The 60,948-nt window shown below is 50.2% G+C and overlaps 3 protein-coding genes across 4 annotated transcripts; 1 reads left to right on the top strand and 2 right to left on the bottom strand.

Moving 5' to 3' along the window:
* Positions 1–4,604: 4,604 nt before the first annotated feature.
* CHMP4B (charged multivesicular body protein 4B) lies at positions 4,605–26,418 on the bottom strand. The gene is made up of 5 exons (XM_032704709.1): positions 26,071–26,418; positions 9,638–9,815; positions 8,802–8,916; positions 8,185–8,311; positions 4,605–5,437 (listed from the first exon to the last, which is right to left on the bottom strand). Exons 1-5 carry the CDS (start codon positions 26,264–26,266, stop codon positions 5,370–5,372), a joined length of 684 nt encoding a protein of 227 aa, XP_032560600.1. The 5' UTR covers positions 26,267–26,418; the 3' UTR covers positions 4,605–5,369.
* Positions 26,419–30,869: 4,451 nt separating this feature from the next.
* On the bottom strand, positions 30,870–53,116 carry ZNF341 (zinc finger protein 341). 2 transcript variants are annotated; one of them, XM_032704687.1, is made up of 15 exons: positions 52,916–53,116; positions 49,054–49,164; positions 47,811–47,998; positions 46,625–46,777; positions 45,497–45,733; positions 44,062–44,257; positions 42,784–42,868; positions 41,561–41,751; positions 40,477–40,670; positions 39,267–39,475; positions 37,344–37,440; positions 35,337–35,469; positions 34,280–34,568; positions 33,436–33,506; positions 30,870–31,943 (listed from the first exon to the last, which is right to left on the bottom strand). In XM_032704687.1, exons 1-15 carry the CDS (start codon positions 52,944–52,946, stop codon positions 31,435–31,437), a joined length of 2,694 nt encoding a protein of 897 aa, XP_032560578.1. In that variant the 5' UTR covers positions 52,947–53,116; the 3' UTR covers positions 30,870–31,434. The 2 variants fall into 2 exon arrangements, with proteins under 2 accessions (XP_032560578.1, XP_032560579.1); XM_032704688.1 differs by having other exon boundaries at positions 34,280–34,391; positions 52,916–53,111.
* Positions 53,117–53,334: 218 nt separating this feature from the next.
* Positions 53,335–60,622, top strand: PXMP4 (peroxisomal membrane protein 4). Its single transcript, XM_032704710.1, has 4 exons — positions 53,335–53,502; positions 53,845–53,907; positions 54,450–54,648; positions 55,675–60,622. The coding sequence occupies exons 1-4, from the start codon at positions 53,372–53,374 to the stop codon at positions 55,936–55,938; spliced, it is 657 nt and encodes a 218-aa protein (XP_032560601.1). The 5' UTR covers positions 53,335–53,371; the 3' UTR covers positions 55,939–60,622.
* Positions 60,623–60,948: the final 326 nt, after the last annotated feature.

A 60,948-nucleotide genomic window follows, 5' to 3' on the forward strand; every position in this document is an offset into this window, starting at 1 on the left:
TTGTCCCTGTTTCCTGCTGACCAGATCCCTCTGCAAAACCTCCTCCCAGTGCCCACACGGAGCCAGCCATGGAGCAGGATGGGGACCAAGAGCAGGAGCACAAGTGCAGCTGAACAGTTCAGCAAAGGGCAGGAGGAACCCAAGAACAGCAGGAGGGGGACATGAGCTGGCCCCAAATCCAGCTGGATCCAACCACCTATCCCTCTCTCCCAGCCATGGGACAGCCAGTAAGAGAAGCTCTTGGCCACAGTTCCGAGGTGACATGTAGGAGGATGTCACCGAGCTCCCACAGCACAGCCAAGGCAAGGGAAACCTTTGATAACACCTTAAAATGTGGCCCCAAAATCCTGCCAGCTGAGCAGCTCAGATGTCCAGGAGAGCTCAAGGCCTGGAGCCAGGGGAGGGAGGGAGGGAGGGATGGGGCTGAGCTGCCGAGAGCCACAAGGTCTGGAAAGCATCACTTTGATTTAATGGACCTTGATGTTTGAAAAGGAAGTCAAGAGAGCTCTTTTATTTGCCACAGGGCTGAGCATCAGCCAAACACGAGCAGGATTTAGAAGGGCAAGAGCTTTCCAGATGAGCAGAGTGCAGTTTTGTCCTAAGAACCAAAATAATGATAAAAGTAACGAGCTGGGGAGAGAGGGAGTGCTGAGCAGCACATACAAATGTCAACCTGCAGGTGCTCTCAGAGCCCTAATAAAGGGTTTAACCTGTTCTATTGATTAGTGGTGCCACACCTCTTGAGTGAGAACAAACTCATCCTTACAGGGTAACTCCATGAACACGCTGCATTCAGGGGCTTCAAGCAGCTGAGTGGTTTTATTGGGAGGGCTGAGATTTAAAATTCACAAACTGCAAAGGGATGAGAGAGAACTGTAATCAGGGGTGGCACCTGAGGGGCTGACACCACAGTGCCACAGTGACCCCACAGTAACCTGGCACAGGTTGGGGGCACCCCCAGAGTGGGGAGACACCCCCAGTGCATCCCAGGGAGCCGGGGAGGGATGGGCTGTGCTTTTTGGATGCCCTGTGCTGTTAAACACTCACCTGGCACCAGTGCTGTGACAGAGGTGGCCCTGGCACCCTGGGAGGGGATGGAGGAGCTGCAGCATCACAGGAGCATCTGGTGGGTGTCCATAATGGGGTTTAAGAGTGTGCAGGTCTGAGGTAGAGAGGAGGAGGACGAGAGAAGCATGAGCAGCTGTGACCCCCAGGCCAGGCTGGCCAGAAAACAGCAGTTCAGTGCCAAAATCTGGTGGCAGCCCCAATCTCCCTCCAGAGCAAGCGAGGCAGGGGCTCCCAGCTCCAGCTCTGGCACAGCACACGCCCCACAGCACCCACAGGGGCTGCTCCCAAGGGAACCAGCACCACAGCACCCTTCAGTCCTGTGAGAAAGCCCTGCAGGGAAACACGGGAAGGAGTCCAGGGCTTGGGGGTCACTTCAGGGTCAGGAAAATGAGGGGCAGAATAACCAGGCAGTAACTCACATCAGACAAGGTTGGGGCAAGGATGTGTTGCTGTGAGAGCTGCTGGGAGGGTTTATTTGGCAGTAGAACAAGGTCAGCTGGCCCCAGATCAGGACCAGGTCCTGAGGGAATCCAGCACTACAAGGAGAGGTGAGATGGCACAGGAAGGGAGGGTGTGGCAGAGGGGACAGCCAGCACTGCAGACAGGGGAAAGGAAGGACCCAGGGGAAGAGTGGCAGCTGATTTGTGCCACTAAGTGGCAGCCATGACCTGTCACTCCTAATGAAATGCCGTGTTCTGTGCAAGCACAGGGTGCAGCGCTCCTGGAGAGCTGGGAAAGCATCCCTGCTCCTCCCATCACAGCACGGACAAACACAGCCCAGCCTGCACACTGGCCCCTCTCAAAAATCCACCTGCCTCCCCCCACGCCCACATTCACCCTCCTGAGCTGTGCAATTTTTCCTTTCCAGAGCCATAAGCCCCTTTCATGCCACTGTGGCTGGTGCTGAAGCTGTGCCTGACCCACTGGACACAGCCAGGGATTTCCCTGGACACAGCTGTCGGTGTGTGGAGCTTCATCCAAGCTGGATGTGACACCCTCAAGCTGCAGCAGGACACAAATAGCTCTTCCCCCTCCCAGCACTGGAGCTGTTTTCCTTGCTGACACAACACAGACCATGAGCAGGAAGATCTGTGAGCACCACAACATGTCCAGCAGCAAAACCTTTGGCCCACAGGAGGTCGTGAGGGACAGGCACTCACTTCAGGGGACACTTCCTCGCAGGAGGAGCAGACAAGGGTCCGATGGCTTTTTCTGGAGACGTTGTGCTTTCCCTCAAATGCTTCAAGTACCAGGAAGTAAATTATAGATTTTGGTGAGGAGACTGCCCCCCCCTGCACCCTGAGGGGGTCCCTGGTACCCTCTGTACCCATGTGAGGCCAAAGGCTCCCCAGAGAGCTCCCAGCACTGGCAAGTCCCACCGAGCCCCTCCCCACAACCCATTACTGACACCCACTGACTAACAAATCACCCATTAAGCAACTGGAGACCGATTTGTCATCGCAGAGGCTGATGGAGGCCCCCCTTCCCTGCCTGTGGAACATTGCACTGAAAGTTCTTGCAGTTAAATGGCTGTGTCTTTAAAGAGGGAAGAGCATCTCTGGGAGAGAAGAGCAGGAAAGGCACAGAAAAGCCATTTATACACCTGGAAAGGTACAGATCCAATGGAACTGGAGATGAGGTTCATTGCAGGCAGTGTTGGGCAGAGTATGGATTTCCATTATTTCTGGGAGGGAGCAGGATAATGGATATACCCCCATGGGTGTTCAACACAAGGGCCCTCCAGCCCTGGAGAAGGATGTCTGCTGAGGTTTAGCATTAGCAAACCACCTCAGCCACTCTCTGGCCCAGCTTTTCCAAATGCTCTTTGAGTGTTCACTCTGTTCCAGAGGCACAGACACAGATCCTTGGCGTGGCTGAACTCTGAGCCTGGAGCACACACCACACAGGGGTCTCTGGCCTGACTCCCCCAACCCAAACAGGCAGCACAAAATCCTTCTCTGACCCTCCTGGCCTTGTGCTTCCCTCAGGACCAAGTACAAATGCCAGGGCCTGGTTTCTCCACCTGCATGGCAGAGACAACACCCCCTCCCTCTGTACAAGGCTGAAATCATTCCAAGGGGAATCAGGGATGAGGTCCTTCAGCCCAGTCTGTATTTTTCACAGATTCATGGAATGGTTTGGGTTGAAAGGGACCTTAAATCTCATCTCATCCCACCCCCTGCCATGGGCAGGGACACCTTCCACTAGCCCAGGTTGCTCCAGCCCTGTCCAACCTGGCCTTGGACACTTCCAGGGATGAGGAATCCACAACTTTTTGCCCTGCTTTAGTACAGCAATAGTGATAATGCTTTCCACCTTCCCTGTACGGAAAAACAAGGATTTACCACACAGTGAACCCCCCTGGATCCCAGATTTCTGCTTGCTTCCTTGAACAGCTCCATAAGAAAGCACTGACACAGCTGTGAATTGAGCTGTCTGATGAGGGTGAGTTAGTTGAGAACAGTTTCCAACAGGAACTGAAGTGCCTTTCCCAGGAAAGGGACACCCTGGGACTGAGGGGACAGCTACAGACACTGCTGGCACGGACAGCTGGCTCCTTCCCCACTGCCCCTGGGGCTCTGTGCAGGTCAGTTCTGCCTCAGAGTGAGTGTGAGCAAGGCAGAGCTGTTCACTGACATTATGCAGCAGATCAAAGAACTGATATCCAAAGCAGAAAGGTGATCAGTCCTCAGCCATTATATTAATAAACTGCAGGATTAAGAAACCACCCCATCGTTTATTAAAAAATCAAGGAAAAAAAGAGGTTGTCAGAACTGAGGTTGTCCTTGCTGTGTGGTTAAAGGTAACCAGGAACCACAGCACACCCTCACTGCTGCATTTCCTCCTGCTGTGCAAAGCAGGGCCTTTGTTTAGTTAAAGCTGAACGAACAGGAAAGCAAACACATGCCAGGGAACAGCTGGGCTGCCAGGTGGTGCCTCTGCCACTCACAGTTCCTGAGCTCCCACAGCAGGAACCTTAAAGCACTAATGGAGCTGATGGGATTGCTTTACCCTCTCCCAGACACACCACAATGCTCCTACTGGGACACCCCACTGTGTGTGAGATGCTCACCCACCACTCCTGGCAGAAAACACTGCTGCTTTAACATACATTTGTTAGCACAGTGCACAAGAGAGATCATTTCCACAACAAAAAATATAAAGCCAAATCCCCAGCTCTGTTTCTAAACCTGTCGCTTCTGCTGCTGATTCAGCTCTGACTTGTCCTCAGTGGGGGGATTTTGACACAGAATAGAATCACAGAATCACTAAGTTTGGAAAAGATCTTCAAGATCAAAGAGTCTGTGCCTGACCCCCAACTTGTCCCCCAGCCCAGGGCACTGAGTGCCACGTCCAGCCCTTCCTTGGACACCTCCAGGGATGGGGACTCCAAACCTCCCTGGGCAGCTCCATCCAATGCCTGACAACCCCTTTCCATGAAGGAATTCCTCCCCATGTCCAACCTGACCCTCCCTGTTTCCTCCTGCAGCCAGACTGCTCAAACACGACACAGAATCGACAACAGCAGCCACGGGTGAAAATTAATCGAGATATTTAATACAGTGCAATCCATAGTAGTTTCTTAATTAAAATAATTGTGTGCATGTATCTGAATGGGTTATCAATTATCACAAAAAAAAAAGCAATAAACATTGTAGTGCTATGTAGAAAAATGTACAACTGAACTTGAGATCTTCCCTATGTCCAAGAGAGCGTTTATCGATTGCAAATCATCATCACCAATTAAAATGGGAACAGTGACTACATCGTTGGTGGTGACAAACACAAGCCTTGGCCACACATCAGTCAAGGGATATAAATATAACTGGCAAAAACTAAAAACCTAAAGCATTCTTGCACCTAAAACACAATAAGAAGCCAACGGTGGCTTTAGGACTTTTCCTGGTTTTTAAATGCCTTACAAGACTTCTAGACACATTTAGACTGACTTAAAATTACAGAGAGTGCTTTTTTTTTTTTTTTTCAGCTTATTTCGATTCAATATGGCCCAAATTGAAGATCCAGCAGTGGCAGTAGCACAGTCCAGAAGCTGAATGTTTGATTTTTGCAAAGACCTTTGTACAGAAATTCAACCGTATCGACTGCAGGCAACTCCCCCTGCTCCCCCTTCTTTCCTCTGTGCAGACCATGCTATGCAGAAAACAGCAATGCAGTTCCCACTGCTCTGGGTTAAAATTAAAAGATAAAGACATTTTGCTTATGCTTTCTCCTCAACACAACACATTTGTACCCAGAATAGGTAATCAAAGTCTTTTTTTCCCAGCCAGTTACTGCTGTGGTTACATGGTTCCTGCCCAAGCTTCCAGCTCTTTCATGTCGTCGTCCTCTTCTTCCTCTTTCTTCTTGGCTGCAAAACAAGAGAAAGAAAACAGGTGAGCAGGAATCTTGACAGAACCCAGCGGCCTCTCTGCCACTGACAAACCAGTAAATGAAGCACCAAATGCCAGCAGAGGGCAAAAAAAACACAAAACCTCCTTGAATTGAAATAAAAGGAGCCTTGTGAGAGAGCCAGCATGGGCTGAACTGCCTGATATTCCCACTTCTGGTAGGAAAAGACAGTAGCTCACACAGGAAGAATGCAAATGTACATGAAGGTTAAGGTGTGATGTCTTCCCATCATCTCCAAGCCTGCAAGCAGAAGCCCCTCTCAGAAGGATGCAGTTTCTTACAGAAATTCATCTGATGTCTCCACTATCACAATCTCTTCTCCGTTAAAAATAAATCCCTTATTTCACCACAAAGTCCTCAAAGTACAACAGATGAGGTTCCTGTGTTTGGTCAGGCAGGTACAGAATTTGGGGGCCTCCAGCCCTGTGTCAGTTGAGGCTCTTGGAGGGGCTGAACAGCCCTGGGAACATCCTATTCCCCTTCTCTTCCCACTCCCCTGGCAGCTGAGGGATGTGGATGGGAGGCAGCAGCCTAAATGCTGCCTTCTCATCATTTCTGCTCCTTCCAGAAGAGCAAATGCTGCTATTTGTCATCATGGGACAAGTCCAGTTTCCATTAACTCAGCAAAAATGGTTTTAACCCAAAAATAGCTGCAATAATTTTGGAAAATACCAATAAAAGATGTCATTTCCTCAGAGAGTGGTTTTGCTTCAAGGGGGGGGAAAAGTCAAATAATTCATACTCCAACTGGTTTGTGTCATTCCAAATGAAACACTGACACAAAAAGAACTGAGTCAGCTCTTAAGCCAAGCTCAAGACCTCTCTCATTTGTACAAATTTGGGATTTGTTTTTCTATGTGAAGCTCTTCCAGCCTCCATTAAACAAAAACAGCTTTTGCCTGAATTTCTCCTGACATCAACCCAGCTGGTGGCAAGAGCAAAAAATTCCTCATTCAGAGCGATTACAGTCAAAATCCAGACAGCTCCTGAGAGCTGAAAAAGCAGGAAAGCTCGTGTTTGTTTTTCATTTCATGAATAAAAAGGAGGTAACAGAGTCATCTCTACCTCAAAAGACACATCACTTATTCCCAAAATAATTACACATGAACTGCATTGTTAGGGAAATGTTCCCTTTGGAAGTTCGACCCATGGTGACCACAAGCAAACTTTTAATCCCAGTGTTTATTAAGTCAATTCTAAGAGAAAACCAATTTAGGTTAAAAAAATAAATCCACACAAAATCCCCGCCCACCACCACCCCAGAATCCCAAATCTTCCCAAGTGCCAGTCTTGGAGGCAGCTTTATTGAAGCAAAAAGCAGCATGACATTTAAATACATTAGTGGAATTCTAGTTTCCATCCAAAAGCAGCTTAGCATAAATCCTATAAAACACTGAGCTTTATGCTCACAATTTTTACTACAAAAACCTTCCCTGTTTTTGTTATTTTGGGAAGTTTCAGTAAGTTTCACAGGTTTATTTAACCTGTTTCTCCTGCTGTTGGATCTAAGTCTAGGCAAAGTCTCTGATTTAGGGGATTTTGATACAAATCAGTCCCCTCTCATCAACCCTGGTCAGCAATTCTGCAAAACAGAGCTAGAAAAACACAAAATCAATGATGTCAAAAGTAAAGGACTGTAACACATGAGGAGCAATGGCACTTAAAGCAGAACCTTGGGTTTGGCAGTGCCTGCTGCTTCCCACATCCATCCAAGCCTGGAAAGGCAGCAGGATAATTACAGATACAGCAATCAAATGGGATTATTTTCACTCACTAGCTTTTTGGACTTTTTTCCTAAGTAAGGACATGGAACAGAGCTGCAAAGTCTACAATTTATCCATAATACATTCAGGCAGACTCAGCAAAACAGGCTTGCAAAGCCTCATATCCCATTAATGCTGCCAGAGGTGTCCCAACTCAGCTGTATTCCAGGAGGTACCACGTCCCCTTCATACCACAGGGATCAGAGCAGATGGAACAGCAGCTTTGAACTGTCTCTCTGTAAATAAAAACGTTTGTTGCTTGTTCTCCATCTAAAATCCTCACACTAACTGCAATTCCCTGGATATCTGTGCTGTAGGACTGGGATGGCCCTCAGGTTGGTCCTGCCTGTGCAAACTGCACAGGAGGGAACAGCCCTCCCCAAAGAGGGGACCCCGAGGGTGGATCCTCCCAAAAGCCAGAAAAGAAGGGATCAAATTAAACACCAAAGCAGCAGCAAGAAGTGATTCCATGGGGGAATCCAAACCAGCCTGGGACTAATGGTTGGGCTGGATGATCTTGGAGGTCTTTTCCAACCATAACCATCCTGTGATTCTAATTTCCAGAGTTACTTTATTCTCCACTCCCTTTTACAGCCCTGGTATGTTTGTCAAGATTACATCCCTGTCAGGCAGCACCTGGAAGAAGGCTCCCTTTTTCCAGACCTCCACTCTTCCCTGAGCATCATCCAGGCTGCAGAGAAGCTGGGAGTGCCAGAACAGACAATAACTGCTCCTGGAACAGGGAGAGATTTTCCTGGTGCTTGTCAAAGGCAGGTTCTCCCCTCCAGAGAAATGGCACTGGATGGGATTTGGGATTCAGGAAGCAATTTCAAGCAAAATGTCTGTGCTGCCTGCAGCCAGATCTCCCCAATCCAAGGAGCTGGCAGATGAAAAAACACATTTTTAACAATCCAAAATGCTTCAGGTAAAGGTCCATCCCTACCTGGCTTGGAGGGTATCGATATTGAGGGCACGTTTGGTAGTGGAACTGTCTCCGGACCACTGATTTCCAGCAAGTTTTTGTCTAGTTCTTCTTGTTCTAGTTCCTCTAGTTCTGCCATGAGTTCATCCTAGGTTGTGAAAGGGAAAAAAAGAAAAAAAAGGAAGGAACTTTAAGTCATATTTATCAAAAAGTACCCTTAGCTGATCATATTATTAAAGAAAACATCTTAAATTACAGGATTGAAGCAAATTAAGGAGATGAGGAGTCTGACTGTTATCAATTCCTGTACATGATGAAGGGAAGGAGAAATCTAAACATTCTCAGCCTAAAGTCTGAGTCACAGCTGCTGTTTTCACTGGTGGGAACAGCTACAACAATATCCAGGAGAGATTCCACACCCCAGGAGTACACCCAGACATGCACAACACACACATCTTCAAAGGAAGATCTCACAAGAGTCACAGTTCCTGGAGGGATTTGAAAGCCATGTGGATGTGCTGCTCAGGGACATGGGTTAGGGATGGCCCTGCCAGTGGCTGGACTTGATCATCTGAAGGCTTTCCAACCCAATGGATTCTGTGACTCACTGACACAAAAAAAGCAAATTCAAAACATACCTCATCGAATTCCTCCCCAAATCCTACTGGCTTTGAGATGGCTGTTGAAATCTCATCTGCCAGCTCCTGCTGTTCTGCAATGTCCTGCATTAATTCATCTACTTTATCAATATCCCTGTAAAAGAAAGGAAGGAATTCAGTATCATCAGGCAGGTTCCCAATCAACACTTCACACTGTGGTTCTTGGGTTCTGTAGAAATGCCACACCACGGTGACATTCACAAGGCCCTTTCCCAAAACACTCTTTGCATGCAAGTCTGAATTTTATCCCCCTGGTCTGAACACAATGAAACATGGTTTTTTTGCTCTTTCCTACAAACCTAGCCTGCAGCAGTGACACAAAGACACCAACGAAGGGGTTTTGTTCTGCACTACTGGTATTAATAAGAATTTGCTCTCTTTCCTGATTCAGCATTATTACAGCCACAATATTTGCTTCTGGAGCAAGCACAACATTCCCATAATGCAGTTTACCTTTAATTATTGCTACATGCACCAACTCCACTGCACAGAAAAGAACTTTTAAGTCTCCTCTTGAGGCTTAAAATTCTTGCTGCCACCAGGTGAATCTGTAACTGGTACAGGCACTCATTTACTTTAGACTACACTGGTGCTACCCTGCTTTTGGACAAAGGCAGAGTCCAGAATAAATGGTGGTACACTGAGGAAGCATCATATTTGCATATTTTGTTCAATATGAAAATGTTTCTAGCATTTTAGTTTAAGTTAGAGCCTTTTAAAAGAAGATTTTGCTACTCTGGCTCCACTTTCATGAAACACTTGGCATTCAGCAGATAACAAATGACAAACTAAAGGTGCAGAAGGGAATTACTTACATGTTGTCATGAGCAGCTTTCATGGCTTTAGCAGCAAACCCCATGTTTTTAAGCACTTCAGTGTTAGTGTTGGCATTCTCCAGGGCTTCCCTCTGGAACTCAATTGTTGATAACGTGCCATCGATCTGTGCCAGCTGCTTCTCGTACCTCTTCTTACGCTTTAGGGCCTGAAGGGCAGCTGCACAGCACAGGAGAGGGTGGGACTGGTGAGATTCATGCCCAAAACACCATTCAGATTTTGCACCAAGTGCCACTCAGCACAGAGAAATATTTAGAACATTCTACAGTTGTCCACTCTTCGTCCTAGGTGAACTAAGCAGATAAAACTAAGATAAACCCTTGTGGTTGCCTCCTTCAACAAAGCTGCTTCAAGGTAGCCAGATGCCTCCTGACCCCTGCCTGTCACACTCAGCCATGCACAACAGGCACATCCTCAAAGAACGATCTCATGGATGAGATCTCAAGGATGTGAGCCAAGAAGTCGCTCAAAGGTTGAGTCCAGTCACTCATAACACACCCCAGACACAGACCATGCACCAACATCCATCAATATCCAACATCCATCAATATCCAACATCCATCAATATCCAACATCCATCAATATCCAACATCCATCAATATCCAACATCCATCAATATCCAACATCCATCAATATCCAAGCTCAACCACCTAAAGACACCCTTGTTCACCAGCACCCCCAACACAGGAAGGCAGAGTTGTTGGTGTAGCTCCTGTCAGGTGAGGTTGTGGTGCTGCTGCAGCTGCTGGGAGAAGCAGCTCATTCCAGTGCAAAGACAAATGTTTCTTCAGCTTTTCCCTTAGTGCTGTTAAATACGCATTACAGAAGTATTTATATCTGTGTTTCATATTACTCCTGCTGGAAGGCACTGTCCACACAACAGTCTGAACTGAGAGGTGTGAGGAGAGATTATGGTGGTTTGAGCAATTTGCTGCTTGTAAGCACTTGTACAAGGGGGGTTCTGGCAAGAGGAGCCCACCCTGACAGCACCAACACAGAGCTCCCTCCCACGGGGACCAGCCCGTGTGGGAGGACTGGTCCAACCTGCTGCACAGCCAGGCTGCTCCAGCTCCACCCACCCACCCACCCAGACAGGAGTGCATCCAGCTCTTCCCAAAACACCCGGGCAGACAACAGGTACCTGCCCATTCCTGGAACACTGACAGTGAACACAAACCACATCCACAGGTACTTGTAGGTGTACAAGAGCTGGGAGGTGCCACATCCCTGGAAGTGTCCAAGGCCAGGCTGGACGGGGCTTGGAGCAACCTGCTCTGGGGGGAGGTGTCCCTGCCCATGGCAGGGGGTGGAACTGGATGATTAAGGTGCTTTTCAACCCAGATCATTCTATAATAACCTTTCTGTATGTGGCTACAAGTTTTGGCAGGAGCTGCAGTGTGGGCAAGACCTACCAGGGCCCAAGAACTGCCAGCTGATAAGAAAACACCCAGTGTCACATGGACTCAGGGACAAGAACAGCTCCCCTTCATGGCACCTCCACCTCCCCTCCTGCAATGAACACACTTGTCCTCTGCATGACAACCTTGGTCACATAATATATACTTTAAAAACTCAACTTGGACACGGGTTGCTGCTCCAACAGCCTTACTCTCTGCTTCTGAACTCAGCTACACACACACACACTTCGTTTCTTCAGGGCTCTGATGTTTCTGAGTCTCAGCAAAAAACAGTTAACATGTTACAGGATCAGTTCTGCTAAAAATCAGTCACAGACCTCCCAAAAGCTCAGTCTCACACACCACAGATGGTGGCAAATGAAGGCTTTAAATCTTTAAAGATGTTATTTGGAGCCTCAGCAGAATTTCTGGAGGGGAGCAGAAAACAAGGAGTAGGAAATCCCGAGCACAGAGAGCTTCCCTTATCTCCCCTGTCAGAGGGATAATAACTTGGTGACATGATCAGTGTGTTCCTGCAACACACACAAAGTCCTGCTATCCAGAAGCCCTGTTCACAGCTTCAGCCCTACAACTGGTTATAAATATGCTGTGTTTGATTACTTTCCAATTACAGACAATAAATGTATTAGAGAATACAAAGGCACTTTTTAAGGGAAGGCCCAGCCAAGGGTGCCAAGCACACAAAGTAACCCAGCTTGATTTAGCAGGAGGGATCAAACCCACAAAAGCACAGGTCACCTCAACTTTTCCAACAGAAACCAGGGACCCAAACCAAGCCCCTGCACTGACTTTCACTTCAGTGACCAGTAAATCTCCCCAGTTTGGGGCCAGTCCAACATCCACTTGTCTGACAGGAGTAGGTTTTCAAAGGACAATGTTTGCTCTGCAGAATGAGGCACAACACAAATATCTGAAATATTCCAGCTTTATGCCAGATCATAAAGTGATGAGCAACATATTACTGGATATTTAGGCTGGTTAATTTTGCAGTAATGATTTAATTAAGGATATATAAAGTTTTCTTAGGAAAACAAAACTGTTAATAGCTGTGTTTATATAGTGACAGATGCTGGTAAAGTTACAGACAGCAACAGGACATTCTTTACTGAGGATTCTGTGCATCCTGGAGAATTATTGGCAAAACCAGAGATTTTATGGGCATTATACAAATTATATTACATATAATACCCAAGTAAAGTACTACAATTTATGTACAGCTCCCCATTACAGCTTTCTCTGATAACTACAGTTTGCCTACATTTCATGGCCAGGTACTTTAAAACAAGCTGCTCAGACAGCAGACCCTGCAAGAACCATTGTAAAAGAGGCTGTGATGAGGAGCTCTTATCAGGGCTGTGGGTAACTGTCCCTCCCATTCCCACCCCCACCACTGGTGCACCAGAACTGCACCACCCTTAAACTTAACCTGGACTTGTGGCACTGTCTGGAAACACTTCCCACCCCTTCAGACCAAGGAAATACCGGTTTCCAGAGTTTGAAGTAAACATAAAACAGAGACAGTGGGTTACAAATACGTCCTCTGGCATTATGCACATGCAAGAATCATGTGTTTGTGTGAAGTCAAAGTGTAACAGAGCCTATCTTTGCCCTATCACATCAGGCAGCTGTGGAGGAGGCTCTTCTCAGGCCCCACACCCCTAATTATGCCTTTACTGCTTTCAAGATAATAATTACACAGTCAAGGCAGTGTAATTTATACCCAGCTTTAAATGCTGTGGAACTGCTTCAGCAGGACCTGTGGCCATATATTAAATTTAAAGCTTTTATTCTCTGGCCAGCCAGAGTTCACTCACAACCTAGAACGTGTTGCTAGAGACATCACAAGCACATTTCTCTAGAAAGGGCTGATCTAAGCTTTCCAAGAGTGTGACAAATTGCTTATCTTGCAGTCAAAAGCCATGCAAGATTTTGAGATTGCTGGGCCAGAGTGTCACAGCAGCTTCTGCAAAGGGCCTGATACCCAGGGGCTCCAAACAGGCACTGGTGCCTGCTCTCACCATGGATTTCTTAGGGAAATACCTGCTCTTATACAGAATAAAGCTCAGAGATATCCCATCTACGTTTATGAATTCCCCAAACCCAGCTGGTAATCCCAGTGTGCTGCAGGTGGTGAGTCCAGGGCAGGGCACAGTCCCTCCCCATGGTACAGAGCTGTAGGAAACTGCTCCCCATGAAACCTTCTGCAGCTCCAGGGCATGGGAAGAGCAATGAGGGATGCCAGGAAAGGCACACAGCAGGGACAGGCAGCAGCCCTGAGCAGCTCTTGTGGTCCCACGAGCAGCCAAGTCTCCCAGCAACACCTCCAATTCCTCCTCCCAGAGCTCCCTGCCTTTGGGGAGGGATAACTTGTGGAATATCCCTATTACACATTAACCCAGCAGTACCAGATCACATCACTGGCTGGTTTAGGAAGGGATTTAACATTTCAGGAAACCCTCAATGCAAACCCAAAGACAGCAAAAATATCTGAATGTTCCACTGGCAGTTAAGTTTTCACAAAACAGCAAGAACCTGCCACTAAACAGTGTTTTAGACAACCTTTACAACCCACACCTCATCCTTAACAGGCTTGTTTTAGCTTGTAAGTCCAATGTGCAGCAAGAACTGCAAGCACTTAAAAGATCCTCTAAAAAAAACAAACAGCAGGTAACAAAGCTGAGTTGCACTTTAATTGAATTTTAGTAAAGTTTTTGAAGAATACATAAAAAAAGTACAGATGGGGGAAAAGAGTTTTTTATATATATTATTATTACAGTTAATGTTAATACATTTAAAACTACCTGGGAGACTCGTGCCATCCATTAGGAGACAGTGAGCAGTCTCATAATGATCTTCTCCATATGACACATTGATCTATCAATTGTCTTTATTATCAGCTACAGCGGGGATGTTGGAGCCAATTTTTATTCATAAATATATCACCACAGAGCTCTGATGAATTAAGATTTGTATCAGAGGTTTATGACCTCTTTTCCATTGGCAAAGTCATATAAAATGCCTCAGTGCTAATGAGCATCAGACTCTGATCTCTGCAGTTCATTTACACACAGAAATGCTCACAAACAACAGCTTCCAGAGAGGAGGGGAAGTCCAGGAATAAAACTGAAGCTGAGTCCAGGTAGATCTGGACTTACTGCTTCAATTTCCTGAAGGTAGAAACAGTTATTCTGAAGTTATTCCTTCCTCTGCTTTTTGTTTTGGTTTGGTTTTTTTTCTTGGGGGTGGTTTGTCCTTGGTTGTCTTTTTTTACTCCCAGTCTTCAACTGAACTGTGAAATAATATTTTAATTTACGATTTCTTTGAAATTCTGCAATAATCCCCCCTAGACATTCCAGAAGAGGTTTTAACCCTGACTCAGCCCAGGGTTTCCCTGGGATACCCAGCCCTCAGGAGCTCCTGTTATGGTTTTCAGTCACCACCCCTGACTCATGAACGCTCCCAAATGAAAAAAGCAGAGTCATTCAGCCAGACTCCCCTCCCCTGTCAGCAGATCAGTCTGAAAAGCATGACTGCTCACCCAGACAATTTCACTGTGTCCTCAAGAAATGCTATCTGTAAGAACTGGATGTATTTTAAATTATTTCAACCTGTGTATAAAGCAAATTACCATTATTAAACGAGCTGTTGTCAGTCTTATGATTTCCTTTGCAATATCTGCAGCAGTTTGTTAGTCAAATGGGACAAATGTTCACTGTGCTAAGAAGCTGGCAGGATAATAACAATACCATTTTACTGCATGGTACTGCATTCAGAGAGGAAAAATCGACTCTGAATGTCAGTGATTTTGCTAAAAGTCAACAGCCCTCCTGCAAATAAATACTGCTTGCACACTTGTAGGACAGGCACAGTTAATGGGATATCTCTGTGCACACAGGAGTTCTGTTTAATATTTTCAAATATTATTAGTAGGAAAGTATAGATTTACTGATAAAACACAGCTCAGCTTGAGAGGAGCAGGGGGAGCAGTTGGGAACAACTGGGAATACAATTCAAGAGTTTCACTGAATTCAAACATACACCTGCACCAAGGTCCAAGTGTTGGTGATCCCAGGGAATCTGTCCCAGCTGATGGCTCACAGTGTCTCCTGCCTCTGCAAAATCCTGCTAAAAAAAAAATCCCACTGACACCTAAAACAGAGAGGCTCCTCCTCCAGAGGGAGACATGGGGGTTAACAGCTCTGATTACTCCGAGGGGAAAAATAACTTCATCTCACATCTAATTCTTATGCTCTTGGTGGCAACCAAGAGAAGAAATGGCAGCAGCAGATACACCACTGCAAAAGGACGTCAGCAGCATTAACATGGGAGGAGAAAGTTCTGCAGCAGCCTCAGAAAATAACACACAGCAGATGTCAGCCCCACCAAAATAATGAATAGTGCAAGAGAGCTGCAGAGGAGCTTCCCAAATTGGGGTCCCTTGGCCCCTGGAGCAGCAAGCCCGGGCACTGAACAGGATTGAGATAATCAACTGCATCCTGGAAGCCCATTTTCCACATCACAGTGTGCATTCAGCTGTGATTTGCTCAACAGAAAGGAGTGACATTATTTTTGCTGCTGCTGAAAATCCCATTCCATCTTCCTGGCACTCGCCTGGGCAGCAGATTTAATCAGGAACAACATCCTCACCGTCCTTGAAACGGGATAAACACACTGGGAGGTGTGAGGAGTAATTGCCTGCCTTGCCTGCACTGAGTAGCTTTATCTTAGGCAGCAAGGGCTCATCTCTCATTCTACCAGCAAACTGTCCTAAAAGCCCTCCAAAAAAATCCTAAAAAGCAAATTTAAAGCAATTCACAAACTATCCTCCAATGCTACGAGCAGGTAAAAAGGTGGATACAAACCCATCACGGACTTGCCAAATTTCTTTCACACCACTGAATAAATATCTTCCTGCAGGGGTTTGACAGCTCCAGGAACTGTTGAACAGCTGAGGAATGTTCATGGTGGTTCAATACAAAAGCAGGGAATCGTGGGCAGAGTCCAGGCTTGGTCCTCCCCTGGTCTTTCTATGTGTTTCTTAAACCTCCAGTAAAGTTCCCAAACCCACTCCTCCAAAGGAAAGCAACTGTTCCCAGCTCAGAGATGAAGTGACTCATTAAAACTACTCCAGCAAAACACCCAAACCCAGGCAGAGAACACAGAAAGGTTTCTGTCCTGTCTGTATTTAAAACACAAGATTACAATTTCCTCTTGAGCAAAGCAGTGCCAGGATAGTTAGTCTGTTGTGCAACAAAACAATAAACATTCCTGGTCTAAAAATCTGTAAATATAAAAAGGAGGGGGAAAAAAGGAAATAAAAAAGCATCTGTAGAGCAGCAATGAGTGCTGTGATGCAGAACACCCAAACACAAGAGGAAGCACCACCTTCACCCCAGCACTGGCCCTGCTCAGGGCTGGGATCACCAGGATCCCAGGGATTGCAGATGTTGTTCCACATCCACAGCTCAGAGCTGGGTGGTCCAGAAGGCAAACCAGCCTTCAGCCTTGGAATTGGAATCCTCTGTCCCTTGAACATTGAGGCAATGCTCCTCTGGCCAATAATCCTCTGTTAAACAATCTCTAGGTGAGGCTGGGACAGTTCTGTCCAAAAGAAAAGGGAAAAAAAAGTCAACTATAGTGAGGGTTGAAGCTCAAATGAGAAAAGCAGGGAAGAGAAATCACAGTTACAGAGACAGCTTTGTTCCACCCAGGAGCTGGAATGAGGCTAAGAAATGCTGGATCAGCCAAAAACACCCAGGCCTAATGTTTCAAATGATTCCTTGAAATCTGATCCACCCTCTGGAAGCAAAGCTGTATTTCCCAATTTCCAGTTTTCATTCCTTGCAGTCCTACGTGTCCCTGGATGATGGCAGGGGATTGCAAGGCATCTCCAAAGCTGATCTAACCAAAACACATTTGTCCTTCCCAAATAAAACTATTTTCTAGGGTTGCTGGGGTAAATTATGCTCTCTTAGAATAAGCCCTGTAACTCTGCTGTTAAAACTCTGCACCTTCTTTGATAGATGTATAAAACTCTGCTGTGAAATGAGATAATTATTCAGATTTCAACCAAAGTTGAAAGTTTTAGGATGAGGAAAGTATGTTTCTTAAAGACTCCTTGGGATTCTCACAGCCTGCAAATATTTATGGGATTTCTTCTTTATTTTCTGATTGCTGAAGGTACCTTATTAAAGAAAATGCCAGTGAAAACTTATAATCTTCCTCTGAATCCCTGCCAGAAATGCATCACGTAGAGGTTCAGCTTTGCAAGAACAGAAGTGCCTCTTTTTAAGTGTCTCAAAATGTTGTTTTCTCACAGGAGAAAATCCCAAACAACCCAATTCCCTACACTGAACAATATTATTTTGATTAAGTCACTAAATTCAGAAGATCCTACCCCGAAGGGCCCCATTTGAAGAGCTTCTCTTCCTGGGGAGTGAAACCAGTGGCTGCCTGGGAATCTATCCTGCATTTTCCAGCTCTGGACCATAATTATTAGAGCACTGCCAAGTCTAAGAATTTCTTGGAGGCTGTCATAATATTTAGCATTTCTCTTAACATCTTATTTGGTGAAGTCAGGCTATTTTGAGACGTGAAAAATCACTTTTTTCTTGAATATTCAGTTTCCAACACTGACAACTACAGGGGGGAAAGCTGAAAACACAAACCCTTAGAGAGCCAAAAGTTATGAACTAAATAAGACAAACTGTATTTGGGGGGGGGGGGGGGGAAGTCCATTATGAAGTTTGCTTTATATCAACTTGTTTTATTTCATAACTAACAAAAATCACCTCCAAGTTTCTGGATACCAGCAGCCGATGTTCCTGTCACCCTGGAATTCATGTTTTGTTTCAGTTCCACTGCATCTAAGCAACCTCTGTGCACTCACCTGAAGTAAACACAGTGTCCTTAAATCTGAATAAAATCCTGCCAAGCCCTGAGGAGCACATACAGTGTGGATGTTTGGGAACACTTACACACCACCACAGGAGGAACCAGCTGTATACAAGGATCAACATGCACATCCCAGTATGTGTAAGAGAGAGGGTGATACTGGTTATTTGGACCTCAACCTCCCATCATTTGCTGCTGGATCAGTTGAGAGCTGCAAGACAAGAGCTGGCTGTGTAATGACCCTATACTTGTATTAGCTACTATAAAATATTATTGGTAGGTATATATAAACATAATAATATAAAATATTATAGGCTTCACTTTAAGTGTTTTAAGTTGTTTAACAATGAACCTGGAGAAAGCCACAGCAGACCTTTGCCACCTAGGCTTCCAGCTGGAAGGCCATGGTGGGCAGAAGTGTTGCTGCCTGTGCCCCAGCCTGGCACTGAGCCTCTCCTGCTCTCCCGTGTTCCCAGCAGTGCTGGGTCACTGTGGCCACTGCACTGCTCTCAGTACTGGCCATGAGGAAGGCTCCTCACCTGCAGTCAGGCCACATGGAATCATGGAATGGGTTGGAAGGGACCCTCAAAATCATCCCATTCCACCCCCTGCCACAGGCAGGGACACCTTCCACCAGCCCAGGTTGCTCCAAGCCCCATCCAGCCTGGCCTTGGACACTTCCAGGGATCCAGGGGCAGCCACAGCTTCTCTGGGAAACCTGTGCCAGGGCCTCCCCACCCTCACAGGAAAGAATTTCTTCCCAATATCCCATCTATCCCTGCCCTCTGGCAGTGTGAAGCCATTCCCCCTTGTCCCGTCCCTCCATCCCTTGTCCCCAGTCCCTCTCCAGCTCTCCTGGAGCCCCTTTAGGCCCTGGAAGGGGCTCTCAGGTCTCCCTGGAACCTTCTCTTCTCCAGGTGAAGCCCCCCAGCTCTCCCAGCCTGGCTCCAGGGCAGAGGAGCTCCAGCCCTATCTTCAGCAACTGTATCCTCAACCAGGATGATTCCAAGCAGCACTAACCTCCTTATCACCAGCTCTGTGCTGTGGCCTTGGACTGGCTGAGGGAAAGGCAAAGGTCTGTCAACATCTGAGGTGTGGCCTATCTAGGATTCTCCAACTGCATCCTTTTTGTTACAGGCACTCTGTGCCAGGAGTTCCAGTTTGCTGGACACTCATCTGCAAACTTCATGGACAGTCAGGCCTGTGGGCTGCTCCAAATTTCAGTTTGGCAAAAGTCATCCATTTCTAAGTGCTGTAAGTGAACCAAGATTTTACTTTACACCCCACTCACGCTTTGCTGGCTGCAAAAGGTCCAGCCACATCCTTCCTGCTCACACCACATCCCATGCAAAGTCCCTGGAACAAGCAGAACCACCTTCTCCCCCCCCCCCCAAAAAAAAATAAAGGGCATTTCTGTGAACTTTGGGGTTTTTTCAAAACAAATGGGGATTTCACAGGGGGCAGCAAAAAGCTGCCAAAATCAGACCACAGAGCACAAGTCCTGGCCATTCCCAGCATCCCAGGAGTCCAGCTGGGATGCTCCTGCACAGCCCCCATGATGTTCAAGTACAGGAATTTATCAGAATCCAGCCAGAACAAGCAGGAAGGGATTGACAGAGAGGTCTGAATCATACAAGTGCAAAGCCCAACAATATCCCAGTCCAGATAAACACTCCACAACTCGGTATAATCCTGACCTGGCAGTTTCCTGCACAAATCTACGTAAAAGAGGGTTAAATCAAATAAGCAATTTGCATCACCTGCAAATTTTAGTTTTTGAACTAGTTGAGAAGCTGTCAGGGACTGAAATGGTTAATGATTTATGCATTCTAGGATTGCCAAGGGACTTTTGCAGGACTTTTGCATTATACCTCCGATGGGCAGTTGGGCCCATCCCTCCCTCCGGTGCTGAAGGTGTCAAGCCCTGAAAAGGCAGGAAGAGCCGAGTTTCAGGCTTTTGACTGTTGCATTATACCTCTGATGGCCCATCAAAGCCCATCCCCCCCTCTGCCAATCTTGAAAGGTGGGATCCAGGCCAGACACAGAAACTCTGTGCAGGCCCAGGGAGAGGCTGGAGGCTCGAGGCATGGCCCGTGAAACCAACCATGGGTATGATAACTCATAACTTCTTGGAGTGTGGGGGCTTCACCCCCAGCAGATCAAGGCCACCACTTCAACTGACACACATGGAAGTGGCAACTCCCAAGTGTCATTGCTGGACCCCGTGGGCAGTGACTACAGACATCTGTCCACTCTCAGCTTTTCTTTCCCTTACTCTCCCTTACCCTTATCTTGTCTTTCCTTTCTCTCCCTTATGCATTTTCCCCCCTATGATAGATAATATAGATAATATAGATGCTAACATACCTGTTAAAACAAAATTGTTAAAATAAACCCTACCTAGGTATGTTTTCAGACACCGATTATTCAGTGTCGTTTCACTTTAATCCACCCCAAGGGAATTATTGATAAGAACCTGGGTTACCCCCCTCCCCTTTTTCTGGGGTGGGTCGGAACAGAAGCCCTGAAGCAGAATTCAGTAGCTAGGACTGGAGCATAATGAGATACTAGAATTCAACATTTAATACAGAGAGAAGAACTAAACACAAAGTCAGGGGCTGTGAATATGCCAGGTTTCCTTCCTCAGAGGGCCTGACAGAGAACAGGGACAGAGGAAGGATGTATTGCATCAAATACAGTTACCAAAACACATCTGGCAGAACCACGGGGTTTTTGGTGTTGTTTATGCCACCTTTTAAAGCTGTTTTTAAAAAGCGATTGTGAATCCCCCCCTTTCCTAAACTGTTTTATACTATAGAGTCTGCCTCCAAAAACCTCTGTTAAACATAGGTAGGGTAGAATTCCAAACCAGAATTTTCCTCCTGTTTTTAAAGATTCAATTAAAAAGAGTAACTCTCACACTTTTCCCAAGGCAGGTGGTTTGTGACCATCCCATCAACCTCGGCAGAGATGCAGGATCAGGCCAGGGCTCCTGCCAGGACTCCTGCACTGAAGCCCTGGTTTGTGGATAAGCACCTGGAACTCAAACATGCATTTTGCATTAGACTATGACTTAAAACAGAGAAAAGGCAGGCTGAAGGACTGAAGATGGGCTGGAAATACTGCAGGACTTCTGCCTCCCCTACATCAGCATCTTACGATTCATGGAAACAAAACCAGGTTCTCCTTATTTGATTCTGGGAGCAGAGTCACTCCTGCCAAATGTCAAGCAGGATCTTTAAACCACATTCAAAGGCAAGGCATTAAGGTCTGAGGCCTTGCACACAGTCACAGGTTGTTTGAGTCTTTGCCCATGCCCAGACCTGAGGCTGCAGCTTTCCCTTCCTTCAGTGCCAGACTCTGAACCACTCAGTGTTCTAAACAAGACTGTCCAGGCCATCCTGCTGGAGAGATTCCAGGCCTTAATTAATGAGCTGCTGGCCCCTTGCTGGGAGAGCCCATGTCATCCTCAGATTTTATCACATTTAGTGCTTGGAAGCAGGGACTGTTGCCAGGAGAGGCAGAACTGCCCTCCTCCTCCGTCACATTCCTGCCTCCCTCTCTCGCCAGCTCCAGCATTTCTGTGGTTAAGTGTGGAAAACAACTTTGCTTTTTTTTTTTTTTTTTTTATTCATCTTTTAAGAGCTGGGTTTTGTCTGGCTCAGCAAACTAATCCAACTCATGCCCTGCCCACACAAACACCAACTCCAGCACAGAGGAACAGGCAGGACAAGGCACGGCCGCTCCTGGCAGCCGCCTCAACCGGGATCAGCCAGGCCAAGTTCAACATTCCAGGTTAACAGACTGATGTGACAGATTAAAAAAGGTGAAGGGATGGTAACCAGTTCACTTTCCATCACACCAGCAGCTGAGCTGCCTTACCTGAGGCAGCACTGAGAGCCCAAGGTGGGCATAAAGTCAGGACTTCTGCCTTCAGCCTATGCCCAACTTCCTTGTTTGTTTGCTTTTGGTGCAGGGTGGGGAACAGCAGTGTTCTCTTTCCAGGAAAAGCCTGAATTATACAGCAGGAATCTAGCAGCGTGTTTGCATCTATTTTGTGTATTCAGTGCTTAAAAAAACCCACAGCATTATATTTATGTACAGTGACAGAATAATTTTGGCATCAGAGAAGAAAAACCCCTCACTAACAGAACCAGAGCTGAGAGAGAATCCATGAAACATGAGTCTCCTGCTAAAGCTTGAATATACACTGGCATGATACAAGCTTTTCACCCATTCCACTGTTTGTGGTCCTGATGTTCATTAACAGAAAGGTAAAATCAGTGGCAGGCAGGCACATAAAGATCCATTTAGATCCGTTCACCTGGGATCTATACTGGAGTGAGCTGCTCAGAACCCTGAAACAGCATCAGCTTTCTCTCCCTGATGAGATCTCTGAGATCACTGAGACTCAACTTGAGCTTTGGCTTTCCAGGAGAAACAGACTCTGGAATTGTTATACCCAAAGTAAACAGATTAAGGAATTAACCCATTGTTCCTCTGTGTTCCCGTGCTAAACTGAGCTTTGTGTGACCGCCCGGGGAAGCAGGAACCATAAAGAACATCCTGAGCTCCACAACTGCAGAATCCTTGGCAGAGATGGAGCAGCTTAGTGTGTATCACGAGGCCTGCGAGGCTGAGAAAACATCCCAGGCTGGATGAAACAATGTCATGGTGAAAAACTGGAGCGGAATAAAAGGCTGCAGCAGCAGCACAGGGCTCCCAGACCTCCAGCTCACAGCTTTTCTTAAAGCAAAGTTGATTTCCAGGGCACTTAAATCCAGTAGGATACTGGCTGAGTAGTGTCCAAACTAGTCAGTACTGCTGCTACCTATATAAATTCACTGAGAGTTGTAAGCCCACTATTCATGACGTGTGGAAGAGCTTCTTGGAGGGGTGGGAATAAACCCCAGAGCACTGTTTTCGAAAGAATGAACATTGCCATGAGAACACAAAACAAAGCCCAAGTAAATAAAACCCAAGTTCTTCCCAGAGGAGGGAATATTAACTTGCCTGCTTTCAAGAAACCCTTCTAATGATGATCAGTCTTCTCCCTGGCAGTGTTTTATGCCACAGACAGCAAATGACATGGACATTAAAGCCATCACTCCCAAGCACACTCAGAACTTCTGACAGAAGCTGAAAGCTTCCCATGGCAAGAAACAACACAGACTAAAGAAATTTATACCAGAAAGTTACTTACTATAACTTCTAGTCGTGAGCTGTCTGATTATACAGCTTTGATAGCCTAAATGCAGATTATGAGAAATACACACATATAATTATAAGTTCATGAATGAACAAAACCCTGCACATACTTAGGGCAGGCACAGGAACCAGAAGCCTGTTAAGTTTCTTAGACTTAAACCTCCCGAAGTGCTGCAGAAATGAGTCAATGAGCCTTTGGAAAGCAGCTCACTTGGCACCCAAACAATCACCCAGTGTGCTGGAGAGCAGAGAACATTTCCCTCTGTCACCCCAAGTGTGCCAGACACCCAGCTTTCCTCTGAGACAGCAAAAACACCATTCCAGGATTTCCCAAGGTGGCTTTAAGCTTCCAGGAAAGCTCCCTGCCCCACTGTGTATTCCTCTGCTGGCTTTCCCACAGCAGCTTCCATTAACATCAGCATAACTGTCCAGCTGGGATCACACAGGGGCACCATCCACAGGAGATCCTCCAGGAACAGCAGGGACACACAGGATCTCCCTAGTGAAATGATTAAATCTACTAAGGAAGATTAAATCTACTAGAGAACTAAGAAAGCTTAAGGATTCTTCAAGTTGTATTAAAAAAAACCAAACAAAAACCCCAACAAAAACCTCGAGTTAATCAGCTTTCTTTTAGTTTTACTTAAAACATTTCAACCATATGGAAATATTTCCATTAAAAATACAGGCTTTTACATATAGACCCAACATATTTATTTTCACTTAAATTATAGATTCAAGTGGTTTTGCGTAAAAATCACGAAGCTTATGGATTATAAAACAGCCTGAAGTCAGAGAGGAAAATATCCAAACAACTGGATATAAAAAAATGCACCAGCTCAGCTGGTGACTGACAACTTGAACCCAGAATAACTGAGCAGAGCCTTAGTGAGTCTGAGGGGAACTCACTTTCCAGCGAGCCACAGACAATTGGCTGCCTTTAGTAACAGCCCAATGAGGACAGTTTCCAGAAATGGAAAAAAAGAGGTTTCATTTTCCACAGAAAACCATCCCAGCCCTTCTCCTTTTCCCAGCTCCTTAATTACTCCTCAGGATTGTGTTCTCCTGCAAGCCCTCAATTAGTCTGACCCACAATCCTGCTGGTGAATGGGCAGGTTTTTCTCCTTCCTCCACCTCCGAGGAAATTTAATCCCTCCCCTCCCCTAAGTTCTGAAGGGCAGCAGAGAGGGAGGGATGGCATTACAGTGGAGACAAAGACCTGAGCAGAAACCAGCAGAAAGAAAAATTAGGAAGTTAAACAGGACCAGCTTGAGCCAGAAGGTGAAGAAACTGCAGAAGATGAGGAAAGTTAGAAAAAGATAAATTTTACTTCTCCTTTTAAGCTCACTACCAAACTAGGTCAAGAAACACAGCAGGAACTCACTTATTAGAACTGTTGCAATAAGTTTGATTTAGAAGTGACTTGGCTAAGCCTAAAGTCAGGCCCTGCTGAGGTCTTTCAGCAGACCCCTGGGCCACATCTTCAAATCACACAGGGAAGGGAGAAACCCCGAGGGAGCACCATGTCCTGGAGTCTGAGAGGAGGCTCAAAGTGCTGGCTGAAGCAGTGACATGAAACAAAAACTCTTATGGGTAATTGCTGTAAATTAACCTTTGCTGGTTGTGTTTGCAGCTCCCTGTGCCACAGGCAGAGCCCCTCCTGCTCCAACACGGCACAGAAAGGGACACGTCCACACAGAAATCAGGATGTGCTTCCCTGAAAATGTGGCTTTTAGTGGTGAAAACAAGCAAGAAGCTTGTTTTGAGAGCACTGGAATAGGTAACAGGACATCTCCCTTATCTCCAGGCTGACAGACACATCGAGCACGGCCTGAAAGACAGTCAGACCTGCCCAGGGAAACACCAGTTCCCAACATCCATTTATAAACTTCAGGAGTGTGTGTGGAAGAGCTGCTTGGAGTGGGTGGAGGGGTGGGGATAAAACCCAAACACACGGTGTTTTCAAAGGAATGAACATTTCCATGAGAACACAAGACAAAACAAAGTACAAGCCCGACCCAAGTTCTTCTCAGAAGAGGGAATATTAACTTGCCCGTTTTCAAGACACCCTTTCAATGGTGACTGAATTTGGCAGCTTTTCATCCTGTGGACAACAAATAATAACGTGCACATTAAAGCCACAACTGGCCCCCCCAACACACTCAGAACTTTTGGTAAAAGCTGACAACAGTGAACACGTATATTTAACCAAACCGTCACACTTAGGCAGGGATTTGGTGGAGAGTTTTGTCTGTTAGAATTAAAAAACACCACCGTGGTAAATCAGGGCCTGATTCCCAGGCGATGCCCTGTTTTTCCAGTATATTTCCCTGACCTCTCCCCGAAGTGAGGCGCACATGGGACGGGAAGGGAACACCACAGAGGGGCCGGGCACTGTTCTGACCTCAGAATCACGAGGGAGTGACGCGACAGCCACACGGGACATCCCCAGGGGGAAAGGGGAGGTGTCCTCCCCCCTTCCCCTTCCCCAGTGGGGACAACCCCGGCACAAACCCCGCGGGGAGGGGCAGGACAGCCCCGGGAGGGGGAAATGACCTGTAAAATAATGGCAATAAGCTGAAAAGCAAAGGCAAAAGGTAGGAAACAGAGACATTAGGGTAAAAAACAAGGGTACTAGGGTAGGGAAAAAAGGTCCTAGGATGGAAAATAAAGATAGTACGGTAGAAAATAAAGGCACTCAAGTAGGAAATAAAAGTATTAGGGGAGAAAATAAAGGCCCTGGAGTGGGAAATAAAGGCATTAGGGTAGGAAATAGAGGCACTGTGGTAGGAAGCCCGGCAGCCCGGCTGTGTCTGTGCCGTGCAGGCCCCGCCCCGGCCCTCCCGACCTGTTGCCCAGCTCAGGCCCGGCCCGGCGCAGCCCCCCCCGCTCACCGCGCTTGTTCTTGGTGCCGTGCTTGCGGGCGGCCGCCAGCTCCTGCTCGATCTTCTTCTCCAGGAACTCCTGCTTCTTGCTCAGCATCTCCTCCGTGTCGCGGAGTCGCTGGATCGCCTCCTGCGGGGAAGGGCCCTTCCCGCCGCCCTTCCCGCCGGCGCCCGTCCCGAACAGCTTCCCCAGGAGCCCCGACATGGCTGCGCGGGGCCGGGCCCAGGCCGTGCAGCTGCGGTACCGCTCCCGCCGCTCCGCTCCCCTCACGCACCAGACCCGAGGCCCGAGGCCGCCGCCGGGGCCCCGCCCGCCCGCCTCGCCCCGCCGCCCCCGCGCCGCCTACAACTACCGGCGTGCCTTGCGCCACCCGCGCAGCGCCCGCCGACGGGCCCCGCGCGCGGGGCGTGCCGGGAGATGGAGGCTCGGGCGCGGCGGCGCGCGGAGCACGCCGGGAAGGCGGAGTCCGCCGAGCGGAACGCGGCAGCGTCGGGCGAGTGACGTCAGAGCGGGTGTGACGTCACGGGGCGGGAGGAAGGGCCGAGCCGGGGCTGAGCGGGGACAGCCGGGGAGTGAGGGGAGTAAGGGGAGTAAGGGGGGCACCTCCGGCCGTGGGGCCGCCCCGGGAGCACCTCACCGGGCAGGGACGGGGAAGGGGAGCTGACACCACAGCAGGGGCTCACGGGGCCCGAGGGGACCCGGCTCAGGTGGAGGATCATGGAATGGTTCGGGTTGGAAAAGGGCTCTGAGGTCACCGAGTCCCCCCTGTGCCCGATCCCCTCCTTGTCCCCCAGCCCAGAGCACTGAGTGCCACGGCCAGGCCTTCCTGGGATGGGGACTCCACGACGTCCCTGGGCAGCTCCTTCCAATGCCTGACCACCGTTTCCAGGAAGAAATTTTCCCTGATATCCAACCTAAAAACCTCCCCTGGCACAGCTGGAGGCCGTTCCCTCTCCTCCTGTCCCTTTTCCCTGGGAGCAGAGCCCGACCCCCCCCCCCCCGTCTCCCCCCTCCTGTCAGGGGGTTGCAGAGCCAGAAGGTTCCCCCTGAGCCTCCTTTTCTCCAGGCTGAGCCCCCCCAGCTCCCTCAGCTGCTCCTGCTGCTCCAGCCCCTTCCCAGCTCCGTTCCCTTCCCTGGACATGCTTTAAGTGACCAGGAAGTGACCGTGGGAGCCTTCCCGGTGCCAGAGCTGGGAGCCAGGAGTGGGCTGGGTGTGATTCCCAGACAAACCCCTCCTTCTCTAGCACCATCCTCGCTGCTGGGGTGACCCCCCTCAGGCACAGCCGCCTCCGGTGGCGAGATCATGTAAGGGAAAATTTATCCTTTTAAAAACTTCCCTTTCTAACTTGCAACCTGTCCCAAAGCAATTCTTCAATCCGGGGGTATTGTTGCCTCATTGGTGGTGACTATTTGTGAGCTCATTTCCTGGACACTTGAGTCACTCCCTCCGAGCTGTGGAGGCAGCAGAGTCATATTTCCATGCTGGAATCCATAATTTCACAGTACCTATGGACAAAGTCCCAGGAGAAAATTGAGGCGCCTGGTGCCAAGATTTCCTGGATACTTTTGAATTCTGCTCCTTTGTGCTTGGCCTCAACCACCTGGAAGAGTGATAAACCCCATCTCCAGTCAGCGGGGTTGTGAAAACAACTTAATTAGTAACAGACTTGGACAATAACAGTGTTTGCCACTGGAAATGGCCCAAGGAAATCAATCTGGAGCAGGGCTGGAGTAGTTGGTGCTCTATAGAACAGGCTGGGATATACACACCACAGAGAAAAGAGGAAAAATGAACCAAACAAATGCTTGCTGGGCAACAGAGGTTTTCCCAGCCAGGAGTAAGAGGGAAAAGCACTGCAAGGGAAATACAAGGAACTTCCCAGGTACCAGGTGGGAGTTCAGCAGCAGAGCTGTGTAAGGGCTCCTGCCTTGGTAACGTTGTCATTGAGGATAGGTGGGAAAGGCAAATAAATACACAGGAGAATCCCACTGAGGCTGATGGAATCACTCCCAGGGCAGGAAAACTCCCAGCTGACAGCATGGGAGGCTGAGCAGGGTAAGGAAGAGCTTTTACCTGCCTGTTTCTCACTCCCACACAAGCATCTGCTGCCAGCAAGCACCACAGACCTCTGCTCTGCTCCAGTGCTCCCAGGGGATGGCTTTGGCTCTGGAACTTCCAGAAAATGGCAAGATGCTTCTGCTGGTGGGTTTGTAAAGAAAACAGTTGTTCCCAGGACACAGGATGGAACCAGCCCTGTGGAAAGGTGGTGGGGGGAAAACCAGTGCCTTGAGCAGCTTTGATCCACCTCGGGCCACGCTGCAGCTGAGCAGTGGGCAGGGCTCTCCCAAGGAAACAGAAACAAGGGGGAAATTCTGGGCAGAATTCTTCCCTGCAGGGAGTAGAAGAGCTTGTACATAGCTCATGCCAGGTTTGCAAGAGCTGAAGCAGCTGGACAAGACTGGGACAGGGAGGAAAATCAGTGCAAGGTTTAGTCTGAGAGGACAATCACTACGCCCAAGATAAAACTTGTTTTGGTTCAACATCACCCCACATGCAAACACTTATCAAGCAACCAGGGTGGCATCTTTGAGTCCCACAGTCATGTTAAGGAAACTTCCCAGTCTTGTATTCCTCAGCAGTCACATCCTGGCAGTTTTGTGGCTCTGCTCCCACCCCCTGAATTACACTCGGTGTAGCCAGTGCAGACCAGGTTCCAGCATCCCACTGAGCCTGCGCCGAGCTGGGGGAAAGCAGGATTTGGGAAGGGAAGGCCAGGCCTCCAGACAGTGCCACCATCGTCATCTCAAAATAAACCCGACTGCAGAGACCACATAATGACATGTACAGAGTGGTACAGAGGGAAGGGGAATAGGAAAAGTATATTTAGCAAACTATTTCCTGATACTGTTCCCCTCGTGGGAGAGCTGAGTGCTTAAAACAAACACTGTGGGTAAATAAAACTCTGCCCTTCAAGGCAGGCAGGAAGTTTCACAGCAGCACAGACACACCCAAGCAGGAAGGGCCACCTGGATGTCCTGGCCCAGCCAGCTCCTCCCAAGCACGTCTGCTCGGAGCAGGATGCTCTGACCAGTTTGGTACTGGGGTCTCACAGCCTCTCCTTCATTTGACCACCCATGGTGGACTTTTCTTTATATCAAATCAGAAGTTAGAATCATGGAATGGTTTGGGTTGGAAGGGACCTCAAAAATCATCCAGTTCCACTCCCTGCCATGGGCAGGGACACCTTCCACTAGCCCAGGTTGCTCCAAGCCCCATCCAGCCTGGCCTTGGACACTTCCAGGGATCCAGGGGCAGCCACAGCTTCTCTGGGCAACCTGTGCCAGGGCCTCCCCACCCTCCCAGGGAAGGATTTCTTCCCAGTATCCTACCTAGCCCTACCCTCCTTCTGCTTAAGGCCATTCCCCCTTGTCCTGTCACTCCAAGCCTTTATGAGAAGTCCCTCTCCAGCTTTCTTGTAAGCTCCTTTAGGTGCTGCAAGTTGCCACATTCCAACGTGTCCCTGTCACCTCTGGTCCATCCCTGTGCACCTCTGGAGCTTGGCTCCATCTTCTCCACCCCATCCTGTGAGGCAGCAGCAAGACCTCTCCTTAACCTCTTTAAACCCTCAACAGCCCCTTCTCCAGCCTCCTCCTGTAAGCCCTGAGCTCCATTTCCTCACAGCCAACAACAGCTGGAGGTGCAGAAACACCACCAAAAAAAAGTCAAATGAGCAAAAAATGAGTTAGGAAAGTGAGGGAGTGAAGTGCTGGCAGGACCCATCCTGAAGGGAACTGTGTGACAGTGTCCCAGGAGTGACAGTGTAACCCATCATTAGACATCCCAGCCTGGGAGCACAGGAGTACCAGGAGATACACGATGGGTACTGCCCTCTGCAAGCTGCTGTTTTTGAGAGTTAAAGTTTTTAAGATTTAAGCAAGGAGACAAGAAAAGCACCCTGAGGTCAAGCAAGGGCTGGAGCTCAGGCAGGCTGCAGGATCAGCCCAGTCAGACCAGTTGGCTCCAGTGGCCAAACACCCACCATTTCCCAGAGAGGAAGGCTGGGATTCCACAGCCAGCAGTTCAGTACCCAGGACTGCCTGAACCCACACTCTGGATAAACAGGCTGGAAATACAGCACTTTGCATCCACAGACAGCTGAGCATCTCATTACACAGATTTACCAGGGGAAAGCCCAGCTCAGCTCACCTACAGGTGGAGCAGGGAGAAAGCATCCCAGGAGGACCTGGAGGCAGCAGCAATGTGCAGGTCTGGGTCAAGTTCCCTTCTCCAACAGCCAGTGTATCCTGTGGCAGCCTAAAAATGGAGGCTGAGGGCAGTACAGGAGGAGCCTGGCAGGGCAGTGGGACTTTGGGACTCCTACTTGGGAAATCAGAGAAGAATCCAAGTGGATAAGAGAATTGTCCCAGTCATACCAGACTTTCTTGCTGTCTAACCACACCAACTCCCCAGTGAATTTGCTGACAACTGGCCCACAGGACTGAGCTAAGGGAAGGAGGAGGCTGGGAAGCAGCTGACAGAGCTTCTTTGCAGCACCTGGCCCAGAGCTGACACTGGAACACCAGCTCCTGGATGCATCACAGGTTTCCTGGACAGGTCACCTCACTCAGGCCACTGTACACAGGGGTCATGTTTAACTGTTCCCAGGGATTGGCTCACTGATGCCAAAGGCACTCAGAGATCCTTGGATATGTGGACAAACCATGAACAAAACACTGTGGAGAGAAGAGCAACCTGAGAGAAGAGCCAACACACACATGTGCTCCCACACAGACTCCACAGGGCACGTGAGGCCCAGGGTGTTTATAACTCCTGTGGTACAGACACGGTGATCTTTCTACTGAGAGACACAGAGAGAAGATACCAGACACAAGTCTACCAGGGTATTTCTGAACAGTGTTCCCAAAGGATCTCAGGATGAACTCGCTTCCACTAGGAAGGATCAATTGCTTGCTCTCAGAAGGGCCACCCAAATACTGGGCAATACAGCTTTTAGGCCAGAAAAACCACAGATGGGACAGGCTGTGATTTGCAAAGCCACCAGATTTCAGCAGCTCTGTGTGTTGCAGGTTTGCACGCTCCTTCTTCTTACCCTGATTCAGGGATCTTTGTCTTTCTTGCCCTAAGCAGACCGGTGATGCAGAGGGACAAGAAATAATGGAGCCACCCTCTTCAGTGCCTCGTAGCCACCAGTGGCTTCCAAGCAGTCCTCTGCTCGAGGATGGGAAGACTCAGCGGAGATGAAAGCCATCCTCTCCCATATCCATCTACCTCCCCACCAGAGCTTTGGTCTTTTTCACTGGGATAGATTTGAGCACCGAGTCCAACAGCCACACAGTGGCTCTGGGCACGGTCACTCGGTGGTCTGGATGTACACAGGGACAGCCAGCATGGTGCAGGGCCCGTCCGAGCCCGCCTGCAGCTCTGCCAGGGCCAGGTTGGATGCCATGCTGCTGGGCTGCCCAGAGACAAGGTCCGAGTCGGCAGCTCCCGACCCCCCAACCACGATGGACAGGACGGCGTCCGACTGCTGGAAGGGCTCTTTGTCGGGGCCCCCCTCGGGGGGGCTCTCCCCGGCAGCGCCGCCGTCCTTCAGCTCGGCCAGCCCGGGCAGGGCCAGGCCCGCCTTGCGCCCCCCCCGGGCCACCCGCTTCTTCTGGGGCTTCCTGAGCTGCAGGTCCTTGTCCTTGGGCGAGCCCAGCCGGCACTTGTGGTCCTTCATGTACTTGTGGCGCGTGAAGCCCTTGCTGCAGGTGGGGCAGCGGTACTTGTAGTTGCCGGTGTGGGAGCGCTGGTGCTCCACCATGTGGGCGCGGCGGCTGAAGGACTTGTTACAGTACTGGCACTTGTGGATCTTCATCCCTGCACAGGACAGAGCTGCGTTAGAGACCCACCCAGCCCTCCACGGCAGAGCTTCACCTCCTCTCCGAGGAGATGTTCCCTGGTGAATGGGAGATTGCTGTGCCAGGCAAATCTGCAGGCAGAAAAGGGTGGGTGGCTACAGCTTAAATGGCTGTGTTTAACTATTGTTTGTAGAATCAGAGAATATCCTGAGCTGGAAGGGACCCACAAGGATCATCCAGTCCAACTCCAGGCCCTGCACCCTGTCCCTCAGAGCGTTGTCCAAACCCTCCTGGAGCTCTGGCAGCCTTGGGGCCGTGCCCACTGCCCTGGGGAGCCTGGTCAGTGCCAGCCACCCTCTGGGGGAAGAACCTTTTCCTGAGATCCAACCTGACCCTGCCCTGACACAGCTCCAGCCATTCCCTCGGGTCCTGTCACTGCTCAGAGATCAGTGCCTGCCTCTGCACTGCCCCTCAGGAGGAAGCTGCTGACTGCAAATAAATATTCACAGAATCACAGAATCAGCTGGGTTGGAAAAGACCTGACAGACCATCAAGTCCAACCCTTGATCCAACCCCACCGTGGTTCCCAGCCCATGGCACTGATGCCACATCCAGTCTCACCTTAAACACCTCCAGGGACAGTGGATCCACCCCCTCCCTGGGCAGCCCATTCCAATGGCTGAGCACTCTCTCTGGAAAGAATTTCTTCCTAATATCCAACCTAAACCTCCCCTGGCACAGCTTCAGACTGAGCCCTCTTGTCCCACTGCTGGTTCCTGGGAGAAGATATCAACCCCCACTTGGCTCCCGCCTCCTGTCAGGGAGTTGTAGAGAGTATTCTTGCCTCAAAGAAGAGGATTAAAATACCAGAAAAACATGTCAGGTAATTGTGATGAAAATGCAAAATAATCTTAAAGTATTATTTTTTCCAAGTGTATTTGGTAAGTAAAGAAATTTTCACTTTTTTTTCCTTCCAAATTATGGGAATGTGCAGTCTGAAACAAACCATAACTGCACTGTCAGCACATCCCAGCTGATCCCACTCTGCAGGGCTTTGGGAACAAGGAAAGGCTTTTAGTTTTACCCCAAGAGACAAAAGTCTGAATGTTCCCTAGGGCACAGGAATAAATGATTTGTCTTTATTAGGGGCAGGAACATAATTTTTGGAACACAGAGAGAAGGGAAACAAATCCCAAATTCTTTTGCATGTGAGATGGGACTAGGGAAGAGCGGACAGAGCACTCTGGATATTGATTTGATAGCAAACACACTGAGCAATCAGCTCTTTTTCAGAGTTTCACCAGCAGGCCCTGCCTACATATTGTCTTAGAAAACAGCCCAAAGCTTAGACATAGTCTTAAATACAAGCTCACTTAAACAGGCCTGCAGCAACACAGACTAAAAAAAATCTAAAGCTAACTATTTATTCTTCTTTCTCAAGCTGACTCCTTCCATCACATGCTCCTGCAGCACCACAGCAAATCCCAGTCCCTGCATTCCCAACCCCTTACCTGAATGGGACAGAATGTGAGCCTTCAGCTTGTCAGGCCTGTTGAACTCTTTATTGCAGCCCGTGTGGCTTCTGCAACAACAACAAATGCTGGTGAGCAGCATGAATGAGTTGGGGATCGATGTATAAACAGATCCTGGACCATAAACAGATCCATAACCCTTCTCCTTAGCAACACCCAGATGGCTCCCTTGGCAGGAGCTCAGCTCCCAGCCTTTCTGGGGAGGAACAAGGAATAAGCAGGCTGCTACAGGGACACATGGCTTTTCCTCTATTACACACGGTCTGTGTCTCACTATAAATGCTCCTAAAACCAGCAGGTTCAAGATCCCAGCTGGAGACAGAAGTACTTTGGAAGGAGCTACAAGGTGGCTGGAGCAGGGAGAAGCCAGTCAGACTCGGCTCTCTCAGAAGGTCCATGGCTGTGCCCTGGATTTGGAGGTGTACCTTCCAAACCTGGGTTTTTCTGGCTCTCACATTAGGTTCTATACTGCCAAGTGCCTTTGGAGAAGTGGCAGCTGGGGAGAGCCCATCATTCAGGCACCCCTGTGCTCCATGGTCAATAATGCTCCTGCTCTGCCCTGGTGCTCCCCAGGTGCTCCCCAAAGCTTCCCAGGAAGGCAGGTGTTATTTTGCAGGGCTGATGAACTGGGATGAAATGATGTGATCCCAGAGGATGACAACAACAAAGAACTCCTGGGTTCCCAACTCAAAAGCCCGGAGCATTCCCACCTCCCCAAGAAGCAGTGGGTTGGAAGGTGCCTCAGTGTACCCTGGGGTACCTGCAGGAGACATCCCTTCCATCCCAAGCCCTATCCCCACCATGCTGGAGACCCACTACGTACGAGAAGGGACATTTGTACTTCTTGAAGGGCTCGTGGATCAGCATGTGCCGCTTGAGCTTGTCCTTGCGATTGAAGGCGGCGTCGCACACCGAGCACTTGAAGGGCTTCTCACCTGGGCAAAAGAGGGGCCGAGAGTCAGGGATGGTCCAGCCACACAGGGCTGCTCCAGCCACGGACAGGATCCACCATGGTGGCTGTGCCCAATATAAACTTCCCCAAACTTCCCTGCCTGATGGGTACAATCCATGCTGCACATTGCTCCTGCTCTCCAGGGCCAAATTCCACAGTTCTGCAACCACAGGAAGGGGGGGTAGCCGTAAAACCTATATTATATAAGTTTCTAGTATAGCTTGTTACTACCTTTGTACAAAATTCCTAAAATGCTCTTTATCATTCTTCGTTAAGAGCTTCGACAGAACGAGGTAAAGGGTTTTTTCCATCTGTGAAAATGTACTGAGAAAGAGATGTAACACCTGATATAACCAGTCAGAGCTACTCAGGAGCCTTGAAACCACTCCAGAAGGCACGATACGGTGTCAAAGGAGATGAGGAAGAGGAAGAGAAGATGAAAATGGAGTCCTTTTGGGACCTCCGACTCAGATTCAGGAGGTGTGTCAAGGGCATGGTGAGGGCAGGGCTATGGGAGGGACAGTTTTGGAAGTGGGTGTAACCATTGAGGTAATGTCCAAATATTGTAATTAGATCCTGAATATTGTAATTAGATGATAGTATAAATTTGTAAAGCCTGTGCAACTCAGTGTGTGCAAAATATTCCTGTGCACCCTCGGCACAGGAGTGCTTTTTGCCTTTTAATACTCAAAAATACTCCAGAGAATTATTTCTCCTACTTTAAGGCATCGGGGAAGCCACCTGTGTGTCCCACTTCTAACTGGGGCAGTACTGGGCACGAGGCTGAGGCAAAACCACACATGTCCTGAACTCACGTTCCTACAAATGACTCAGAGTTATTCCCGTTATCAGGAAAAGAGCCAGGGGCACGGGGCAGCCAGGCCTGTGGCACAGAGAGGACAAGCACTGGGAGCTGTGGGAGCTGTACCCGAGTGGATGTGGGCGTGCAGCTTGAGGTAGTGCTCCCGACGGAAGAACTTCTTGCAGATCTGGCACTTGAACTTGCTGCCCCCGCCGTGCGTGGGGATGTGGCGGCGCAGGTACCTCTCGCAGGGGAACACCTGGGAACACACAGGAACAAGGCTGAGCCAGCAGGACACACCTGAATCACTCAGCTGGCACTGCCAAGGGAGGTGTAGCCTGTGGAGAAAACATAAGAATCACAGAATCCCGGTTGGGAGGGACCTTAAGGATCAGATAGTCCCACCCCCTGCCATGGGCAGGGACACCTTCCACCGGACCAGGTTGCTCCAAGCCCCGTCCAACCTGGCCTTGGACACTTCCAGGGATGGGGCAGCCACAGCTTCTCTGGGCAACCTGAGCAGGAAATTCAAGGTGACTGCTTTCTCAGGAAGGATGCGCTGAGAAAACCTTCAGGATTGTATAAGGAAAATACAGATACAGTGCTAAAAACAAACTAATAAATAAAACTCCAAAACAGAAAGCAAACAAAAAAACCAAACCAAAACAACAAACAAAGCAACACCCCCCAAAAAAAAACCAACAAAAACCCCCCAAAACAAACCAACAAAACAACCCCCCCCAAAAAAACCAAACAAAAAAAAACCCCAAACAAAACACTAAAAAACCCAAAGCCAAAACTTTCTTATCCTTAAGAGACACATAATCTGATACCTTGCTGTTAATTTTGTACTACCACAGTGCTGAGAACCAGCATCCCAGATGGATGCCCAGTCCCCCAGCCAAGCCAGCACTAGATGTGCTGGGCAATGACCCCCTGTAATTATCACCTTCCCACACAGTTAACCTCACTTTCTGCTTCCTCATAATCTGTTACCAAAGATTCCCATTCATGATCTTTATAAAGCCAGGAAGAATGGCTCCTTTGGCTAATGGGGATACTGGAAACAGCTGAGGGAATTCCTAATGAACGTGCTGCAAGCACACCTGAGGGGAGCACAGGAAAACTTCAGAGTTCTGGCACCCAGACTGTGCTCTCACATCTCTAGAAAACAGCAAGATTAGTATGAATTCAAACAGAAGTAAAAAATACTGCTGCAGGTAATGGGCTCTCAAACCCATCTGCTGCATGCTGACAGTCCCAGCTGGGCTCAGAAGGGCACCTGTCACCTGGCTGAGGAAGTGAGAGAAGACAGGTAAGAAAGTTGGGTTACTAACCATGGCAGGAGTGTGTTTCCCCTTCCTGAGCTACCTCAGTACAGAGTGGTCACTCCTTTGAGATTGTTCCTGCCCCCACTGCAGGATTTTCATTTCCTTTGCTATAAACAGAGGAGCAAGGGTCCAAATTTTAGTCTGGATTTCAAAAAATAATTCATCAGAATTCAAACCCCACAAAGTTCTGTCCCTCAAATCCCCTCAGGGGCTGTGCTGATGAGAGCATTTCCAGCCAAAACCTACCCAGGCATCGTTCTACTCCCAGTCCCATGGCTCAGACAGGTTTCTCTTTGCCAAGGACACAGAGCACTCATCCAAAAGAGAGGAACGAGGGGGAACTCAGAGACTTGTGTGGCAATGGGAGATGAGGATAGCAATGGAGGTGTAGGAGCTCCCACAGGACTTGGAGCTTTCTGTGCCCAACCCTTCCAGCCAGATATAGCCCAGAATGACAGGTCAAAGGATTCCCAAAGCCAGCCTTGCTCCTCTTGGTACACTTGCTTTTAAAGAAGGAAGGACAGCAGCCTAGTGTCCTGTGTTGCTGTGGGAATAAGGGAGCTGCCCTGACAAATGCTGTTCAGTAAACAGGACCCAGGAGAAAAGCCAGCACTGCAGGGAGGAACATACTCTGTGTGAGGCCAGGGGTGCAACCACCTCTGTCCCCCTGGAAAGCAACTTGTGGGCACCTGCCAGTCCATACTGAGGTAGAAAGGGAGAAGAAAGGGAGCTGAGGTTTCCTGTCCCCTCAGAGCCCCTGCCAGGTGTCCAGGCCTGGCTCAGGGAGGGATCACCCACCCACCTTCTGGCAGTGAGGGCAGGGGAAGTTGTGCGTTGCCGTCTGCAGATGGTGCTCCAGGGCTTCTGGGGTGGAGTATTTATTGACACACTTCACACACCTGGATGGGGAGAGAAAGGACAGAGCCTGTGAGCAAGGCTCCTCAGCAAACCCCACACCACTGCCCAGCCCAGCCACCTTCCAGGGTGATCTCTGACAGGGTTGGTTTGGTACAGAAAATAATCTCTCAGGTGCTCTGAAACCTCAGCAACCCACATGCCAGCTCACACTCACACTCAGCACCCTTCAGAGGGGGAGATGCTGGAAAACTGGGTGGAGAAGCCTTTAAATTCCAATGCTCTTCCACACAGACATGTGCCATGGGCACGTATTCCACACTGCTTCCTCGTGGAGACAAGCCCTAAGTACTGACTTCACCTTACCCAAAACACCTCCTTCCACCTTCACTGCTTCCATTTTTATTGCTCCAGTGAAGGAGCTGAGAGTGAGGGTACAGGATGACAGGGCTGACATATCCTGGCAATATTTCAGCTGGAGAGCTCTGCCAAAGCTGACAGAGAGAAGCACCACCAGCAGTGGGAACAGAGGCACTCACAGGGTGTACCTGCTGTGAAACCCCTTCTCCTTAGGTCAGACTAACACCTCCTCAAACAGAAGCAGGGCTCTAATCTCAAGGATCCCCACTAGCAAGCTGCAGGATGAAACTCCATAGTGCAAGGATAACTGGAAACCATGGACTATGCAAGAAGTAGCAGATATTTATTCCATGAAGCTCCTAGGTCACTTCAGTGTCTTCTGGGCTTCCTAGTCTTCCTGAACATCTCTACAGGCATTTCAAAAGTTCCAGGGAGGTTTTTGTAGGAGTTCTCACCCTTTCTCTCTATACTAGTAGAAATGCTTCCCAGGGAACAGACCCTTTTGCAGCAAAGGATAGATTTTTTTGGGACACAGCTTCTACAGCCCACACTCCCTTTGCTGCAGGTGTTAAAGAACCACAGAAAACAGGCTGAGAAGGGGCTTCCCTGGGTCTCTGATCCAGCCCATGTGCCCATCTCGCTCTTGACTGGAGGACTTGCAGTGACAGGATCTTCCCACATAATCAATCCCAGCCCTTCACTGTTGTTCCAAAAGCATTCACTGAATCACACAATCAACCAGGTTGGAAAAGACCTCTGAGATCATCAAGTCCAACCTATGACCCAACACCACCTGGCCTACTAAACCATGGCACTAAGAGCCACATCCAGTCTCTTCTTAAAAACCTCCAGGGACAGTGAATCAACCCCCTCCCTGGGCAGCCCATTGCAATGGCTCAGCACTCTGTAAAGAACTTCTTCCTAATGTCCAACCTAAACCTCCCCTGGCACAGCTTAAGGCCTTGTCCTCTTGTCCTACTGCTGGGAGACTGACCCTCATTTGGCTACAACCTCCTGTCAGGGAGTTGTAGAGAGTCAGGAGGTCTCCCCTGAGCCTACTCTTCTCCAGGCTCAACACCCCCAGCTCCCTCAGCCTCTCCTCACAGCACTTGTGCTCCAGTCCCTTCCCCACCCTCGCTGCTCTTCTCTGCACCTGCTCCAGCCCCTCCATGTCCTTCCTGAGCTGAGGGCCCAGAGCTGGACACAGCACTCCAGGGGTGGCCTCACCAGTGCTGAGTCCAGGGGCAGAATCACTGCCCTGCTCCTGCTGCCACACTGTTCCTGAGCCAGCCCAGGATGCCATTGGCTTTCTTGGCCACAAGAAGGCCACACATTCCAAGTGCTTGGCCCTAGCAACCATCTGGAGGGGCCCCCCACTTGCCATCTGGGTGCCCAAAAGAACCACAGCCACTAATCACACAGGGCCCCCTCTTCCCTCTAAGGACCCCACCAAACACACTCTGCACCCACTCACTCCTACAAGCCTTGTGAGCACCGATTGCTACTGTACTTGTACACGGCCACGTCCTTCTTGGGGCTGTGCTGGGGCAGCAGGCTGTGCGAGTACTGGTGGACGCCCAGCTCGTACAGGGAGGGGAAGTCCTTGCTGCAGAGGTGGCAGCGGTAGCTCAGCTCCTCCTGGTGGCTCTTGATGTGCTCAAGGAAGGACTCCAGCTTCTGGAAGGTCTGAGCGCAGGTCTTCACCACGCACTTGTACACCTGGGAGAAGGGAGAGCGGCTGGAGCAGCACGACATGGAAACAGCCAGGGAAAACCCTCTGCCTACAGGCAGAGTGGCCCTCCTTTTTGGGAAGAAATATGGACTCTGGGGGCACTCCCCTGAGAAAGCAAGGCGGGACAAAGGGGTGTTGGTGTGAGGGCCCGAAACCACTTGGGCGGTGAGACCACAACACCCCAGTGGTGACTGTCCCACGACACCTGCACCGAAAACTTTGGACTTCATAGAGTTATCGAATCAGTAAGGCTGGAAAAGACCTCCAAGACCATCGAGTCCAACCTCTGACAGATCGCCACCTTGTCAACTAAACCACAGCACTAAGTGTCATGTCCAGTTGTTTGTTGAGCACTTTCAGGGATGGCGACTCCACCACTTCCCTGGACAGCCCGTTCCAATGCCTGACAGCCCTTTCTGGGAAGAAATTCTTCCAGATGTCCAACCTGAACCTCCCCTGGGCTATCCTAAACCACCTGGCACAGCTTGAGACCATTTCCTCTCATCCTGTCCCTTGTTGCCTGGGAGCAGAGCCCGACCCACCTGGCTCCACCCTCCTGTCAGGGAGTTATAGAGAGCCAGAAGGTCCCCCCTGGGTCTCCTTTTCTCCAGGCTGAGCCCCCCCAGCTCCCTCAGCCACTCCTCATATGACTGACTCTCCAGGCCCTTCCCCAGCATCCCCAGTGTGTCTCTGGACACACTCCAGCCCCTCTATGTCTTTCTTGAAGTGAGCAGCCCAGAACTAGACACACTTCACTTCTTTGCTTCTTTTCCAGCCACCCAAACCTGCTCGGTTGACTTCTCACTCAGCAGGGTGGAGGCAGAGGAGCTTTTCAAAGCTGTCCAGACCACACAGCTACAACCCTGAGGGCTGAGCTGCATGGGAAGCACTGGCAGCTTTACAAAGCAAGAGGCTCAGGACAGACCCTGGTGCCCTATACAATGCCCATCCCAACCTCACCACCCCACAGGGCACCCTCTGTCCCTACCTGCTCATTCTTGTGCTGTGTCATGTGTGATTTGAGCTGGAAATAGGTGTTGAACTTGCTGGGGCAGAACTGGCACTGGTAAGAGCTGTCTATCAAGACAACCTGCTTGGCCTCCAGTTTGCCTGCCTCGCTGTCCTCCAAGGGGCTCAGCTCTTGGGGTGGTAGCATGGGGTTCCTTGAGGGCTGAGGCAAACCTGCAGAAGGGGAGAAAGTCACACCCTGACATGAGGCAGCTCTGAAGGTTGCTCTGAGAGCCAGGTCAGGCCAGGCTCTTCCTCCCTTTCAAAGACAGATTCTTTAGATCTCACTAACAGGGTGGTTTTAAATTTGTCAAGAGATACATCAGGGCTCTGACTACCGTGTCTTCCTCTCCTTAACCCATTCCCTTTTTCCATGGATATAACTGTGCTTTGTGGAGCAGTCAGAAAACAGGCCTCCACCAGTGAACCAGAGCCAGATTTACTCCCATTCCAGTAGGAGACAGGAGGTTAAGATCCAGCCAGCTCAGTCCATGATGTCTGCAGAGGGCAGTTCCAGTGAGGCCTTGTCATGACATTGTCACTGCCCTTACTCCCCTACCAGGACTGGGGCCACCAGCAGAGAGGGCACCCAGACACCAGCAAGGAGCTCTTCTCTGCCTCAGGTATTTTCAGGTGGCTGCTGTGGCAGATCCAGCCCAGGCATAACATGCATGTTGCAATCAAGCAAGGGCACTGGGCTACCTTAAACCACTGGGTTGTCTAGCCCCTAGACCAGAGCTGTCAGGGGTGGCTCATGCACCTGCCAGACAGTGAGAAGGGGAAGACACCTTGTCCTGTCTGCATGCACATACTGGCACAGAGTTTGGAGTCACTGTCTCCACCAGCACTGAATCCACTATGGCTCGGGGTACAAAAGGATGCACCTGCCAGCTAGACCTGAGCAAATGAAACTTGCTTAGTGTGAGCTGCTAAACCCCACCCAGGACTGCAAACAGCACACACAGCTCCCACCTCCCCTCCCTCCCCATGTGGAGGTGCAGGGACCTGCAGCCTCCTCACATCACTGCCCTGCCCCACGCTCATGCCACCCCCAGACAGCAAACCTGTGTTCTCCTCGTCCTCTGGCTGGTTGGGATTCAGGGCCATGACCTGCACTGTGATGGAGTTGCGGGAGATGGTGCAGCCCAGCCCTGGAGGCCACACTTTGTGGGTCTGCATGTGCTTCTTCACGTTGGACTTCTGGGCAAAGGCTCGGCCACACACGATACACTGGAAGGGCTTCTCACCTGTGTGGCTGAAAGCAGAAGGCACCAAATCAGCAGCTGGTGGAGACAGGAGGCAGCCCCCAGGCAGGGCCTGTGTTGGGCTGGCTGCTGCAGGACAGTGCTGGGCACTCAGCTTGGCACATCACACCTGGGCCAGCCAAACAAGGGCTTTGAGACCTCATTCACCAGAGTAGGTGGACTGTGAGAGGCCACTGGTGAAACCAGCCAGACAAAACACTTGTGGTCTGGGGATGACAAGGGGTCAAAGGAAGAAGTGGGAGAGGAAAAGAGCTCTGCAGCAACATCAAGGCATTCACTGTCAGGGTCTCTGCACAAATCTTGGGGACCCTCATCACTTTCTCAGGTGTACAAGCCTTTCCTTCCCTGCCGCCCTTCCTTCCCCTGCACACGTCTCTTCTAGCTTGCAGACATCTCATCTCCCTGAATTTGCTCTCTCCTGTCCAGGGCAGAAAGGTATTTCTACCCTGCCCTTCTGCTTCAGGAGAAAGACTGGACTCCAACACACACAGTACATCACGTGAAGAGTCCAGGCTGGGTAGGGGTACAAGCCCCCCACTTGTTCCCTCTCATCTGTTCTGAGTCCAGCAGACTCTGCCGGGGGAAACTCTGAAGATTTCAGCTGCCTGCTGCCAAAGAAAAGCTCTCTTATAAGAGCTCCCTGTATAAACACTGAGCTTGGCTTAGTTTGCTAACACCAGCAAACAGCAAACACAAGGGCTACAGCTTGCTAGGGAGGCACAGAAAAGGGAAGGGCATGGGCAAGCAGTGGAGATGCTGCTGCTCTGGTGATCAGGTGACAAGGCTGTCAAAGTCTCATCAGTGACGGAAACAAGCCTCCAGTCCCACCACATCATCAGCACGAAGGTTACATCCATGATGCAGTCTTCACCCCAGTCACTGGGGAGGTGTCCTGGAATGAGAAGGATGAAGAATCCCCTCCCACTGCAGCACAGATTCTGGACTGCACAGACTTCCTCAGCAGAACTGTGCCCAGCTCCACCCCAGCCACCCTGCTGTGTCCAGGTCAGTGGCACTGTTACCTTCTGATGTGCTGCTGCAGGTCGAAGTTCTTGGTGAAGGCCTTGTCACAGTAAGTGCATTTCAGCTTGGAGGACTTGGGTTTACCTGCAAGCAAGAACACAGACAAGAATGAGACCACGTGGCACAGCCCTGTCCCCACTGTGTCACAGGGCTCTCACCCTGAGATAGGACTACTCAGGACCAAGAAAGGGCTTATGAAAAGGTAAGATCTGCCTGGCCAGACTGGGGAGAGGTTATGGGCACAAACATACATTTAACATAGCCTGAGCCAGCTCTAGTAGCACTAAGGAGTGTAGGCTGGTGGGGCAGGGCATCCCCCTCAGGCATTGACCGCTCCCTTTCCACAGACCCTTCTGTGCTACAGAGCACATACTTTAAAGGCATGTTGGACATTGGGAAAGACACAGGATTAGAGAGAGGAAGGGCCCCAGCTCTGTGTCTGCTGTGAACTCACCAGGTTAGCCATCAGCCAGAGCACATGCACATTCCTCCCTTCCAGAAGGTCAGTCAGTCACATCTTCTATCTACTCTGACGGGGTCTAAACCAACGGGGAACAGCAGAACTGTGGGCTGCTCTAGGAATTCTGGACTGACACCTGCAGCATGCATGGCCATTCTCACCTCTGCAAACAAGGTTAACTAGGATCTGTATGGTTGTAACTCCAGAGGCCCAGCCCTCCTGGGGACAAAGGCCATGTGCCTTTCCTCTGCCTCACACCTGGGAGCTCCTGTGTCACCCAGCCGGGTGTGCTTGGACACCAGCAACGGGTCAGCCTTGGCTCTGGGGCTCCTCCATCCTGGGACAGGGCACACTCCTGTCCTCCCTCACCTGGGGACAGGTGTGTTTTCTTCGTTGACACACACAACAGGGATGGGCCTTCTCAGCCCTTGGAAAGACAGTGTCTGGGGCCAGGCCACATCCAGCCCACCAGCCCTGTGGCTGGACAGTCTTCTTGGGGTAGAACGAGCTGTAACACCTTACGTGGCAGATGTGCCCACTTCAGGTGTGATGCAGTAACCTCATAGCTGCAGAGACTCGGCACAGGTTTGCCCATGCAGCAGCACAGTGACAGTCCTTCCATGTGCACACACAGGTGACAGGCAAGAAGCACATCCACGCTTGGAGCTGCTTTTGGCAGTTTCATGCAGGGAATCCTGTTCCTCCCTCGGAGCTGCACAGCCAGTGCCACCCCTCGGGGCCTGGTGAGCCCGTGGCTCAGCAGCCCCCTCCAGGACAAGCAGGGTGAGTGCAGGGCAGGTGCTGTGAGGACACTCACCTTCCTGCAGCCCGCTCTCGTTTTTGCAGCGTCGAGTTTTGGCAGCAGCAGGGGAATCAAAACCAACCATGGGGCCTCCTCCTGTGCTGGTCAGGGCAGTGGGAGCACTGGTGCTCTTGGACTTGAACCCCTGCTTCCCAGGGCTGTACACGGGGGGAGAGGGGTACACGGGACTTTCCACACACTGGCTTGGTACCTGTGACAGAGAAATTCATCAGTGGGACAGGTTTGCTACACAGAATTATCCTGTGCCCCAACCTCCATCTCCAGCAACATCAGGCTATTAACCTGTTTGAGTTTTCTGCCCTCTGCCAAACTGGATCAAATTTCCAGTTCACCAGCCCAACAATGTGTCTCTAACCAAAGGTAACACCTTGCACAGTGTTCCTGCTGAACATCAAAAAGCATCCAGCAGTTATTACAGCAGGAAGAGTACAGCAAAGAAACACCAAATGAGCTGTCTAGTCCCTCACCTATAAGAGCTTCTTATCCCTCTGGAGCAGGTTACCAGGATTACTGCTGACCCAGTGGCAGGGATCTCCAGTGACCCCAGAGATTCATTTCCAGACCTTGTTGCCTGCCCTGGCAGGACTGAATAAGGAAAGCACAAGGAAACTCCAGGTGGCAAAGCACAACTGTTTGTGTCAGCACCAAGGTTAGAAAAGGACACTTAGATACAGAGGCATCAGTCTGGGGTGATGTGGTTTGAGGGTGTTCCTGCTGCCCACCCTGATAAATTAACATATCCAACATCTCCATCCACTTCTGACCGCTGGCACTTCCAGATCAGATGCCAGCTACAAAGATAAGGATGACAAACCTCAGCTACACCCAGTAGTTTCTGCTGTGAACGGCAATACAAATGTGGAGACTGCTAACAGCTGACCCACCAAGGCACCACTCTGCCTGTGCCTTTCTTTAGGAAAAGCCACCTTGTCAAGCTCATTGAGATTTAGACTGAATTTTTCTCTCCACATAAGCCTGCAGTGTGCAGGGTGGTGCTCTGTACCTCTCTGGGAGGTGAGATCCCTCCTCTCATCTCCCCCTCACTCCATACACCTGCAGGTATTCTTCAACCAAAACAAACACTCAGGTCTCCTAAACCTGTGCTGGCCAAGTCTCTGTCCCTCTTAGCTATTTCTCCTCAAAATCCCCATCATCTTGCTGACACCCTTCTGTTTAGTACCTTCTCCCAGAGGAAATAAACACTGTCAAATAACCTAACACATCTTCCTACACTCTAATTCCACATTCCTGAAGGCCAGGTTGGACGGGGCTTGGAGCAACCTGGTCTAGTGGAAGGTGTCCCTGCCCATGGCAGGAGGTGGAATGAGACAACACTTAAAGGTCCCTCCCAACTCATGATTTCTAGCCCAGGTGACTCCCCAGCAGCCTTGCTCGCCAGAAGAGGACGGATCCCTGGGGGCAGCCTTACCTCCATGGGCGGGTAGGGCTGCATGCCCAGCGTCTGGATCTCCACCGTGCTGGCTGGTGCCATGGGAGGAGGGGCACTGTACACTTCCACCACGCCAGTGGTGCCCCCGGGCTGCCCCGGAGCCCCCAGGCTCGGGGGGGGAGGCGGCGGGGGCTGAGGAGGGGGCGGCGGCGGGGGAGGCGGCGGCGGGGGGGGCTGGGACAGGTATCCAGCCCCGGCGTGCATACTCATGCTGCTCTGCAACCAGACAGGGAGAGACACACAACACCTTCAAAGTGCAGCAGTCAGGAGCTGGAGGGGCTGCTCCCTCACACACGTTCCCAATCCCAGTTCAGAACAGCACCTGCTGGTGTCTCCGCACAACACAGCGTGTCCAGCTCCAGGTTGGAGCAGATTGTGCTGGAGACTTGGCATGACCTACAGGTACACATTGTCTCCTCCAAAATCCAAGTGCTTTTATTGCTTTGTTTTTAAAGCTTTTAATCCTTCCGGTTACAAGGAAGATTCTCAGAGCCATGGAAAGTGTAGACAGCCTGGGGAGAGCCTAACCACGGGAGGAAGGGAATCCCTGGAGCAAACTGACAAGCGTCTGGAAGCCAATCATTATATGGGGCCTCAACAAAAACTGGAGAGACCACGTTACTAAGATCTGATCAGCCAGCAACAAGCAGGTTTGCCAACAACACCAAAGTGTGGGGTGTGGTTGACACACTGGAGGAAGGCACAGGGCACCCAGAGGGACCTGAAGAGGCTTGAGAGGTCTCTGTGAATCTCATGAAGTTCAACAAGGCCAAGTGAAAAGTGCTGCCCCCGGGTCAGGGCAATCCCAGGCACAAGTACAGGCTGGGGGAGAATGGACTGAGAGCAGCCCTGAGGGCAAAAGGACTTTGGGGGTGTTGGTGGATGAGAAGCCAAACATGATCTGGCCATGAGCACTTGCAACCCTGAAAGCCAACTGTGTCCTGGGCTGCATCCCCAGCAGTGGGGCAGCACCCCTGGAAGTATTCAAGGCCAGGCTGGACAGGGCTTGGAGCAGCCTGGTCTAGTGGAAGGTGTCCCTGCCCACGCAGGGGGTTGGAACTGGATGAGCTTTAAGCAAGACTCCCTGAGCCCACACCTGCCCCTTACCTGCACCGGGGGCTGCACCGCTGGCATGGGCTGGTCCAAGGAGGCAAAAGCAGACATGGCTGACATCAGCACCTCATCACTGACCAGGATGTTCCCCTGCACCAGGGTCTGGATCAAAGGTGATGGGGGAACGGTGATGTATGTAGAGATTTGCTGAAAGGGAAAAAGGATGCATTGTTGGGCAGCAACAGGACAAAATGATAACCAAAAAAAGATGACACTGCTTTTTGCTGAACCTCAGTGTCTCTGCTCTCACAGCCTCTGGTCAGCAGTGAGGCACAGTAATTATGTGCAGCTTCCTGCTGAGCCCGTGGGAGTTTCTAGCCATAACAAGGCAGCTTCAGAAACATCCTTCAGAAAGGAGGTAAAGAATATCACAGCAGCTGGTGAAAGTGGCCACTAGCTACAATTCAAATCAGGGGTTATTAAACCAGATATGCAGGACGAACTGGTCACAGACAAGTTCAGGCCTCTCCTGGGTGCTTGCCCCAGCTCAGGAAGATGGAGAGCTGAGGGAGGCTGCTCTGGCTGCAGATGGTGAACATTCTCATCTCTTTGGACAGGACTCGGATTATAGGAGGGGAGGGTACCTGTCACATTTTTTTGGGTGGAAACAACCTGTGTTTGCAGCCCTGGGAAGGAGCCATATCCACTGGGACTATGTTAACTTGGAAAAAGCAGTTGGTTTGAAAGCATTTTGGAAACCACCACAACTGCAGGCACAGTACATGCCCTGTACTAGGGAATCACTCTGGAGAATTCTCTATGGAAGGAGTTACTCCAGAGAGGACATTCCCTCAATGCTCACCACACCACATTATGTGGGCTTATGTGCAGGAATGTGAGAGGAGGGATGAAGCTGCTCTCTTCTTCTGCCCACGAGCCAGACCAAAGCCCAGGGGACAGCAAGAGCCATGGCCACCTGAGTACTGTGCAGTGTGACACTGGGGCTCTTCAGCACAGCCAGGAGATGAAACCCCTCCTGTCCTGAAAAAGGGCTGTCAGACTCTCATGCTGGAGGGGACCTCACTTCAACCACACGGTGAAAAGCCAACAGGACCACAACTGAGCCTCCTAGAAAAGAGGTCAGTCACGAAGCATCACTGGATCTAAAAGCCTCACCCCAATGTCCCTCCCTCCCAGGATCACAGCAGCAGGGCAGAGAGGCTCTGCCTGCACTCGGTACCTGCCGGCCGGCGCTCGGAGCCTGCGGCACCGAGGTGATGGACGGGGTGTACGCGCTGTTGGTGGCCAGAGACACTGTGGACAGGGACGGGGCACTGCCCTGGCACTGCTCTCTCTTGTGGGTCATGAAGGCAGGCAGAGAGTTGAACTGCTTCTTGCACTTCCCACAGAGGAACACGTCTTCGTCGTCTGCAAGGAAGAGGGTCAGATCACTGCTCCAGGCCCTCTCCTGCCACACCCAACAACCACAATGTAGGAAAACTGGCACCTTTTGGATCTCAGCACCTCAAGGACATCGTCATCCAGAGAGATCAGCTGCAAGGGCCAAGCTGTCCCTCCTCCCCAATCCCAAGTTCTCCCTAAAGACACCTGATGTGATTGAGCCCATCTCAGCCCTGCTCCCATGTACAGAACCCACCGTCTCCCTGGGACACACTGAATCCCACTGTCTGTCTTCTCATCCCAAAGACAGGAACAACCAACCCAGCCTTGCTCCTGAAGCACCCTCTGCTTTTTAGTCAAAGCAGCTTCTTCCAAAGCACCGACAATCTGCTGGCTGAGGCAGATTTTATTACTCAGGTTGCACAAAGGAAGAGAAGTAACTTGGATCAGGCACAGAGTCACTGTCAGCTTGTGTCCTAAAGCCACCCTTCCATGGGACTGATGTTTTTTGGCACCTCTGCTTGACACCCAAAGGAGAAAGAAGACAACCCAGTTACATGTCCTAGCTGAAATCTGCAGCGTTAGCAAAGCACACACCACTTGTAAACGATCCAGTTGGACTCACGAGGCTGTTTCTCCTGATTCACAGCCTGAAGCAGAACGTTTCTGGGGGACACAGACTGTAAATCCTCTGGAGGATAACTTGGTGTCCACCCAGCGAGTCCTAGTCAAGCACTGTGAGTACATTAATAACCAGTTCCCATATTCACTCACACAGATGAGATACTCAAGGGCTGGAGTATCCCCAGGAGATAAGGAATGGCTAATTAAATAAAAAATGTGAACAGTAACAAGTAGTGGTGGAGACAGTGGCTTCTCCCTCCCTTTGTGACTTTATTGGAAGCACATGGTCAAGTCTGTTGCCATGACCATCTCCAAAAGCTCTCTCAGGCACTTGCCCCTTCCTCCTGCTCTGGTCCTGCTGAGGGCTTCCAACACTTGTAGCAGCCCCTACACATCCAGCTGTTCTGGGATGTGCAGCACTCCCACCCCTCTCCTCTCCCAGTGCCACCAGGACTCACCCATGGGCTGGATGGCGCTGGAGGAGTTGACATTTTGAGCTGATGGATCTGTCACACCTCCTTGACCATCCAGTAAGGACTGCACAGCCAGCACTGTCTGATTATCCATTCCTGAAAGGAGACACAAACACGGATGGTGAATTGAACACAGCCAAACATGGAGTGCTTGGGCACTGGGAGCTTGCTCCCAGGTCACGGAGGGAAGCAACTCTGCAGCTGCTGCTCTCTCCTCCCACAGAGCCACTCTCACCTTCTCACCCTCTACTCCACAGCATCAACCAGCACACCACAGCAACACTCCCACCTGTCTCTGTAACTCCTTTGGCACAGGAAGAAAAGGGAAGAAGGGCAAGAAAAGCCAAAAGAGGGCTTGGTTTGCTGCAGAGAGGAAGGATGTTTACAACTAGAGCTAAAAAGCAAGTATTGGGATGTCACAGAGCAGCAGTCTGGGTGGATCTGCCTGGGGACACAGCGTGATACAGCACAGACAAAATCCTTGTGTGCAGCAACTCCCTCAGCAGCAGTGCTAGAAATGCCTCCCTGTTTTCAAGGCCAGCATTCCCGGATCTGACCAGACCCAGGGCACACACCCCCAGTCAGATCTGTTGTCAGAATCAGCTTACTCACTTTGGCACAAACATTTTTCACTACAGCTAAAATGTTCTAAAATATTCCAGATAAATACAGGAGATGGGGACAGCTCATCTGGGGAGACAACCTGGCCAGCAGCATGTGACCAGTGGATTAAGCCTGAGACACTCTTTCTTTACAGAAATCAGATGTAAAGGACAATCTGATCTGGGGATTTTTATGCTCCACTCCTCCCTGCCATTCCTTTATGACAAGGAACCCACAAATAAAACAAATGGCATGGCAGGGTTGTATGTGATACCTTGTGGATTAAGGGAAAGAAGACAAGTGGGGGGCTTCTTCAGTTGCTTTTCATTTTTCTTCACGTTCTTTGCAAACTAAAACTGTAAAGCTCTGAGCTCAGAACTATGTGCCCCAGTAAAAGCAATTCTGTTGCTCTGATTATTCCCAAGCAGGGAGGTGCAGACCATTCCTGAGGTGAGGACTGTTCCTGAGAAGAGAATAGCACCAGGAAGGACAGTGGAACACTGTAGCGGAGCCCAGTACAAGGGACCAGCACAGCAGGAGAACCCACCACTCCAAGTTCCTCTTGTAATCCTAAAATTTCTCCTGAACAACTGGGATGTTACCTTCTTGATGGGGAGTGCCCATATAATCTGCAGCCTATTAAAGATACCCTAAAAACTTGTTTCTCTGGCATCTCCAGTGTGAAGCAAGTAACTGAGACTGTGAACACCTGAGGAGAGGTCACAAACACTGCTGATGTTCCTGGTAGGGAGCAGAGCACTGTCCTCCAAGGGCACAAGCAGCTACTGGAAAGCAGCAGAACCCACTACATCTCACACTACCACAAAATTCCCACCATGCCTATGGGAAGCCTTTCACATAAATCACAGGGAGGCACAGCAAAGCTGCAGGTCCAGTTCTGCAAGCCTTGGCTTGCCTGGAGAGCTGGAGCCAGCCCTGCAGGTCAGCCCCGCCGGGAGAACACCGCTGGAATGCTCCTGGAGGATCCCGAGCCTTGCTCCACAATACACCTCCTCTAATAACCCCTGGGCAACTGCAAGGGCAGCACTGCAGGCTCCTGCTGCCACAGCCACACCAGAGAGTGAAATGGAGCAGCCCTTCTCCAGCTGAAATAAGCTAAAAGGAAAAGAAGGATCGAAAACTCAGGTTAAGTATAGAATGGGGATAATTAAGAAGTTTGTGCCAAGGGTGCCACTCTTGATGGGCCTGGCACTGGACAACTGGGTTTCTCTCTGGCACACAGTCAGATCTTCCAAAGAAAAAAGCCAAAAGACTTGATCCCCTTAAGAGGAAGAAGCTTGAGGAGAGGCCAAGACCTGAAGACAATGATGCAGCAAGATTGTCAATGCTGCACTCAGTCTCTTGATTGGGGAAAGAGGCCCAGGACAAGAGAAATATGCTGCCCTCATTTATTTGGCAATTCAGGCAAATGTCCCCAGAGTCCCTGTTTCACAGGGTAACTGCACAACACCACACTTCCCAGAGGGAAACCCCTGAGGTCAAGGTTAGTAACCCACAAACACGAGCTGGCAGAGTTACTTGGTTAAGCAGATGCTGTTCTCAGCCACCCACAGACTTCCAGGAGAAACCTTTGGATGGAGCCTGCCCTGCCTGCAGCCAGCACCAGTATGCAGGATGCTCTTAACAATCATGAAACTTAAAAAATCCAGCCACTTCTCTCCTGGCACAGCAGGAGCTGAGGTGCCCAGAGTCTGACAACAGCAGGGTGATTTGGGGAACCTGGGATAAAATACAGGACTACTGATTTGTGCTTTTTTTTTTCCCTTTCAAATTCCTCTCAGCTGGAGGTGAGAGTGTCCATTTCACCCAGGTGCTACTTTTCCACTGACACCAGCACCAGGTGCTTTGGTGACAGGTGAAGATGCCCCTGTGCCCCTCAGCCTGCTCTCAGCATCCACACAAATGCCAAGGCACCATCCACTTGTAATCATGTCAACAAGACAAAACAAACAAGCTCAGACACCAAAAGCTGCTAAAATTTGCTGAAAGGTTTTGCTCTCCTGAATTCTGCGAGGAAATTCACACCATGAGGAGCTGACTGCAGAGGAAACAGGGACCTGATTCTGCACAAGGTGCTGCCAAATGCACCGAGTAACCTCACAAAACAGAGAAATGTTTCTTCTCTGCTCCTCTCTCTGCTGCTGTGATCACAGGGGATGTTTGGAAGCGTGGGTGACAATCATGATGCCAGGCCTTCCACATCAGCTGTGCCCCCACGTAAAGAAAAATACATCTGTAATCCAGATTAAGAAATCAATGCCTGGGAAACAGTTTCCCCAAACAGGCTCAGACTGGCACAGCTTGACACGTCCAGGAGTCCCCCTGGGATGGCACCTGCCTGAGACAGTGTCCCAGTGCCAAACTGAGATGAATTTGAGTACAACCCGTTCACCCACACAACGGGTGCTCTCTGGGCTGTGCAGAGAGCACAGACACCTCCAAAATACACATGCAGGGGCCATCACTCCCTGGGCACCATCCCTGGGGCTGGCAGGGAGCGTGGCACAGCAGTGTGAGCCCCGGGGTGAGGGGAGGATGGGGGACCCCAGCATGCAGGGGGTGTCCCAGAGCGCTGGGCACAGGGACAGGGGGCAACGGAACGGGGAGAGGCACACGAGTCACAGGATGCCCTGGGGATTGGGGATCCTGTTTCCTGGGCACAGAGGGAGTGCCCCGATGTGCAGGGCAGAGGGGCAGGGAGGGCAAGGGGTGCGTTGGGGCATCGGGCACAGGGACAGGGATGGGATGGGGTGCCCTGGAGCGCTGGGCACAGGGACAGCGATGGGATGGGATGGTGTGCCTCGCGGTATCGGGCCCTGGGGCAGGGAGGGGCTGTGGTGCACAGCGTTCGCGGCCAACGAGGGCTACCCGGAGCACAGGGCACAGGGATGGGCAGTGCGGGCACGTCCCGGCGCACAGGCAGGAGGTGGCACCGGGCCGGGGGTCCGAGGTGACAGGGACACCGCAGGGAGCCGGGCACGGGGATGCTCGGGCTGCGGCGGGGGCTGCGGGCGGGGGCTGCGGTGCCGTCCCCGCCGCGGGGAGCGCGGGGGCACAGCCCGGGGCTGCCGGGAGCGCCCCACGCCGCGCCGGGCCGGGCCTGGCGGGGCTGCCCCGCCGCGGCCCACCGCCCCTCGCGGCGGCAGCGCCGGGCAGCGGGAGCTCGGGGGCGCGGGGGTCGCAGCCCGCGGGTGCCGGCGCGGCCCCGGCGCGGCCCCGTTACCTTCCAGCGCCTCGAAGATCGCCTGCGCCATCTTGGAGCGGCGGCGGGAGTGGCCGCGCCGCCAGGGGGCGCCCTCCGCCCGCAACGCGCCCTCAGCGCGGGAGGGGCGGGGGCGGCCCCGGGGCTGGTTTTGGGGAGGGGGGAGCGTTTAACTCGGTGCCGCCGCTGCAGCCCGCGGAGACCGGGCAGGCACCGCGCCGCGGCTGCCCCCGCCCCACTCGGGCTCCCGCCGCGACCCCCGCGCCATGACCGGGTGATGCCGGGCCAGGCCCTCAGCGCACCCACAGGGAGCGAGGTGGGCGGGATACAGTCCGCGGCGCCCATTGGCTGCGGGACAGGCGCTCCGCACCAATGAGCGGTTGAGATGGCGCCATCCGCGGTGATGGACAGGCGGAGCAGCCTATGGGCGCGGCGGGCGGGGCGCGGGCCCCGGAAGCGGCAGGTGGCGGGGGTGCCATGGCCGGCGGGGCCATGGCGGGTGGGGAGGGTCCGCTGCGCGCTCTGCTCCGCGCCGCCAACGCGCTCCTGCAGCAGCACCGCTACCATGCCGCGCTCGCTGTCATCAAGGGCTTCCGCAACGGCGCCGTGTGAGTGCTGGGCCCCTGGGGTGCCTGGGGTATCGGCCCACCCCGGGCTGTGCGGAGGCCGGGGATGCGGTGGGGGTGGTACGGGGGAGGTGGTTCCGCCTCTCTCAGCTGCCGTAGGAGTGGTTTTAACTGGCTTTGGGGTCTCTTTTGGGCCTGGTTCGCTGTGGTGTGTGTGCTCTTCCCCCTCGGGCTGGGCTCGTCCCGGTTTGTTGTGCTGCTGCTGCTGGGTCGGCTTGAAAGTAATATATATTTGTTAAATAACCTCTTTAATCTGTCAGAATAGCACCACAATTATTTCGTAGTGTAATGCAAGAACTCTGAAGTGTCTGTCTGCTCTTGCAGCTATGGAGCCAAAATCCGTGCCCCTCATGCCCTGGTGATGACTTTCCTGTTCAAGAGTGGAAGGTACAAGCCCTAATTCTTGCATTTTTTATGTCACTGCTTAGGATGTTTTCACTCCAACTGTCTCTTTTTCATGTTTCCAAGGGGTTTAAAAAGAAGAAAGGTAGGTGAGCCGTGGTTGAGCCTGTTCTATTAGTGAAGCACACACAAATATACATAGTTGGGGGTGGTTTACCACTCATAGGATGGTTGGTGAGAACCAGTGGATAGGGGAGGAATTAGAAGATGCCAGCAGCAGGGGTCTTCTCCCCATGGATATATGGGAACCTAGAGTAGAGCAGAGCACATTGTGGCTTTCTCTGCTCATGCCAGAGGTTTGCATTTAGGCAAAAATTTTAAAAAAAGGACTGTTTGACTGTTCAGAGAATGAGACAGAGGTACAGTCTGTGCTCTGATAGGGGGATCAGAGGTGAGGGGATTTCTCCTCCCTCACAAGATATTCCACAGGATGCTGTCAGTGAAGGTGAGGGGAGTAGTGACCAGGCTGAGTTGAGTGCAGGGGTCCTGCCTTTTCCCTCTCCTAATTGTCTGTTCCTTTTCTTCAGTTTGAGGGAGAAGCTGAAGGCGATTGCTCAGGCCACCTACACCCACTCCCGGAACTTGGCCTACTTCGTGTTCACCTACAAGGGGCTCATGGCAGCGCAGTCCCGGCTGCAGGGGAAGAAAATCCCATTCCATGCTTTCCTTGCAGCCTGCATTGGGGGCTGGCTGGTGTTTGGTGAGAACAATCCCATCAACAGCCAGGTAAATGCACTCACTGGAAGTTTCTTTGACCAGGAAAAACAGCAGGTGTGCCAGGAAGTGGTTGGTGGCTTGTTCCAGGTGGTTCTGACCGTGCAGCAATTACTCTTTTATCATGTTCTTTGCACAGATTCTTGTTTTGCCTGCTCTGCACTCCAGTCCCGGAGGTGGTTGTGTCCCTCCATGAGCAGTTGGAGGGCTAAAAGCTCAGGTTTACCTTCAGAGCTGCACTGAATTCCTAGGGAGGCAGGCAGGTGATCCAAAGCTTTTGGGTTATCCCAGCTGTCACCTGAGCTGTGGTCACTGACTCTGCTCCTGGTCTGCCCGTTGCAGGGTTAAACCCTTGAATTTGAGTGTTGTGAGTGTGGAACGTGATCAGTTACTGAGCTACACTGAACTAAACTGGTTAAACTGACAAGGAGTTGGACTGATGATCCTTGTGGGTCCCTTCCAACTCAGACTATTCTGTGACAACTAAACAGGTTACGCTGACAAAAGCTGCTCAGGGGACATTGGAGTTAAAGCTGGTTCTTAACACACAGTCACAGATTAATGAGTAAAACACAGAGATGCAGATTAGTCCAAAGTGTTCTTGAGCCTGGTTTTAGGCTGTGTCCAGGCTCCTGAGTTCAGATCTGCTTGGCAGGTGAACAGGGCTGCTCTGGGTGTGTTCTGAGGTGGCATTAACTGAGCAAAGACAAATTTGTGCAACTGCAAAGATGTGTTGCGTTAAGTTTAACTTGTCGATCGCTAAATTAGAGCAGCAGCAGAGAAGCAGGACTTTGAGGATGCAGAGAAGACAACAAACACTTGTGGTTTTACAGGCTGTTGGTGTGTGAACCACAGCCTGTTTGCTTTTAAGTCGGGTAAATCGTTCCCACCCCTCTCGGGTGGATTATGGCTTCTGAATCTCAGCCTGGCTGCTGTGTGAGCTCAGCTTAACCCGGCTGCTGTGTGAGCTCAGCTTAACCTGGCTGCTGTGTGAGCTCAGGTTGTTCACCCAAAGCTCTCTGGGTTTCTCCCCTGCAGATCATCATGTACCTGCTGTCCCGGATCCTGTTCGGCCTGTCCCGGCTGGCTGTGGAGAAGGGCTACATCCCACAGCCCAAGCAGGATCCCTTCCCCCTCGTGGCTGCCCTGGTGTGGGGGACAGTGCTGTGGCTCTTTGAGTACCACAGAGAGACTCTGCAGCCCTCCCTGCAGTCCTCCATGACCTACCTGTACGAGGACAGTGAGGTGTGGCACGACCTGTCTGACTTCCTCCTTTACAACAAAAGGACAGACAGCAAGTAGGTGCTTCCCTGCAAAGCACCTTTGGATGGGATGGGACCTCTGGGCAGCTGAGGGGAAAAGGTTATTCTGTTGCTCTTGACCTGGGATTTTTTAAATTTACATCTATCAAGCAGAGTTGCCTCTTATAGCCCGGCCAAAATGTTCTGATTAGTCTTTTGGCTCTGTTTAGAGCAAGTAAACACCCCACAGAAACTGTCTGCAGAAATACACACCCCACAGAAACCTGCTGCAGTCTTTTTTAAGAGGCCTTTTTTTTCCCCTCTATGTTTGGGTTTGAGGTTTTCTGGGTATTGTTTTTTAAGAAACTAAATATAACTTATAAAGAGACGGCCTGGCAGTAAGTGGAGAGCATGAAAACGTGTTTTAGGGCTCACCTGAATGCTCACAAGTGTTTTTTCTCTGTGCTGCTGTGCTCACCATGGTGTGGTGGGAGTGGGGGACATCATGAAAGCAGGGACCTTATTTTTTCATTGCTGTGGATGGCTGGAAATCCTGCTTAAACTGTTACAAGGGCACATCACAAGTTGTGTGCTCCTTGAGAGAGTTTATCTGGACCTTTCCCTCTGGGAGACAATAAAATATTTGAGAATAAAACTGTTAAGATTGTCTTGTACAAGCCTGGTAAATCATGCTTGGCAGGACTATTTTTGCTCAGTTTCTCCCATGCACTTGGGCTGAATCTGTGCCTCTGCGAAGTGCACTAATTAATACCCTGTAATTATTTTAAACTTACTTGTAAAGTTTTTAAAAGCTGCTTGAACTAAATACCAAAATCAGTTATGCAACTTGGGCTCCTCTGCAAACAGGCCGGGGCGTGTTCCCGCCCTCAGATCTCACACTGAGCTTTGAGCAGGCACTTTTATTTTGGGGGAAGGCACACGTGGGTTTCTCTTAGGGCCAGGATCTGCCCTCCACAGGAGTGGCAGGGGTTGGCTGTGATCAAACTGGAATGTACCTGTAGTTTGTGCAGGTTTGCTGCTGGGCCAGGTTGAGGCCATGGATGAATATATGAGTGACTCTTAAAACTGCTGAGCTCCAGGATGGTGCAGCACACCCTGGGCTGTAGCAGAAGATTGACTAAACAACTGAGAAAGCACAAAAATTGCTTTAAAATTAATAAATTCAAGCTGTTAATACACTGCCATGTGACACTACAGGGTTCTCTAAATCATGTGCATTCAGATAATTCCTGACGCACTGGTTTGATGTGGTGAGGTTTCCAAGAGAGTCATTAAGTTCCCTGTTCCCTTTTGGCTTGGCTGGGACTGTTTTGTTTGCTCTCCCTGTGTCCATTTGCTTGTTCCTGAGCTGCTCATGTCATTGCATAATTGTGCTGGTGCTGTTTTCATCATGTTTTGAACTCTCTTTACCTTCCAGGCTCTGGCAATTTGTCCTATGCAAAGGTACAACTGAAACAGTACATTGAACTTCAGGTGGCTTTTGGGTAGAAAAAAATTCCCAATTTCTTCTCAAGTGATTTTTCCTGGTCCTCTTAAACTCTTTTGTTACTGTAATGCATATTCAGAGTGCTGCTTTATTCTTTGTCTTCCCACTTTTCTTTGAGCTCGTGCCATGCAAACCCCTGATTGTACACGGTGTCCAAAAAACAAGATACTTCTTTGCCATGATAACTGTCTGAGGTACCTTTAACTCCTAGTTTCACCTGCTGTTACAGTCTGGACTAAATACTTCAATTGGAACATTAATCAGCATTTCATCAGACCCCAGGAAAGTTATAGAAGTCAGGAATTGGGTTTGTTTCTTTGTGGTTAAATGTTTTTCTTGGCATAGATAAGCTTAAAGATTCAGATACAGAAAAACTACTGAAGCTACAGATTAGGTCTGATTCCTTCATAAACATCTTTATTTGCTGGGTAGCTGAAGCATCACGATTTTCCTGTCAGAAGCCTCAGTGTTGTTCCAAATGAGAACATTTGTATTCTGCTAATATTGCTGAATTCCTCCAAGCTTCGATGGGATTTCAGAAAACCCTTCCACAGCCTGACAGCTGTGGCTTGGGAATTTCTCCCTAAAACTATTAGCCTCACAAATCCTTGACCGTGTGTAATTGTCGCAGCCAAAGATGGCACGGGGCTGGTTCTGTGAGAAGTTTTTAATCTTGTTTAATTTGTAGCTGGTGTTTTCTTCCTCTGAGAAAGGCTTGTGATTCCCTTAGAGGCGAAATAACTTCCTTTTGCTGGTAGTTGTACCACTGCAACCGAGTGGCCGCTGCTGAAGTTCTGAAGCACGAGTGGCCTGTCCTTTGTACCCAGATGTCTGGGCTCTCTGGAAGATGAATCCAAGCCAATACCCAGTTTATAGGATCGACCTGGCAGCAGTGACTGTGTCACCGGTTCAAAGAAGCACCCTTTTTCTCCTGGGACTGTCCCCCCAGTCTCACTTTGCCAGCACACCGTGCCCGAGCCTCCAGCCATCTGCACTGGAGCCCCGGGAAGCAGCTGCCGTCCCTGGGAGCCGCGGCTGCTCCCTGCCCGCCCAGCCAGGCCTTGGGACCGTTGGTGTTCCCGCTGTGCCGGGGGCAGGACGTTAAGCTGCAAGTCACTGCTTTCCCCAGGGAAGTAATTGGAACGGCTCCTTAATGACATCAGCCCCCAGTGCCGTCCCTGGGACCAGATAGCTGGGGATGAGCCCCTTCTGCCGCCAAGGTGTCGGAACAATGCGGGCGTGTAGTAGGGAAGTGAACTAGAAGTAATTTGTCTGAGTCAGACTTTTGGGATACGTAAGTTACACTCCCTGCCCTCCCCCAGGGCATTGTGTGGGGAGTTGAGCCCCCTGTTTGGGTTTCTTTTTTTATTAGCATTAAAACCAGAAGAAATAAAGAGACAGTTGGGAAGCCACCTGCAAATCGGCCAAGTGCTTAAGGATCACAAAGAAGTACCATTTTCTCCCCCCCCCCCAGCCCTGACTGGTTTTGAATTTTAAGATGAACATGGGTTTGTTTGTCTACAGCAACTTTATTTTCTCTTGTTGTTATTTCTTCTTTGACACCTGGCTTATGCTGAGTGTCTCTAAAGAGGAGCAGAGTGTCTCAATCTTAGCTCAGTTCATAAAAAATTAGGATTACTGGATAAAAGTGATGTTTAAAATGATACTTCTTCAGATTTTAAGCCTCTTTTAGAGGCAGTTTTAAAGGTTAATGAATCAAACTGATCAAAAGTTTTCAGCAAGCCTGAGCTTCTCAAGCAGGCTGACTATCCTGAGCTATTAATCATTTATTTTATGGAGGAACAAAGCAGGCTCAGGGTTGTTTACTGATGCTGCCTGCTGCCCTGGCATACCCACTGTGCTTCCCTTCCCTTTGGAGGACACCTTGTGTACTGGTGCTGGCTCTCAGGATGGCTGGAGAACAGTTTCCGGGACAATTACATTATTTAACAAAGGTGAAAATTAAATGGGTGCCTGACATTTGGGTTAGCTAAGGTTTTCTGTGCTGTGTTTGATCCTGTCAGCTAAGGGGAGCACATTTCTGAAAGGAAAACCTGTGCTTGTCCAATAAGTGCCACAGAGAAGCTCTTGAGAAGGTGTGAGCCTGTGTCTGCAACATGACAACAATAACCAGATAAATGTCCATGTTCAGGGCAGGTATCATAGAATCATGGAATGGTTTGGGTTGGAAGGGACATTAAACATGTACTCCAGCTCCCTGCCCTGGGCAGGGACACCTTCCACTAGCCCAGGTTGCTCCCAGCCCTGTCCAACCTGACCTTGGACACTTCCAGGGATGGGGCAGCCACAGCTTCTCTGGGCAACCTGGTCAGGGTGGAGAGGCTGCAGAAGAGCTTTGATGTCAGTGCTGTGAGACTTCTTTGCCCTGGTAGAAGAGATCAAAGCTCTGCTTTAGACCGGGTTGGGTGTGGGTAGAAATGCAGGGATGATCCCTGGCTGGTGAAGGAGATCCAAGCCAGGCATCTGTGGGGACCCCCACGACCCCCTGTGCACACTGAGCTTGTGGAGTGACCAGAACCCTGTGGAGATACCCTCACACAGGAGAAGCTCCTGGGATTCCAACTCATTTTCACTGCATCAGCACAAATGTGACCTTTGGATAATACCCCAAGCCATGTGCTGCTTCCTATTGCTCAGGTTGTGTTTGTGTTCCTGGCTCGTGCCAGCCTGAGCAGAATGTGTTTTCTGATGCTGCTTTTGAAATCCAGCAGATAAGGAGGGGGAGGGAAAATAAGGCATAATGTCTGTCTGCCACTGTTAATATTTCAGGGGTGCTAATCTTCAGTTGTCAACCTGTGTGTTTATCCCAGATTGTTGGAGGAGGTAACTTTTTTTCTTTACTTAGAAGAATTTTCATCTGTCTCTGGTGATGAAGAAAGGAGAAAAGCAAATTAAAAGCTCTCTAATACAAGTATTATTACCTCTCTTTTTGGCATATAATTTGTGCTCATAATTGCTGTGTAATCCAAGCCCTGGTTTTCTGATGGTGTAGAATGAAGTTATAAACTCAGGTAACTTGTATGACACTGATCAAAATGCTTGTAGGAATATCTCAGTTTTTGGTTTTAAAACATGCAAAAGAGGGGGCAGTGGGTTGTTGATGTAGCTCTGTCTGGTCTGAATTGATTTCTTATGTGGATTTTATCTGTATAATCACTCTTTGAATATTACAATACCATGCTTTCTATAAGAATAAAAAAACCTAATTTTTTGTGGGTTTTTTACTGTCATCATTATTAAGCTAAAATATATGAAGTGATGCTTGATTATTGCATGTCTCTGGTCCTGTATGTAGAAGAGCAATGCATGAGGTGCATTTTTGGCATCAGTTTTGCTCCTGTGTTACCAGCATTGACCACACATTCAGATTTACCTCCTGCAACACTGGCTGGGATAAGGATGCCAACTGCAGGAACAGATTGGGGTGGTTGTCATCCCTTACCAAACACTCCTCTTTGGGGCAGGAGCCTGTGGCAGGACCCTCTGCCAGAGCAGGGCACAGGTACAGGGCACTGGGCACGAGGCTGTACCTGGTCTGCCCTT

Source organism: Chiroxiphia lanceolata, chromosome 17, assembly GCF_009829145.1.
Source record: "Chiroxiphia lanceolata isolate bChiLan1 chromosome 17, bChiLan1.pri, whole genome shotgun sequence".
Lineage (NCBI taxonomy): Eukaryota > Metazoa > Chordata > Aves > Passeriformes > Pipridae > Chiroxiphia > Chiroxiphia lanceolata.

Coding starts and splice junctions, on each gene's coding strand:
- CHMP4B (XM_032704709.1), bottom strand. CDS start 26,266: ATGTCGGGGCTCCTGGGGAAGCTGTTCGGGACGGGCGCCGGCGGGAAG. Junction 9,816..26,070: donor CGGCACCAAGAACAAGCGCG/GTGAGCGGGGGG, acceptor TGTGCTGTGCAG/CTGCCCTTCAGGCCCTAAAG. Junction 5,438..8,184: donor ATCGATACCCTCCAAGCCAG/GTAGGGATGGAC, acceptor CTTGTTTTGCAG/CCAAGAAGAAAGAGGAAGAA.
- ZNF341 (XM_032704687.1), bottom strand. CDS start 52,946: ATGGCGCAGGCGATCTTCGAGGCGCTGGAAG. Junction 47,999..49,053: donor CAGCGCCATCCAGCCCATGG/GTGAGTCCTGGT, acceptor TCTTCCTTGCAG/ACGACGAAGACGTGTTCCTC. Junction 44,258..45,496: donor AGCCCTACCCGCCCATGGAG/GTAAGGCTGCCC, acceptor TCTCTGTCACAG/GTACCAAGCCAGTGTGTGGA.
- PXMP4 (XM_032704710.1), top strand. CDS start 53,372: ATGGCCGGCGGGGCCATGGCGGGTGGGGAGGGTCCGCTGCGCGCTCTG. Junction 53,503..53,844: donor GGCTTCCGCAACGGCGCCGT/GTGAGTGCTGGG, acceptor CTGCTCTTGCAG/CTATGGAGCCAAAATCCGTG. Junction 54,649..55,674: donor ACAATCCCATCAACAGCCAG/GTAAATGCACTC, acceptor TCTCCCCTGCAG/ATCATCATGTACCTGCTGTC.